Here is a 72,089-nt window from a genome sequence, read left to right on the forward strand (position 1 = left end):
ATACCACTTAAGTAGCTTATAGATATCGATAAGATAAGCAGGGTGGAAAACATGAGTGTGTTTCACCTGTGCATGGGTCTGACCCTTGTTAAATTCCAGAAACAAGGGAGGTCATAAAAGGAATCCCCAAAGAAGCAAACTATTGAAATTAAGTATTAATATTACATTACTGTCTGAATATAAATTTTGCTGGGTACATTCTATCTCCTTTTCTTTCACAGGGGGATTTAAGTCAACCTTCATGGTGTACTTCATTCAAAAATCTTCTGTTGTAAGATTACTGGAGGAAAATAAATGAAACCGTGTGCCTTACTAATGATTTAAATCAAGCCCTTGGATGTTTACATCCAATCATTTAACTCCTTGAAATGATTCCTGTCAGGTTATTTTAAGTGTTGCGTTAATTGCTTACATATTAGATAATTGTTAGACAATTGTAGACAATGAAAAAAATGTACAGTTTTGTGAATTTTTATCATTTGATTTCCACAGCTAACAGGTTAAAAAGAGTGTAGTGAGTTGATTCCCAGTTCTTTTTTTTTTTCTTTTTCCTCATAACATTTATAGTCAGGGATGCAGATGTGGTTGGAGGAAACTGTCTAGAATGTGCCACCGTGGAATTTAAGTACCTGGCAAACTGCCTGATGTATGCAGCATAGTCCTTTCTTCCCAGGGCCTACCCAAATAAATTTTTTCGAACTTGTAATTTAAGAGTGAAGAAGTTCACATGCTTTCATTTGCCTTAGCCTGCTTCTTCAGCAGGGCATTTTGTTACTGGAATTACTTGGTAACCACAGAAAGGCACTAATGAGAAGCTGCCATGGCAATCTTGAGAATTCTTCAAAAGTCTTGCTTGTAAGATTCATTAGGCTGCATTATCATATTGAGTTCATCTTGTTTGAAACATTGTCATTATTTCCTTTTTGGCTACATAGGATGAAAAGCTAAGAATTTTGCCATCCAAAGAAATGCAACAGTTTTTTTTTTTTTTTTTTTCCTATACTTGACTCATTAATTGGAAATATATTTTGCCATTTCTGACCTTTATGAGCAGTAGCAGCTCAGGATCTTTGGTTCTCTCCAACACGAGATGCTTCAGAGACTGTAAGGCAATCACAAATTCTAATGACAGCAGACCACTTTGTACTCCATGGTAATTCTCACCTCACAGGGGCAATGCATTGCAGATGCACCATTGTCAAGGAGCTGCCATAGAGACCACGTTTTTTGAAATCAGGATGAGTCTATACAGCAATTCTGTGTGTGTCATTTACAGTATTCTTATCCTGATGATTATTGTCATTTATATAGTGCAATTTAAGTGGTTTCTGAGATGCTTTGTATACTCAGGCCAACTCGTTTCCATTTGAAACTTTAGTTTCAACAGTTTCAATTTGGAACTTCCAGAGTTTAGCAAATAACCCTTGCTTGTCATACAGGTTGTTTTGAAATACAATAAACTCCATTTCTCAATTACTACAAGATCGGGTTTCTTCTCTTCTTTTTCCATCACAGCCTTACATTTGTTCTTCTTATGGCCTTGAGTCACGTATTAGTACACTTTTCACACCAGGATCCTTATAATTCTTATATTTTTCTTCTATCTTCTTTAGCGTCTATCACAGTTCGAGGCACATGGTAACCACCCAGCACAAGTGGAATTCCTCTTCCTTCCCTCCTTCCTGCCATTCTTGCATCCTTTCATTCTTTTGGACATATTTTCTACATACGATTTCATTGTTGACACAGATTTAAAGAGTTACCAGTTTGAAATGATCGCATAACCCACTAATTCTTAGCAGGGTGTGAAGGACCACAAGAATCACTTGAAAGAGCAAAGAAGGGAAGAATGAGTGGGGAGGTTAGTGCACGTGCAGTGACTCAGATACACCTTACTGACTGCTAAAAGAACTATTATTAATTTATTACCATGATTCTCAAAGTATGGCCCTGGGTTTGCAGGAATGGCATCACCTGAGAATTGTTTAGTATGTAAATTTTTGAGTCCCACTCCAGACCTACTCAATTAGAAATTCTGAGACTGGGGGCCAGCATTCCAGTTTCCAAGAAGCTCTCTTGTTGATGTTGAGGCATGCTTGTGTTTGAAAACTGCTGATGTCGAAACCTACCTTTACACATAGGGAACAGAGAACAGAGAAGTCAGGTGGTGATTCAAGGTCATATAGCTAGTTCATATAAGCATGCTTGTAGACATTCCAGGTCCACTTACCCACACCATGAGAGAACTAGTTCCAAGTTTAGGTGTGCCCTTGCATGGCAAATACTGTTCCTCCCTCAATTCAACATATCCATATAAAACTTAATTTTATGTATGGCAATCATTGAGGGTACAATAAACATATGCATAAGACTTAGGAATTTGAATTGGCTGAATGATTTCTGAATGTTCAGATCTCAATCTCCTATTATACTTCATCTGACAATTTGTTTCTTAAAATCTGAAATCTTCTTACATGTATAGTTAATGTAAAATTAAAGCAGAGCTACTCCTATTTTCTTTTATTAAGACATCTTGATTCTTTTTTGATAGCACACTCTATTTTCACAAATCCCATCCCTTTACCTTCATATGGCAGCACCATAAAAACTTATATTCCCTTTGTGCACATTTTTCTATCATTTGGACTTCTCTGTTTTTATTTATATAGGTCTGCCTACTGGTTATGTTTATGTTTACTTGAACTACTTGGTAGGAGAGTCCCTACATGAATACTCTAGAAATGAACATGAGAAAAATGAAGCCCTGATGATTCTTTCCTTAGAAATAACACTTTATTGATGCTGAAAAATGAGCTGTAATCTACCTGCTGTGGATGACTATATGAGCATCTTTCCTTCCACCTATTTTTCTTAGACTCATGAGGAGAAAAAAAATATTTGGTTTGTGAAAGAAGGTTTCCAACAGAAAAGGTATGCAGAAATGGCTGAAAGCTATTCGAAGATAACTTACAATCAAGAAATGACTATTATATTTTCTAGCATCTTATCTTGAAAATTCCTTGGGATCATTTCATAAGTGGCACCACCAAACACATATGGTCCAGGTCACAAAGCACTCTGTATAATGGCGAAGAGTATGGTTTGAGAAGCACGGTAGACAGAATAATTCCCTACTCCCCTACCCCAAGATATCCACATTCCAACCCCAGGGACCTAGGAATATGTTCAAATATGGCAAAAGGGGGATTCAAGATTACAGATAGAATTAAGGTTGGTAATTGCCTGACACCAAAATGGGGAGATTGCCATCAGAAGGGTTCTTGCAAGTTGAAGAGAAAAGCAAAATAGCAGAGTCAGAGGGAGATGTGACTATGGAGGAAAAAAATGCAACGTTGGCTTTGAAAATGGAGGAAGAAGTCAAGGTATATGGGCAGCCTCTCTAACCTGAAAAAGGCAAGGAAGCAGTTTCTCCTCTAGAAAGTTAACACAGCCCTATCAACACAGTGATTTTAGTCCTGTGAGACCCATGTAGGACTTCACAGAACTATAACCTAAATTTGTGTTGTTTTGAGCCACTAACTTTATAGCAATTTGTTAACAGCAACAATGAAAAATTAATGCAGGAAATAATATAGATCTGGACTTGAATCTCAGCTTTACCTCTGCCTAGGTGTGTCCTTGAGAAACTTTCTTAAACTCTGAGCTTTAGTTCATTCATCAACAAAATGGGTTTAGAATAAAATAGAATTTTAAAAACTCTCCCTCTGCTAATACTCCAGTGCACGTGTTGTGTTTCATTACTGACTTTATTCCAACTGATGATATAAGGGCACAGTATCTTCAGCTTTGAATCTCTATTAAGGCTTTGGATTCCTCTGAATCCAGCTGGCATTTGGGAGAAAAGAGGTGAAGATATTTCCACTTTTTAACCATTTTTCTCTAGAAGTTACATATTTCACTTGTGATCACATTTCCTCTAGAGAATAATTCATATAGCCACATCCAGATGTAAGCAGGTCTGCAAAATATAGTCCCCAGCTGGTGAACACTGCCAGGTGACAATTATAAACTGTGAAAAGAGAAGCAAACCTTTTTGGTTAGCAGTGAAGCCACCTTAGCCTCTTTACTGTAGAGAAACAAAGACCTAAAAGAGGGCCTAGAAGTCATCTACTGTGGACGTAAATCTGGGTAGTCTGGTTAGATTTTCTCATTTTCCAAAATGATAGGCATCATGTTATCCATCAATAAACACCTTTTTGTGCCAGAGTTTTAAGAGTTTAAAATGATAAATAATATTTATAAAATCATTTTGCTCATGCTTGCCATTTTATATGTGCAATATATGTTAACAGTTTAAATGTATATCCATTAATTTTGCATATTAATGGCAGTGACCAATACAGGAGTATTTTTTGCCTGGGTGAGCCAAATATACAGAGGTTGATTAAAAAAAAAAAGGTACATTTAGTGATGCTAAAATAGAGAATACTCATCTGACCTTTATTTGGGAAAGATATTTAGAGGCAGTAAACACATATATGTTTCTAAAAAGGGTGTTTTCAATCACTTCCAAATAAATGAGAGCTACCTATTTATTCAATGTTAATATCACAGCTTATAAGATTTACCTCAAGCATAACTATTGGTGGTAATTAGGAGACACAAGATTTCAGTTTTTCAGAAGAAATTCACTTCTTAGAAATGTAGTGCAATCTGTTGTTTGCTCATCATTAAACATATGTTGTTTTGATTAGTTCAGAATGAAAATAATGACCCAATTTAAAGTATCCTTAATTTATTTGCCAAGTTTTAAATATATTTTCCTCTTATCTCAGCATGACATATATTTATGCAAACCCCTTTTGGCTTATTTTTTGGAAGATAAATAAATGTCTGAAGCACCTACATGTGCTGTGTATTCCTATATATCTTTCAAGAAAGTTTTTTTTTTCTTTTTGCTTGAACAAGACATGACATTAAGTATTCAACTAAAGGAAGTCCCAAGAAGCTAACATCCATAGAAGGTTTTTCACCAAACTCCTTCATTTGCATAGCAGTCTTCAAAGACATAATCATATGATTTTTATAAATATGAAAAATAATAATAAATTTTAACTTCATTAAGTTGTGATCACTGTGCCTTTGAACTCTCTTACCCTTCATCATACTTCCCCTCCTAAATACAGATATATATAAGTCTGCTTTGTTTCTGTTGCCTTTTCCAACTTATAAAATCTTTAAAAAACAATTAATCTCCTTAAAAATAATTATATCATTTTAGGAAATACTGAAGTTTCCGTAAATTAAATCAAAGGAAATTCCCAGGGACTATGATTTTGCCGCCAGCTTTCAACAGGGGCATCTTGTTGTTAAATGCTTTTAGATAAACTGTAAGTTGTTAGTATCTACAGATCTTTATGTGCTGCAATTGTTGCCTTAATAATTCATATGTGTTCCTTTTGAGCTTGTAGATGTCTTTGCACATGGACACTCCACTAGAGATTTTTTCTGTATAGCAGATGCTTTTAAGTATTGTAAGGGGTTATAAGAGAGTGATATAAATTACTGAAGTTGACTGGGATTCTCATTCAATGGTATGTTTTCCACACTTTCTTTCCTGAGCTTGGGGCCTGGCTAGGGGTATTTGAAAGAAGAAATGAGAATGAGAAAAGAATATCTAGTGTTCAACTTCTCAAGTCCGTTCCACTTTTGTAAATATCTGGTAGGTGTCTGTGTACTTTGTTCTTGAGCATTACATGGTTTTAATCCTGTGCCACTGGCTGGGAGTTAAAGTGGGGCCTGGGGAGAAGACACTTGTCTTTCCATGAGAGAAACTCATCTTGGGAGATGAAAACTCATCTGAAGAAAATAATTATTGGGAGATTTTCTGGTAATCATTGATTCACTAGATTGTTGTCTTCTTTAAAGTTGCTTCCTGCTCCTTTGATGACTCAACACCCTCTTTTTAAGCTACTAACTAGGATCTGCTTGTTCTTGATTATCAGATCTCAGTCTGAGATATTTACCTAAGAATGAAGCTAGATGAATTTGGAATAAGACTAGTACAGTAAGCAGTTCAAATATTCACATTATTCTTGCTTTAAAAATCTCATTCATCACTTATATTTAGATAAAAATATTAAAATATCTTCATGTGTAACAGTTCTTTTATAGTATTCAATTGCTTTTGAATAGTATCATCAGCAATAAGAAAATGTTTTGTATATGAAGCAAAAATTTCTTTTTGAGAGAGAGAGAGAAAGAGACTGTGACTGGGGGGAGGGGCAAAGGGAGAGTGGGAGAGAGAATCTCAAGCAGGCTGCATGCTCAGCATGGAGCCCAACGCTGGCTCAATCTTACAACCCTGAGATCATGACCTGAGCCGAAATCAAGGGTCTCATGCTTCACTGACTGAGCTAAACACGTGCCACTGAAGCAAAAATATTCTTATTATTCAGGATAGGAACAAAGAGGAGGTAATTGGGTTTAATGCTTCTAATTGTCAGTCTTTTCAGTTTTAGCCAATCAAATGGGTATGAAATGTATCACTTTGGGGTTTTCATTAATATTTCCCTTATGACTAATATTCTTGAGCAATTTTTTTGTATTTATTGGCCATTTCTATTTTAAGTTGTGAATTATCTGAATTATCTCTTCTTCTCCATTTTTAAATTGTCGTTTTCTTTGTTGTTTGTTCGTTTACTTGTAAGGCTTCATTGTATATTATGAATAATAATCCTGTATTAGATATTTATATTGTGAAAATTTTCCAGTCTGTGATTTGCCTTTTGATGAGTAAGAGTTTTAAATTTGATGAAATCCAATATATTATTATCTTTTTAATTTTGTAGCCAGTGCTTTTTTATCATCTTTTAAGAAATATTTACCTATTCCAACCTCTGGAAAATATTTTTCTTTGCTTGCTTCTAGAGGCTTTATTTATTTTTTTTAATCTTAAAAATCAGATGTATAATCCATCTTAAATTACTTTTGATGTAAGGTGTGAGGTAAGGGCTGAGATTCAACTTTTTCCATACATTTGTTCAAACAATGTATTATATTTTTTGTTTCTGGACTCTCTCTACTGTTCAGTTTTTCAAAATATCTAGGCTTATGCCACTATCATACTTCCTTGATTAGGTAGCTTTATAATAAATCTTTTAATCAGTTAACTTTATTAAATAACAAAAATTCAACTGAGTAAATTTTAAAGATCTAACTGGCTTTTATGAATCAATTCATGAATTGGGCAGCATCCCATCTAACAAGTAGAGGGGAATGCCAAAGGAAAAGATTTTTGAAGGCCTGACAAAGAAGTCCTAGGCAGAAAAAAATAATCATTTCATGTGAGCCAACCTTTCTTTGGGGACAAAGGTCTTATTAGGTGGATTATCTCATTTTACAAAAGGGTCTTATTAGGTGGATTACCTCATCTTCCTTTGGGGCATGGAGAGGACCTGTGTGACAGATTGCCTTACTGGTACTGAGTGGAAAAGCCCTGACTGACCAGTTAAGACTCTATTTCTGGGGAAGATCAAAACTATAATTAGGCTAGGTATTAAACCCTCATTTGGTAACCTGGCCTAGCATGACTGACTCCACTTTGCACCTGTGGTTTTCTTTTTAACCACGTAAGTCTTCTAACTTTGTTCCTCTTTCTTCATCATTGTTGTGGCTGTTATTCTAGTTCCTTAGCATGTTGTGTCATAATTTATTAAGTTCTTACCTTTCAGTTTCAAACAATCCTAGTCTCTCCTTTTTGTGATGCTGGAGATTTGATTCTATAAATTACTTTTCTCCTTTGACTTAAGCTCTGACTTTTTCTCCTTAAGCTCTGCCAGTTGCATGCACTACAGGGACATGACACTGCAAGGTGAGGGACTATGAATTAGATTTTTGTTTGTTTGTTTGTTTGTTTTTGCTGGAAAACTTCCTGAAAGCTTGCAGTTCCTAGAAACACCACTTTAGCATCTCCACAGTGACAGCAGAGCCCAGGCTTACACCCTTTCCTTTACTCTCCCAGCTCCATTTGCACTATGAGGGCCTCACATTCAAGCTTTGCCCAAATCCCTCTATGTGGCCACCACTCAAAAATAGATATGTCTTCATCTGTAACCCAAACTGTCTTCATTCAGTATGAGCCAGAAAGACCCGAGATGCTTAGAACATGGTGTAGAAGGGGACCTCAGGCTCAGGTCCAGTTGTTAATTTGGTCCCATAGGCCCCTCACCTCAGGAAGGTAAAAGAGAGCAATCGTGAGTGTCCTAGAGCAGGGAGCCCAGGGCATGGAAACTCTTGCCTGCCTCTAAATGTGATTCTGCTTGTAATGTTCATTAATATATTCAAGACATGTAATAAGGATTACATATTTTGTGCCTGACTCTGTGTAATATGCTGATTATTCCACAACCAACAGGAAATAGCCTTATTTTTCCATAAGTATTCAGGAAGAGGCAACTATTTCTACTCACAGTGCTCTGTTGTTTGGATTTGTTGTAATGAGTATAGACAAGCTTTATAAAAATAGGCTGGAAAAAGACATTTACAATGCTTAAAACTGATGGTGGAATAATACAGAGAACATCTAAAAAACTCTTGTGATTTATCATGAAAAGTAGAAATATCACAAAAGAAGTTGGCAAGGGATATGAGCAATTTAGAGAGAAAAAAAATCAGGGGCCTTACAAACATAAGGAGAAAATCTCAAAATCTTCCACATTCAGATAAAGCAGATTGAAACGAAATTATCTATTGCTATTTATTACTAGAGCATCACAATTTAGAAGTCTAAATAATCCATTCTAAATTATAAAAATATCTCTGCAAGATAAACAGTGGGTAATGGCAGGAAACTGGTCATTAAGTCATCAAATATGATACTAGATACATAGTTCTCAGAGTTGCATGGAATATTAAAGAGGGCAAAATATAGGACATATCCTGTTGGTGTTTGTAGACTTAACAAAGGTAAATTTAGCAACAGTCTAAAATAGGGAAGGAGAAAATCTAATGGGTTAGGGAAAAAACATGTGGTTTCAGATTGAGCTGTATCTTGAAGAAAGTTAAACACGAATGATCAGGTAAAGAAGAACAACCAGAAGCCAAGAAAATAGGAGCCGAGGAGTCCAGAAGGAAATTAATAATTTAAATTAATATTTTGTATAAATATAACAAAAATATTAATACACTTGAGAATTCCATGGTAAGATTTTAAGGCCCTATGCTCTGGAAGACAGCAACGTTAGGCACAGAGTGAAGTAATTATATTTGCGTAGGAGAATTATGATGTGCATTAGATAATTAGAGTCATTTGTTTGCTCACATTTTTGGAATCTTTTGAGTCCCCCACCATTCCTTTCTCTCTTTCTGTGTTCATGCTGGAAGCTTCACTGGCAGTTGGAGTTAGTCTTACCAAGCCAGCATCCCAATACACCCAAAAGGAAGATCTCTATCAGGGGACACACACAAGAATCCACGACATAAAAAATAATAATTAATTAATTAATACATGCCTACAATATGCAAATTCTAAACAGCAGGATTTTACTTTGTCTTTCTGGGCTTATTCTTCTTCATATCCCTTTGTTTTATATGATCATTTTATATACCCATTATTTTACACATACACACACACACACACACACACATACATGCACACACTCTTTCTAAACAAATGTAAATGGATTAACCACTTACATAGTTTACCTTCTGGAATGTATCAGTTCTAAGTCTATTGATTACAAACTTTCTATGGGATGAGTCCTAGAAAGTCATTTTACAGATACTGTTGGGTATAGAATTCTGATAGTTCAGTACCAGGAATCTGGATCCTTTTGGTTACATTTTAGTTTGTTGCTCTAAGAATAAGATGAATAGCACTTTCTATGGTGAGTGCTGTGAATTGTGTTAGACTGTTGAATCACAGACCTGTACCTCTGAAATAAATAATACATTATATGTTAAAAAAAAAAAAAGATAGCAGGAAGGGAAAAATGAAGAGGGGGAAATCAGAGGGGGAGACGAACCATGAGAGACTATGGACTCTGAGAAACAAACTGAGGTTTCGAGAGGGGAGGGGGTTGAGGGTTGGGTTAGCCTGGTGATGGGTATTAAAGAGGGCACGTTCTGCTTGGAACACTGAGTGTTATACGCAAACAATGAATCATGGAACACTACATCAAAAACTAATGATGTAATGTATGGTGATTAACATAACATAATTAAAAAAAAAAACATTAAGTTACCTGATAAAATTAGTGATTTTCTTAAGCATGAAAAAAAAAAATAACCAGAGAGTATGATTAAACGGTTAAAACGCCAAAAAAAAAAAAAAATGAATAGCACCTTCTATGCTTCTAGAATTTCTCTGAAACACTATAGTTGGTGTGGATTTCTTTTACGTAGATTTATCTTAATGTGAAGATGCATATATGCAAAATATGAAGAAACTTGTCTCTTTGAAGTCTGATTTCTGACAAGTGCATTTTTGAGTTAATCACTGTAGCTTCCGAGTTTTACAAAATTAGGATCGGCTTTCTGTTTACTATTATCACATCCATTGACTCTTATGGTTCAGTAGTAAGTGTGACAAATGCCTACAAAGAATGAAGTGTAGAGTCAGTTATAGGAATTTATTTGAATGAATTATTAATATAACAAAGGCAAGACCATCATGAAAAGTACCCTTTTGATTGTGTGATTAGTAACAAAGAACCCAAATGGAAAGTCATTTTAGAAAAAAAAAAAAAAGGAATAATCACACTGCTTAGCATCATTTAGTTAACAAATACTGATTGTGCACTGTTTACCCATCAGTGTTTTGCTGGCCAAAGCTTATGCTGCAGATGAATATTCTTCCAATTACTGTCTTCACATGTTACTGGATTTTAAGAGAGAGGCAAAATTCCTCATTTAGTATTTGAAGTAGAATTTGTAGCATTTAACTTAGAGAAGTAATGTTATCTTAATTTGTTAATATTCTCAACTGACCAAGACAAAAAATCTCTCACCCAATGTGAGAGATTTATTTCATTTAAATTTATTTCATTTAAATTTATTTTTACTCATATACTCAGAAAATGCTTTGATTTCAATTTATTGCATAAGGTATTTTTTAAAGTTCAGATATATGTGTATTAAAATGTATTACTACTCCACTCACACAGGAATGTCCTTTGGTTAGAAAAGTCAGTTCACATTTATTGCATTCATTTTAGTCTCTCTGATTAGATCTTAACTGAAACACTTTGCGTTGCTCCAGGCTAGAACACTTAGAATGGAAACAATGTTTCTGCTTAGTTCTTTTCCCATTGTATAACTAGAAAAATACCTGGTGGAATTCTTGTTTCTCTGTACTCATGGGAAAATCATATCAGGACCTTTTGTTGCCCAGGGGTCAATTACTAGGATCAAGTACATGGCCATATATTAAAAGTGACACTAGCCTACTTATTATTATTTCCTGTTTTCTTTTAAATACTAAAATATATACATCCCGCATTTTTTGAACCAACTGCTAGACTTTGCTTCTTTTTTTACCAACAGAAAGGACCACTTGACCAAAACTTACAGAGTTATCACAGATGGTATAAACAACCCAGATCTTGGGTATTAGAAATTTAAGGAATTACAGTGCAGAATTTCAGATATCAGCACCATATGGTTCCCCCTGATGATCTGCCTCTAACTGTGTGGTACAGTGATGATAATGGTCTCCTCTCTTTTTTCACTTGCGCCCACTATACCTTTTTGGAAACTGCTGTGGACATTTGTTGCTTTGGTCAACTAAGCATCATTTTGCCTTCTGGTAGAAGGAAAATTGCTTACTTTTGGAAAAATGCCTTTAGCCGTTGCTTACACTCTTGGTCTACCCCACTGATCCCTTATTTTCAATTCATCAGCAAATCCTGTTAGCCTCATATTTAAATTATATCCATAACTGGCCCCTTTTTGTCATCTGAAAACTACCCCTGCCTCTTACTGAAGTTATTTCAAGAGTCTCCTTACTGGTGTCCTGGCTTCCCAAACTTAGCTCTCTATAATCTGTTCTCCACATAGCAGCCAGCATTTTACTAAAAAGGAAGCAAAACCATATTATTTGTCTTCAAAATTTTCTGTTCTTTCCTCATCTTACAATAAAAATCAAAGTCCCTGCTGGGACTTCTATGACCAGACCTCCTGCTGTTTCTTCGAGCTGGTCTCCTACTACATCCTATACTGCCCTCTCTCAGGCCCCTCTGGTCACACAGGGCATTTGCACTTTCTGTTCTTTCTGCCTAAAAACACTTTGCCCAGATGTATTCATGAATTGCTCACTTACTTTCTTCTGAATATTTGAACAGTGTTTTTATCCGAATATTTGAACAGTGCTCCATACAGAGTAAGTAATCATCACATTTTTACTGAGGGTCTGAATGACCGTCAGTCAAGGTTCTCTGCCCTCCTCTGATAAGGGATGGTCATATATCCTAAGAATATCAATCTCTGTTTCTCTTTCGCACTTCCTTTCTCTCATTCTCTTTCTTCCCAAGGAAATTGATTATGGCATGTAGTGGATAAGGTCAAAAAGAGGTAAAACGCATTCTTGATAAAAATGCTGTCTTTGATATTCAAAGATTAGAGTTGTAAACATGAGCCCCAGGGTTTCCTGGGTGGTGTCAGATTTTTAATTGCCACTTACTTATCTTCAGTATCACCTCCTCTCTGTTCCCAGTTATTCACCCACCTGTGTGAACAATGCCAGTACTATCAGAATCCCTTCATTCCCATTTCAATTCTCTGGGCTTCCTAGGCGCTCTGTAATCTTTAAGGACTGTAGCACATCCAGTAGCAGAGACAAACACACTGTATCAGCATGTTCTTCACATTCCGGCAAACATTTTAGCATGAGTTGCGTCATACAGACTATTTGCAGTTCTGATGGACTATAAGGAATAAAAATATGAAAAATATCACAGACTTGGTTAGAAAGTGTGATAAGTTCTTCTATACATAAATATGTCTGTACATAGAATATGTAAATATGTATATATAGAATTTTTAACCAAACATATATTTTTCTAATCTATATTTTTTCTCATATAAATTGCTATGCAAAGAAGTTATATGTTTATGCAGTAGTTTTCCCTTTTCCCCTCCTCAAAACCCCACATTAGAAAATGTGAACTTCTTTTCTTTTTCTTTGAGTTCACCATTATAGGTGGCCCAAACGGTCTGTAAATGATCTTCCAAATGTCTGTCAAGTGAATATTGGTTACCAGTGAAGACATGAGATCTTGTGACTTAGAAAAGGCAAGAGGCATATATTCATCAATGCAATATTTTAACAAATATCTGTTAGCCCTCTACTATATACCAGGTATTCTTTTTTTTAAGATTTATTTATTTATTTTAGAGAAAGAGAGCACACAAGCAGAGGGAGGGGCGGAGGCAGAGGGAGAGAATCTCAAGCAGACTCCCCATTGAGTGTGGAGCCTGATGCAGGACTCGATCTCACAACCCTGAGATCATGAGCTGAGTCAAAACCAAAAGCTGGCTGCTCAATGAACTAAGCCACCCAGGCACCCCTTTACCAGATACTCTTACAAGTACAGGTACCCGATGCTGACTAAGAAATGATCTATGCTAGCATATTGCTTAGCATTTGCCCATTTGGAATAAAATACTTTACCAATTCTGTGACAACAGTCCTCACAAGATCTTTCTTTCTTTTTTTTTTTTTTTTTTTTTTTTTTTTTTTTTTTTTTTTTTTTTTTTTTTTTCTTTCTTTCTTTTTTTTTTTCTTTCTTTCTTTCTTTCTTTCTTTCTTTCTTTCTTTCTTTCTTTCTTTCTTCTTTCTTTCTTTCTTTCTTTCTTCTTTCTTTCTTTCTTTTAGAGAGGGAGAAAGAGGTGGGGAAAGAGCAGAGGCACAGGGAGAAAGAATCTCAAGCCAACTCTATGCTGAGTGCAGAGCCCTATGTGGGGCTCAATATCATGACCCTGAGATCATGACCTGGCTCCAAACCAAGAGTCAAATGCTTAACCGACTGAGCCGCCCAGGCACCCCTGAAGGTATTTTATATTATTAATATTTTAATCTCTGAATTAAATATTCTATATGTAATTTATTGTTTCTCTATTTTCCCAATTTTTTTAGAAATAAGTAAACAGATTGGGTTCCCTTTCAAACTATAGCCCTGAACTTATTTGAAGAAAATAGAAGTTAAAGAAATATGCATTAGTTGGGGCACCTGGGTAGATCAGTTGGTAGAGTATGGCACTCTGGATCTCAAGGTTGTATGTTTAAGCTCTATATTGGGTGTAGAGATTACTTAAAAATAAAATCTTTAAAAGAAAAAATGAAATAGGCACTACATTCTAGATGCTCAATAGATGCTCAGTCTAGTGGAGGATAATTATACGGAATAAATATCTTTTTAAAAGACTTAGGTAATTTTAAATGCAATGATGAATTATCTGAATTTGTTTAAATTTATATATTTACAATAAAATATGTTACTTATAAATTATGCAATACTTAAAATTAAATTTCATACTACATATTAGTTATTACATAGAAATCTTATATAATTATATGATTCTACACAAAAATATTAAAGCTACAGTATTTAGTAACTAAAACATAACATCAACGTTATTGTTAGTTACTGTTGTTTTAATTTAGGATAGTCCTGGACTTTGCCAAAATTTAGAATTTAATATACTATGAATACGATTAAATAAATTTTGCTTTCTAAAGGCCATAATTATCAAAAATGAAAAACTATTTCCTCCTGAGTTGAGTGTTCATACTTTTAATTGCATTCACTCCTAGGTCAGAGCACACCCTTCCAATATAAGTCATTCCAAATTCCCCTGATGGCAGTAGGAAACATTTTAGGAGCTTGAATAAACTCAATGGGTGAGTTATAAGCAACCAGACAAGTGTCATCATGGCCAATCTACCATCCTAAAATAATCCATTTTCAAGAGATTTAAAATTGTGTATATTGATTCAAAAATTCTTTCATCTCAGAGAAAATAACATTTACTTTTCTTAAACTACTTTAAAACTGTTTCTTCAGAAATATATTTTCCAAGTGTCAGTGATTTCAAATGTCAATAAATTAAACTTACTTTCTACAGGTAGAGTTGTGATAAATTGAAAGATGGATAAACTCAGTAAATGAAACAGTAAGTGAAGAAGAAATGAATTTCATTGTTTCCCAATGAGGTTGAGTTAATGTCTAACTGAGATGATGTGTTTTCATGTTTCTCTTCTCCAAATTTGACAAGAGTGTATTGATTTGGACTTTTCCCTGGATATGCATGCATATGAATATTATTCCTTCAAATGCAGTTGGGCCCACTTTGCCATTGCAGAAATACTTCTAATTCTGAAATCTTCAGCGTTTTAAAGATAAGAGTTTGGGGGCACCTGGGTGGCTCAGTCGTTAAGCATCTGCCTTCAGCTCAGGTCATGATCCCGGGGTCCTGGGATCAAGCCCCACATCGGGCTCCCTGCTCGGCAGGAAGCCTGCTTCTCCCTCTGCCACTCCCCCTGTTTGTGTTCCCTCTCTCGCTGTGTCTCTCTCTGTCAAATAAATAAATAAAATCTTTAAAAAAAAAAAAAGGTATGAGTTTGAAGGGAATCTAACTACAACTTTTTGTTTTTGAGGCTAGCCCAATAGCCTATATCCAGAGTGATATTTCCTTATCTTTCATTCACTTTCATAGGTGTCATTAGCCCCTGTAGTTTTGATAAAAGATGGAAAGCCCTTATCACATGTGTATTTGTGTCTTTGGAAGTTCACCAAACATAAAGGAAGAATAACAACAACCAAATCTAAAACCCAAGATTACAGAATTGGCTCCACTATTTGCTTACTCTATTACCTTCAGTAATTTGTCTCATCTGGCTTTCAATCTATTTCTTGCATAGAAAGCCATGTAAATAGGGATCTGATGATTTTTTAATCTTTTAAAATTCATTAAAGAATTTTTTTTTTCTTATTTTATATTTGGATGGGTTGGGGCAGGTTTTGTTGCTTTGTCTGTTTTATTTCCAAGTTAGACAACTATATAGCTAATAGTTTGGAATATTTGGCATCCTTTTCAGTGTCATTCTTTTTCATTCTTCAAAATAAGCCTTTAATATTTTTTTTTCAGTTTCAAAGCTTCTTTGAAAGTTACAGTATTCCTTTTTTATTTTGAATGCTTTATTTGGATTGATTTTTAGGACTCACTAATGCCTTTGGTTTCTCAGTTTAGTGCCATTATAGCCTTCATTTATTTTTCCTTCCTAATTCTAGCCCATTTATCATATATTCAAAATACCACATATCTCTCCTTGAATGCTGAATAATGTCTGCTTATAAATTTTACAAATCAAACACAAAAGATATTTTTGGCTTACAGAAGATACAGTGTGAAAATCACTGATCACATGAAAGGTTACAAATTTTTAAAGCATGTCAAGTATCATGGACATTTCATGGGGGGAATTTTACTCTTTTTAGTTTGCACAAATACATACAGAAGTCTGTAGAAGCTGGGCTAAAACATTGAACGATCAGGACCCTCAGAGCACAGGCATCTATCCACATTTATAGATGCAGGGACTCTGAAGAAGCACATATCACAAAACTACTGTTGACAGTTTGGACAGTGGGGACTTGCTCCAGCTGGCGCTGAAAAGGCATACCAAAGGGAGAATGTACAGAGTGTACAAGGGCCCAAATGTCCATCATCTGTCAACCATCCTCTCTCATCTCTGACTTGGGTTCAGTTCACTTTATCTCTGGGACGCAGACACCATGCCTTCCGTGGCATCTGACAAAAACCACACCAGATTGGGAAAATAAAATAAATTTTTATAGCTGAACTTTCAAATCACTCTTAGGTTCTTTTGAAAAGTCTGTCATTTCTGTTAGAATGCCTGTTTAGTAAGTCCCAGATGTGCTGGCTGATATTCAAAAGGGAGTTACCATTCAGTGTTTGATAAACAATGTGGGTATGTAATATTTCATTCCCTCAAATTGAGTTGTTTTGCTTTACCAGTCTGTTTTAGTAATCAACCCTTGAGACTTTATGGACAACCTGTCTAAGGCATACCTCTTTTAGGTAAAGAGTATTTATCTTATCACTATATGATAGGTAATGGCCCATAAGTGCTTAGACATAAAGTTCTATTGTCGATTTTTACCTGGTTTTGTTTATGTCTTGTTTTAATTTCATCTATACTATTAGTTCCAGGAAGTTCCTGGTCCTTTGCATCCTGTTTTATATTGTAATAGGCATGAACATAACTTAAGAGTTTTCATTATAACAGCAGAATCTTAAAAAAAATCATGTTGACTCCTCTTTTCCCAATACTGTATATCACAATGGATTACATAGTACTATCTATAAAATAACATGAAACAGAGATTTAACTTCTCTTAGTAAATTTTTCTTTCACAAAGGTTGTTTCTTGGATATTGTGACATGTTCTAAGCTTTCTTGCTTGGTTGCTGTTGTGTATGGATTGCCATTATTGAAAGGAATTTGTGGTAATTTTCTTAGTGTATGATTTACAGCTAGTATCTCCTTATTTTGTTGAAATCTTTCAGTTAGCCAGCCATTAACATCGATTACTATATATTAACATGCAACATCTGAATTCTCTGTTTGGCATTTGATCTTTTTATAAACCACCCAAATTGCACTTTATTGTGATGCTTGGATTTAGGCTCATATCCAGCAGAAAATCTATTTCAGAGTCCCTAAACGCCCTGCTACTTTTATAAACCCAAGGGGTGTTATTACCTCATTGAACTGCATGAATCAACTTAATCGGCCAAAAACTCTGAGCAGCATGTGGCCCACAGATAAGTAAAAATGGGTTTCCTTGCCTTTAGCATTCTTGTGATCAATGAAGGTGACAAGCCATGAATAAAAGGAATCAAAGAAAGAATTGACAGAGGGCAAAACATGTTAAGACTGATCAAAGGGAGTTGGAAACAAAGGCTAGGAGTTACAGAGAACAGAGCCATCTGGAGAACAGTTAAGAGTGAGAGTAAAAGTGGAATGCCAAGGTTGATGATAGATACAACTAAACCTTAAGGGATGGGTACGTGCATATTGTCACTTTGAGGAGATGGAATATGAGGAGGTTGATCCTTAGAGGTGGAGGGTTGGAAGTCTGTGCAAAAAGGCACAGACACAGAAATCAAATGGAATTGTGAAAAAATATGGTTAGACCATGGGTCTTAGGTGACACACGGAAGTCTACAACAGAGTGCTAGCTGTAAGAATTGAAAGGAATGGCAGAGAGAAGATACACAGAAACTAAAGAGCAGATAAGTAAGTTAAGCCTGAAATTGGTTTTGTCAAGGAAATTATGAATTCAATTTTTGAAATGCCAAATTTGAGATGAAAATGGAATATCTTTTAGTTATTTTAGATAAAGGATCAAAATCCAGGAAGATTAAAAACAAGGGACAGAGATCTTGGAGTTGAGCTTTGAGGTTTCTATGAAATTTTGAGAGCAAAGCTCAGTTAATAATTATCAGTGAAGTTTCCTAGAATGCCAAATCCTTTCACAAATGTTTGCATTGAGGAAAGTGTCTTTTCCCTCACCAAAGGCTAAATTCCAAAAAACCTCTCTCCCATTCCAGCTGCCCGGGAGATACATGCCATAGTTCATAAATTAAACCATCACTGAAAAATTAGCTCCAAGTACCCATCCTACTGCCATTATACTAGCAGCAGGGTTTTTATGAATTTCCATATGAAATAACACATTCCCATTTGACAGGGACATATTTTCTTTTTAAAAGTACTTATCTCAGTATCATATACTATTTACGCCCTTTATGTGTTCTTCCCTTGATTATTAAGAATTAATTTCCACAAGTACTTCATTGTTTACTCATGATACATGTATCAGGACAAGTATTTCAATCTCTTATTTTATTTCTTGATAAACACCCTATTATTATATATTTATTCAGTCATTGGAATAAGAAGTAAAAGCGCTTTTGAAAGAGTAAAAAACAAGTAAATATATAATAGTATATATCTCATTTAGCTTTAGAACTTGTGAAATCTAAATTTATGCTCTGAGGAACTCTGGTTATTCGACATTCACTTGTCTTATAAGCTATAATGGCTATTCATATTATTAGGATTAAGTATCAGTGATACAGGATATATTCCAGAATTTTGTAAAAGCTTCATCTTGCTCAAGAAGACTAAATCAAATTAAAACTATTTTATGGCCTTTTGAAGACTAGGGAGGCCCTTATCTGACCATCACCTTTAAGGTTGACAGCCTTGTTTCTGGTCTTGAGGATGCTAGGGTGACTAGATGCTTGCTAGACTCTTAGAATAATGGATTCAATATGGATGCAAATCCTTTCCCATTCCTAACATCGAGAAGCGGACTCATTTATCTCTTCCTCTGAAACTGGGCTGGCCTTGGGACCTGACTGGACCAACATAATGTGGTGAGGTAAATTGTGTAACTGCTGAGGCTTCACCTGAAAATCTTGGCAGTGTCCACCTTTACCACTTGACATGTCCTCAGAAGCCAGCCCCGTGTCAGTTGTCTGACTACTTTGACACCACCATTCTGTGGAGAGGCCATCTACATGACCCTGCCCAAGTCACTGAGCATGCTAATTTTAAAATGGAGAGAATAATATCTTCTGTACTTTCTTGATATTCTGAAGATTCATTAGTCAAAATAAGAGTGTTTGTATTAGTATATATTTATTTTTTAGTATATATTTCTGAGCACATGTAGTTTTATGAATATGTATTTAAAAGAAAAACTTACTCTGCAAATACAGCCAGATTCTTTTAGTATTTAAAAAAAAGGTACCCCATTTATTTTTACCAAACATTTTCATATTGGATAATAATGAAATGTTCAATGAGGAAAAAACATTAAGTATATCACCAAAAAAAAAAATGGTGACTACATGTTTTGTATTGCATTGCATGTGTGTACATGTGTGTGAATATGCCTCATGTATTATGTAAAAATCTGTACAGACTTTAAAGATCTTTATAAAATGCTATATGATTCTCTCTTGAAACTTTACCTCTTTCTTATATCTCCTTTTTGCATGCCTCCATATTTCAAAATACCTGCGTCAGCACAACTATATTCTAGACCATTCTACTGGCATCCTTGTCACTTCAGTTTTATAAATGTATGCGTTATTCTTTCTCAGGAATCTCATTAGTCTGAATATAGATCTGTTTTTCAGGTTACTAGCTCAAAGAGTAATGTTTTTTAATTGAAAACAGTCAAGTGTTATAATTAAAGCACAAATAAAAATGATTAGCCACCACCTACAGTTCATTACCTCAGTGCTGTGTCCTAATAACAGCTTTTTACATCAGTAAATCCACATAGGAATCTTCAGCATCTTGGAAGCAGAGGTTAGGATGTTGTTTTTGAGCACAGCACAATCCCGACTCAGCACGTTAGTGCCCTGCATACCCTCATCTGTCCTCTAAGTGGAGAAGAGGTGTGGTCCTGGGAAGGTAGCCTATGAGAATACAGGAGGTCTGGACTTCAGTCCTCACAATTAGTGACTTTTCTGGCTCTGTTTACTCAGTCGTACAATGGAGGATATCATTACCATTGCAAAGATTTATAATTACAAAATATGAAACACTGCCTATGAACAGGTAGGAACAAGTAGGGCCAGATAGGATATTCTAAGGTGTGGCAGTAACATTTGTAGCATAGATCACATTCTGACAGTTAGAACATCACGTTGCTTGGAATGATGCTCCCTGGGTTGGGATCACCATTGATTATCTTATTTCTCCTTCTGCTGATATTCTGAGCAATTTCCACTATCAGAGAGTAATGATATGACCTGAATCAACCAATTATGCAGATAAAGAATAGAACTTTAGGGCACCTGGGTGACTCAGTTGGTTAAGCATCTGCCTTCGGCTCAGGTCATGATCCCAGGGTCCTGGGATCGAATACCGCGTCGGGCTCCCTGCTCTGCAGGAAGTCTGCTTCTCCCTCTGCCCTTCATCCCACTTGTTCTCTCAATCCCAACCTCTCTCTCTCTCAAAAATAAATAAAATCTTAAAAAAAGAATAGAACTTTAGGGGAAAAATAGGCCCTGGAGGATACTTGCCTCTTGGATAAGACCCTAGAAGTTTCCAACTTAAAATTTATGTTTTTTTATTCCCAATATACACTGGAGTTATTTTCTTGTGTCAGTCTGTGACCTTGAGAATCCATGGATTTAAAGGATTTTAGGAATATACTATGTGATCTAGAATGATAGAAATTTTCACAGCTACATTTACAAAGATAGTTTATCTTGGCCAAGACTGCTGGCATATGTGGCATGGATTCTGTATTTACCCTATTTGTAAATACCAGAAACCAACATGAGTTTAATAGAAGAAGAACTTTATTTTGAGGATTCAAAGAAGCAAAAGGGACAAAATATATTCGGGACTCAGAAAGCCACGAGAGTAGGAAATAGAAACGCATTAGGAATTCAAGATATTCTCACTTGTGTTTCTCTTTGTTTACTTTATTACTGTGTTTTTTTATAATCTGGTTTTGGGGCTTTTTGTTGTTGTTGTTTGACAGCAACTTTGTCAAAGTACTGGAGGAAAACTGTAGAACAGTACTCAAGCTTTTAAATCTCCCTTTTTTTTTAAGAGACCATTATATATTAAAATAGAATCCCTTTTTTTTTCTGATTTAGGTTTTATTTCATCATCATAAACTGAACTCTACAATCCAGCTAGACCTGGGGCTAAGGAACCATGGAGCCTGCAGAACTGCCCCAAGAGCACAGAGATTCTGGGGTATTTCGATCAGGTGGGGGTGAAGGGGTGCTCTCCCAAGCTACAGAAGGAATGGTCTTGTAATTAAGATAAAACACAAGTCGGATTTATTAGATCTGTCCACAGTCAGCAATGGTGATCTTCTTGCTGGTCTTGCCATTCCTGGACCCAGAGTGCTCCATGGCCTCCACGATGTTCATGCCTTCTTTGACCTTGCCGAACACCACATGCTTGCCATCCAACCACTCGGTCTTGGCAGTGCAGATGAAGAACTGGGAACCGTTCGTGTTGGGTCCAGCGTTGGCCATGGACAGGATGCCAGGACCCATGTGCTTCAGGATGAAATTCTCATCATCAAACTTCTCCCCATAGATGGACTTGCCTCCAGTGCTGTTATGGCGTGTGATGTCCCCTCCCCCCCGCCCTCTGGCACATAAATCCCGGAATAATCCTGTGAAAGCAGGAACCTTTATAACCAAATCCTTTCTCCCCAGTGCTCAGGGCACCGAAGTTCCCTTAAAAACCAGTCACCTAATACCAATTTCAAATTCTGAGAATTGGATTCTAATTGTCTTGGGTTAGGTCATCATTTCTTGTGTAGGCATTTGTGGCTTTGGGGATGGGACCCATTGTACTGACACTACCATTGAAGGTCTAACTCTGTGAATTGATGGGTAGAGACTTAGATTTGATAGAAAAAAGAATGGGATTATTGGCTTGGACTGAGGTCTGCAGGTCATTATTAGTGGAACCCTCGAAAATTATGTTGATTTGTTCTGTATCAGGATCTCCTTTAGACTGTCATTATTCTAATATTATTTCTGATACCTTTTCCTTTATCATTAAGGTTTCACTCAGAGAGAAGTGACTATTTGATTTCTAGCTGAAAAAGCATGTAATTAAATAATACCCTTGGGCTCATTCTATTTTCCTGCCTTATCATGAAATAAGAACGAAAGGTCTCCTGAAGGAGAATTAAAGAAAATGCTGATACATAGCAAATGATCACTTAGTTTTGCCTCCAAAGGCAATCCTCTTTCTACAAAATAAGTTAATATACTGATTTAGAGAACTTTGCAGGGGAAAAAAAAAACTACATAAGCATTATAAATGCTGTCATGTAAGTATTATTTTTCATTGTTTCAAAACAAAGAGAATAGTAGGTGATTTTCCATTGTTTCTGCTTCGTTATCATCAGCAGCAGTGACGTCAGGAGCAGCATCTATGACTTTACTAAAAATGACACAAACTAAACATGTGCTACATTCTTCGGATTATTTCCGAAATTAGGACTTTCTAAAAGAGACTTATTTTAAGCTTCTATTAAAGATATACAATTATTAAAACAGAAAACTTGTGAAAGAAAATAAAAGATTCAAATGTAAGGCAAAAATCTGAAGGTTATGACATTCATATTATACACCAAATACAAACTATTTTAATTTTTGAATTTTATTCTTTCTCATATTCCCTTACCTTTATATGTACTTGAAGGAGATGAACAAAATTGAAGAGAATATTAGTAGTGAATTAACACAAAAATATTGCTTATAAGGACTTGAGTTATAAAAAGGAGATTAAACAAAAAACAGACATAAAATTAAAAGGTACCTTAAGGAAAGACTCAGAAGGAACTCATCAATAAGCATAACAATTTTTATTTGTACAAAGTATCATACACATGGATATTGTGAAAGACATATCGGTTAGTTTTAATTTCTAAGCACATTGAGATATTCAAGGCAATGAAAAACCAAAGTTAAAAAAAAAACAAAACAAAAAACCCCCAAAAAACAAGAGTATATACTTGGAAATATTTGGAAAGTTAAAAGCATTAGAATTAGGTTAAAATTGAGGGTAACGCTGATTGTACTGATCACCCTATAAAATAAATAGACTATTTGTTAATTAATCTCAAGAAATGGTTTAATTTACATATATAAGATAACTACTTATAAATGACATGCTCAGTGAAGTCATGAAACAGATAACTTCCAATTTTAAACAAATTATTTTAAATATCATTTTTTTTAAGATTTATTTATTTATTTTAAAGAGAGAAAGAGAGCATGTTTGCATGCCTGTGTGAGTGGGGGGGGAGGTGGAAGGAAAGAATCTCATGCAGACTCCCCTCTAAGTGTGGAGTCCCCAGGGGTGGAGGGGGTGCTCCATCTCACCACCCAAGAGATCATGACCTGAACCAAAACTAAAAGTCAGATGCTTAACCAACTGAGCCACCCAGGTGCCCTAAAAAATCTGTTTTATAATCAATAGTATCTTTCAATTTAGTTTTTATTAAGATAGTATAACTACCATGATATCACAAAATAAATTATTAAAAAGATAACACATTAACTTAATATTCAGCCAATATTTACTGAATACCTAATGCTTACAAATCAAGTTATAAATCCTGGAAAGCAACCAAAGATTTAAGAAGCATACAACATGTATGAATAACTATGGAATATTAAAATAGTAAAAGTATGCGGTACACAAGGTGCTGTAATTGGTTAGGAGAGTGTATTTGGCTTTCTCCTGCTGGTCATAAGTTGGAAGTGGACCCAAGTATGAGGTAAGGTATCATTTATTGATTTAGGACTGACTGGGATCGATTGCTATACAGTGTGTGGTCTGGGTTCTTAGGTTGGCCAGGCAGGTTGTGGGTCAGTTGTATTTTTATATATGCTCTGGCATTGTCCGTTTGTATATTCAGTCTCTCATTACTAAGGCAATGACATCCTGTCATTATGAAGGTTTTCAGGAAGACTTCTTATAGCTTCTTTTATATCATCATTCTCATATTAACCCTATTTTCTCAAACCTGCAGCATATTTGAAAAAATGGTAGTTATAATAAATGTTCAAAATGACTAACTTTAATGTTATAGTTATTTGTTGTTTAAATGTCTGTATTTTCAGAGACATATATCTGTTTTATGGGGATTTTTAAATTTAAATAAAAAATTTATTTAAAAATATATGTAATATAATAGATTTGGAATTGAATATGTTCAGGTCACTAGGACTTTTAAGAGTCACAAAACATGTAGAGAAAATTGATAGAATCATTAAATGGCTTGCATTCTTTGACCAAAGAAGTGAGAAGAGTCAATGAGAGAGTAGACATTTAATTACTAGAGGACTAGAGCTAAGGTCCATGTTGGACATACCATGTACCCTGAGCTGCCTTCCTCCTCACACTTATGGTAATAAAAGGTAAACAGTAACTAGACTATAGAGTTGGGACCTCTGTGCATTTCTGCAATTCTGAAATTCTAGAGAAGATTTTGGGAAAGTAAGGATAAAGATTAATTGGTAAGGCCATAAGGAAACTGATGAGTTAAGAATGTAGGAATTACCTTGAGTTTTTCTATTCATGAGTGTTTCTGAATTTTGAGAATGTACTCTTCCACATATTCTGGTTAAGTTAATGTAGGTATGATTGCATATATATCTTCTTTCTTGTTTTATTTATTGGCCACTGTACCTAAAAAAAAGAAATCCTTTGAGAAATTGATGAGGCTCATTCTCCTTATTTACTATGTAAGTTGCTCAGGGCCCTGGAACATTTAATTAGGCAATTACTTAGATTGCCCTCTCTATCCTTACTATCATGCAGGTTTCAGTACAAACAGGCCACAGTAATAGAACAGAGTCAATATTTACCGTCAAGTGTCTGTTACATCTACATAGTAGTGAGTACTCCTGTGATAATTTAGCATTGAATATTCTACAGGAATTATGTACTTGTGAGTGGAAACACAACTATCATTCTATATGACACCTGATCCCTGCCCTCTGCTAGGTGATTATTGTGGAAAACTAGACATGTGCACACTTAACTCTCATCAAAGATTAAAAGTATGTAATGTCTAGGGTGCCATAAAGTCATAGAAGTTTTTGCAGCAGACAGCACATGTTTCACTGGAAGTAGAAGAATTCATGGATCAATGCTAGCTCTGTGGAGGGGTTAAGATTGAAATGGAAATTAAGTATAGAATTAATTTACATTTGGGAAAATGTTGGAGAATTCTGGGGGCTGGGGAGGGTTTTTTTTTAGAAGGAATCCACATGATCGAAACATAAAAGCTAGAAACTTTTTTGGCAGGAATTTAGATTTTCCTGGGGTATAATGATAATACACCTGAAGACAGACACAAGATTAAAACATGAATGTTCAGAACTCCTGAAGTGACCTGAGCTTTATAATACTTCTTTGTGTATGAGATTTCAATAATGGCCATCTCTACGTGTCTACGCTTTAACTTGGCTGACCAGCAAGTAAGTGCACAGAAAACCATACCACGGCTAAGACAGCTTAGCTTGCCTGTTCCAAGGAACACATATTTTACTGATTAAATCTAGACTTTTGCTAAAACAAAACTATTGGAAGCGAGTATTTTCTACTTTAGATTTAAAATGAGATGAATAAATTTTATTTTCTATAGTGTAATTTTATAACTTTGATTAATACTGCTTTAAAATGCTGTATTGTTTCTTAATGTAACTGGCAAAAATACAAAAAGGTTCAAATCCTTCATGACCAGACTCTAGGTACTGTCTCATCCCTAAAAAGACAAACAGTGGAAGATACTTCCTGTTGTCATGAAATAGTCGTTTTTGGAAATCTTGTAGTCAAGGTAAAGTTGTCTAGAATTAACTTGTTAGGTTTTCATTGTGGACGAGGCACTTTAATAACCATCATTATGGAAGCAAAATAAAATTACAAATAATGATTGCTTTGGAAATTGCAATTAAGCAGAAACAGCTAATGGGCAGCTTCTATTCAACCTGCAGTTGGTATTTCTCATTTTCTGACAAAATGTTACTGCAAAGAGAATGAAAAGCAAACATTGCGTTTTTACAATTTTATATTTTAAATAGAATAGATGTACCTAAGGTAAGAAGATTACCGAATTTGGTCTGAAGTGCGTTACAAGGGACAAGAATTTTTGAAACTTGGGCATATAAGGCTGTCTAGATTATTAGATTATTCTTGCTTAACATTTCATGTTAAAACTACATTAGTTGACAAAAATGACATTAATGTTTTGACTGAAAATACCAGTGTCTTGTCTTTCATGAGCTCTGAATGGCTTAGCCTCCCTTTGTCGGTCTTTTATATTGTGAAGTCATCCTGCCAACTCTCCGTAGTTAACACATTATGGCTGATATTTCTGTCTGGAAAATACTGACTCTTGGCTTATCTTGCAGGAGAACATCATTTGCCAGTAGTCATGCCTCAGGGTGGATAGAGTACAGCTGAGGGTGTCCGCGGTCCAGGGGATGAAATCTCAGTGATCCACAGAAACCTTGGATAGCTTTATGGACAAGGTCAATCCACCACAGGCTTTCCTCCCCTCTAGCTCTCTCTCTAATCAGGCCTTCCAACCCCCATGATTCTTTCTCCTAACATCTACTCTGGAACTTCTGAGGTAAAAATGAGCTTATTTCATAAATGTTCTTTTGTCTTTTAATCTAAGAATATAGGGAAACTTGCTTTGCTCATACCCAATCAATTCTTCTCCTTTTGCTTTTGTATTTAGTCTGTCAAATTATACTTTGAAACTTGATTATACCTATATTAAAATCCATATAATATTTTTAGAGACAATGAAGGCCCATATATTTTTCCAAATCTGTATGCTTTCATTTTATTGTAGTATAGTATACATAACACAAAATTTACCATTTTGGCCATTTGTAAGCATAGTCCACAATATTTTTAAAGAGTATCTGTGATGAGAGTTCAAGGGAAGTTGAATTATCTTATAATTCCCTATATCACATAGGCCACAGGTATCAAATGAAGAATCTTCAGCAAGTAAGTGGTTCAGTTTTTCAGTAGTTTCCCCCCCCCACTCTGTATACCTTTTTCTTACCATTATCAAAATCTTAAGGCATGTATAGTAGGTGTGAATATTCCACAGTCACCAAATACTCCTTCCTTCTCATATTAGCTTATAGTTGTGAGGTCTTTTAAAGATGGGAATATAGGCTTTCTTTGATTCTGCTTTAGCGGCTGCCTGCTAAACTCCATCTGTGACAGTTGTGTCTTTTCACAAGGGAATGGAGAATGATTTGTTTCAAATTTTGACAACACTCTACCTTCTGGTATCCATGGGAAATTTTGGTAACGCCATAAGATTACTTAGGCAGAATAAAATGATTAACTCTCCTTAGGTTTGGACTTGTTGCATGTTTAATTCTGACATTTACTAGCTGCGTGACATCTGATTTTTTTCTCTGTCTCCATTTACTCATCCACCAAATGAGCAGAATTGTGGTTAATCTCACTTACAAAGAAAATCATTCATCTCTATCAGTCCCCTACTCCTCCTACCAATCATGCCACATTTCTCTGGCTCATTCAGGTTTCTAGAATCTTCTAGATGACTAGTTCTCTTTTTATTTCTCTTATCAAACATCCAACACCTTATCCCTCATCCACATTCTCAACTGCTGACCTTCTTCCTATTTTGCTAAGAAAAAAAAGAAGAAAATTTCAGCAAGCTCCCATCATCACATATACCCCCACTCACCTGTATTTTTGCTCTTGTACTTTGCCTTTTCTCCTCTAAATATTTATGAGCTCTCTGCTCTTAACAGAGGCCACCTGCTTCATTGGTACATCAGATCCATCCCCTCTTCTCTACTCAAGGCTTTCACACCAGATTTCTCCCTTCTTTTTGGTGTAATCATGCATTTATTTCCTCCCCCTCACAAATACACAGGCTGTATTTTTTCCACTTTAATAAAATCTTCTCCTGACCCATTGTCTCTTTCCAGCTACTATCCTGTTCCTTCCCTTCCCTCCCCTCCCCTCCCCTCCCTGCCCCTCCCCTCCCCTCTCTCCACCCCTCCCTGCCCTTCCCCACCAAAATTGTTGTGTCAAAGTCACCAGTAACCTTTGCTCTTCTAAATCCCTTGGTCAGTTTCTTCTTAAAATATGAGCGCTGTGAATTGTGTAAGACTGTTGAATCACAGACCTGTACCTCTGAAACAAATCATACATTATATGTTAAAAAAAAAGGAAGAAGATAGTAGGAAAGGAAAAATGAAGGGGGAGAAATCGGAGGGAGGGGGAGACGAACCATGAGAGACTATGGACCCTGAGAAACAAACTGAGGGTTCTCGAGGGGAGGGGGTGGGGGGATGGGTTAGCCTGGTGATGGGTATTAAAGAGGGCACGTTCTGCATGGAGCACTGGGTGTTATGCACAAACAATGAATCATGGAACACTACATCAAAACTAATGATGTATGGTGATTAACATACATAATAACATTTTAAAAAAATATATTCACTAGAATTCTTAATTCAGCCTTTTCTAGTTTTTTCTCCTACTCCCCTGGCTACCTTTGGTGACTGTTTTGCTGATTCTGCTTTATCTTCCTATGCCAACCCATGGACTTCCTCCCTTTTCCATATATAAACAATCTCTTTGGTTCTCACCCAGTCTCATGGTTCACTGAGTATCATCTGTTTACAAACAACTCCCAGATTTACGTCTTCAGCCTTGGTCTCCCCCTGAAATCCAGGCTTATGTCTGCAGCTGCTTACTTGATATTACACTTGGCTGTTTAATTGGCACCTCATACATAATACTTCAAAACATAAACTTCTTAGAGTCTCAGGGCAGTCTTTCCCATCTCAGCAAATTTTAACTTCTTCTTTCCAGGTGCTCAGGCTAAACTTTTCAACTCCCCTCCTTCCCGCACATCTGATATTCAAACCCGCAGCAAAATCCTATTGACTCTGCCTTTCATCCAGTGGGAGACCACTTCTCAACATCCTCTGCATCCCCACAGTCGTAAAGCCACTGGTCCAAACCATCATCAACCCTGAAATGAGTTATCACAATAGCTTCCTGTCTGATCTCCCTGTTTCCCTTCTCCAGTCATTCTCTTCATGGAGCCACAGTGTTTCTCAGTGAGCATATGTCCCTCTTCTTTTGAAGTCACTTCAAAGCCTTTTTCTCTCAGTGAAAGCCAAAGTTGTTAAAAATATCACAAATATTTTGGGATCTGATAGCTCTTTCCCATTCTTTCTTCATCATCTGACACACTTACTCTTCATCATCTGGCACTTCCTCACCTTCGGCTACACTGTTGTTCAAGATACTCCCAAACAAACCAGGAATCCTTCCCCCAAAAGATTTCCCATTTGTTGTTCCTTAGATTTGGGATGGTCTTTTCCAGATATTGCATTACTCAATCTCTCATCTACTTTAGATTTTTATTAAAATATCATCTTCTAGCACTGGGTGTTATATGCAAACAATGAATCATGAAACACTACATCAAAAACTAATGATGTAATGTATGGTGACTGACATAACATAATAAAATAAAATGAAAAAAAAAAGAAAAAAATACTAGCTATAGCAAGGATTCAAAATTTAAAAATCTCAAAAAAAAATCATGTTCTAACTAAGGGAGACCTGGTTTGACTATCCAATCTATCTCTCTATTTCCTTTCTCTGCTTTCTAAAAATAACATCTACAAATGACATTTTGCATTTTAATAAGTTGTTATGTTTATTTTCTGACTCTTCCTTCTCCCCAGCGCCACGAGAACATAACGTCCACAAGGGTGGAAACTTTATGCTTCTTTAAAAAAATGTTACTGAAATTGTGGAAATTTAAAAGTATCTGGGACATAGTTGTTATAGACAGATATTATTTGAATTATTACCTATCTTAAGCGGTTGTTGAAAAATTAGAGGAGGTAATGTACATAATCCCTGAGGACATTTGGTACATAATAGAACTTCAGCACATGCTTTCTGTTATCAAGGAGATGCCTTGAAACCTCAGAGATGTAATCATTCTTTAGGATATGAAGGTGGTCCATGAAAGAAGAAGGTATATTAATCTCTGTCTTCGAACATAAGGGACATTTGATTGGGAGGGTCAATAGTAGACTGCAGATCTTTCTGTTTTCCTAAGCAGAAAGTAATTTTAATTAAACTTAGGAGACTATGTCACTGAATTGCATATTTAGATGTTTTTCTAGAATAATTACTTTTCTGTATTTCCATTAAATTAAACATTGTAGTATAGAAGTATATGCCATTTCATTCTGGTTTTACAATAGTAAATACAAATTTTGTAACATAAGTTTAATGTTACTAAATTATTTCCAGTCTTTATTATACAAAATCACTGATTACAGTGACAGATATTTGCAGTCAAAAATGCTCTACAATTAATGAAATGTTTAAAGTTTTCAGTTTAAAAGAAAAAGCGGATAGTGTCTAATTTTCAAACAATGCTTTTTATAAAGATTATTTGAGGCAGTTATGTACCAGGTTTTGTATATATTTAATTTTATAATGAGAAGTCAGGTAAAACTTTATTGCTCTATTTTTTAACAAAAGATTTTATTTATTTGAGAGAGAGAGAGAGAGCATGAGCGTGGGGGGAGGCAGAAGGAGAAGTAGACTCCCCACTGATCAGGGAGCCCAACACAGGGCTTGATCCCAGAACCCTGGGATCATGACCTGAGCCGAAGGCAGATGCTTAACTGACTGAGCCACCCAGGTGCCCCTTTATTTCTCTATTTTAAGAATAAATACTCCAGATCGTTGTATCACTTAATGGTGACAAAAACTGAAATGTGATGGATAGCAACTTACCACTTGCTAGGAGGGAGAGCAACTTATCTCTAAGTAAGGGATATCTTATTAAGATGAAATAAGGAAAGGGGCGCCTGGGTGGCTCAGTTGGTTAAGTGACTGCCTTTGGCTCAGGTCATGATTCTGGAGTCCCAGGATCAAGTCCCGCATCCGGCTCTCTGCTCAGCAAGGAGGCTGCTTCTCCCTCTAACCCTCCCCCCTCTCATATACTCTCTCTCTCATTCTCACTCTCTCAAAATAAATAAAATCTTTGGAAAAAAAAAAGAAAGAAGGAAAATAAAAATTCTTTGGATGTTTCCAAATTGTTCTTGCAAATTAACATGTTTAATATAGAGGAATTATAGTTTGCTTCTAAAAGTTTTTCACTTAGCAATTTTATGAAGTGTTGTTGCAATCAAAAATGAAATCACACTTAAATTTATAAAAAAATTTGGGGCACCTGGGTGGCTCAGTCATTAAGTGTCTGCCTTCGGCTCAGGTAATGGTCTCAGGGTCCTGGGATCGAGCCCCACATTGAGCTCCCTGCTCAGCGGGAAACCTGCTTCTCCCTCTCCCACTCCCCCTAATAGAAGTTTTATTATGTACCTCTCACTGTGTGTCTCTCTCTGTCAAATAAATAAAATCTTTAAAAAAAAACATAAGAAATTAAATATATATATTTTTTATTTTTATTTGTCAGAGAGAGAGAGAAATAGCTAGAATGAGCACAAGCAGGGGAAATGGCAGGCAGAACAGGTAAAGCGAGAAGCAGGCTCCCTGCCAAGCAAGAAGCTGGTACAGGACTCAATCCTGGGACCCTGGGATCATGAGCCAAGCCAAAGGCGGACGATTAACCAACTGAGCTACCGAGGCGTCCCAAAATTAAATATATTTTTAAAATGTATTTTCTTTAAAATTATTTTGATGGGGATTGTCTGGGTGGCTCAGTCGGTTAAGCCTCTGACTCTCAGGTCGTGATCTCAGGGTCATGAGATCGAGCCCCATGTTGGGCTCCATGCTAGTTGTGGAGCCTGCTTAAGATTCTCTATCTCTCCCTCTCCCTTTGCCCTTCCCCCACCCTGCTCATTCTCTCTCCCTCTCTAAAAATAAATTAATTAATTAATTAAAATAAAATAAAATGATTTTGATGGGATTGTGAGTCAGCTCCTGTAAGTATATTCAGGTTAGAAACATATGCCTCAATCCTCACAGCATCTAATTTGAGATCTGGTACATTCCAAATGCTCCAAATTTATTTGATGTAGTTTATTGAAGTTTTTTGAAAAGTCTCTTCTATAATATGGTCAAAATATATTTCTCATACATTGTAATATATGTATGTTTTCCTTATTCTTCCTATTCTCTTTATAAAAAAATGAAGACTGAAAAATTATTTTAGGATAAATATTTGCAGATAGGGAAATTTAATAATTTATTTATTGAACTGCTATCTTTGGGTAGCCTAAATGCTAACTAAATAACAAGCTATGTGCCTCCTCAGAAATGTTTATAAGTTAAAAAGATATGAGGCTTCTGAAAGTGCAGAAAAGGAACAAATAAATGTTTTTATTATGCAACAGATTTATAAAGAAAAGTCTTAGAGGCTTCAAACTGAAACATGCAGTCTCTAAAGGTAATGAGTAAGAGCTGTGGGGAGAAATGTCTTCATACTGTGTCTACAGTATAGTTATAGCATTTTCTGCATTGTATTGCCACAGTATCCTAGCTAGAAATCAGCCAAAATAGCTTTTCCAGGAGTTTCTTTTTCATGTCTTTTTGTTAAAGCATAATTACATTTCCCAAATAGGGGATTACTTAGTCAGGGTCATCCTGGCACTTTTATGTATGTAGGAAAGGAAGGGCATGGTGACTTGCTGACACATCATATCTGTAATATTCAAGTAAGAGCAGGTATAGTAGTAACTCTGGAGAACAAAGTGAGGGTTACCAGTGTGGAGGTGGTTGTGGGGGTTAGGTAAAATAGGTGATGGGGATTAAGGAGAGCACTTGAGAAGAGCACCAGGTGTTGTGTGGAAGTTTTGAATCACTAAATTCTAATCACCTGAAGTGCTGAATCACCTGAAACTAATATTACACTGTATGCTGACTAACTGGAATTTAAATAAAGACTTAAAAAAAAAAAACCTACACTGTAAAAAAAAAAAAAAGAATAGGTGCAGTGGTTCTATTTATAAACTTTAACAGAATTAGACACTTTACAAAGAAATTCAAATTACAAAAATAATACAAAATTGTAAACATATGTAAATATAATTTTAACCATCTTAACAAGAAATCTAGCCAGTACTAAAAAAATCTGTGCACCAAGAATGCACCAGTCACATGCACTTATACATTGAATTTTACCAAACCTCAAAGAAATGACATGCCCTATCTTATACCATTTCTTTCCTGACATAATAGAGGGGAAAACCTCCCACATCATTTTTAATGTGAATTGCAGTCTCCAAAAATGTCTTCACAAAATGATTTCTTATTAAAATATAAGCATACTTAATTTATCTATCTGTAAATAAAATAATACATTGTGACCAAGTAAGTTTTATATCAAAAAAGCATGGATGTTTAAATATTAAGGAAATTATTCATACACATATGAATATTAACAGAATGTTACTTTCTGTTCATGTTAAAAACATTTACTATGTGCAAGCAGTTTTTTTTTGTAACTAAAATGTCTATCTAAAACCTCTAGTAATTTTTATTTAATGTTGAAACATTAGAATTATTTTCATGAGGATTAAAAAATTGGGATTGAGACAAGAATGCTAATTACCAGAGCTTCTATTCAATACTTTATTGCTAATTCTAGTCAACATAATACAACAAGAAAACAATGTAATAAAGGATAGAAAGTAAAAAAAATTATTTGCAAAAGATCAAATTATGTATCAATAAAACCGATGTCTACATAGAAACTACAATTAATGAAATTCTAAAAGTGTGCACATGCTGAAAAATCACTATAAAAATTGTCAGTTTTGTTTTCTACGAGCACACAATAAAGGAATAAATACAGAGATAAATGAAACAAACAAAAGTTTAAAAATCTGAATGGCTTAAAAGTACTATCCTGTAAAGGAAATAAAGTAAAATATTAATAAGAACACCCCATAATAGTTTAGGTTTGTATATCTCAGTTATTCTATTTTCATATATACACTTAAAAAACCTAGGGATGCTTTCACCAGTATAGGAAGACATAGATGAGGCTATTAATTTATTATAGACAAATAAATGTGTAGTGAAATTATAAAATGTGGATGAGGAAGAAATTCATCAGTTGAACAATAGTGGTTACTTCTGGGGTGGAAGAGAGAATGGAATTAGGTAGTAAAACAAAGGATCACAGAAGAGTTAAGCAACATGATCACTGAGATTTATGGATATGTACCAAATTTCTATAGTGATAACAGAAGATACATCACCTTTTCAAATGCATATCAACATTTAAAAAATGATATTGAGAGAGAAAATAATAATTTTCATGAAATAGAAATACATCATTCTCTCATCACAGAGCAGTAAAACTGGAAATCATCAATAAAACAAAAGATAATAAAAAACTCAAAAGTCCTTCCACCAGAAAATTGAAGGAAAACTTTTATTCGAAAATCACTTGGGTGAGAAGAGAAATACAAACCTAAAAACTGCAAGCATATAGTTGTAATATTCATTCTTTTAAACCTGTAAGAGACAGCGTTGTTTTGAGTCATAGGCAATAATAAAAAGCTCTTTAAGCTATTTTAAAGGGCTTGAGGGGCGCCTGGGTGGCTCAGTCAGTTAAGCGTCTGACTTCAACTCTGATCATGATCCTGGGGTCCTGGGATGGAGCCCCACATTGGGCTCCCAGCTCAGCAGGGAGTCTGCTTCTCCCTCTCCCTCCCACCAGAGAGCTGGTGCTCTCTCTCTCTCTCTCAAATGAATAAATGAAATCTTAAAAAAAAAATAAGAAAAATAAAAGGCTAGAGAAGTCTTTTTTTTTTTTTAAGATTATTTATTTATTTAATCATGAGAGACAGAGAGAGAGAGAGAGAGAGAGAGGCAGAGGGAGAAGCAGGCTCCCAAGGAGCAGGGAGCCTGATGTGGGACTCGATCCCAGGACCCTGGGATCATGACCTGAGCCGAAGGCAGATGCTTAACCATCTGAGCCACCCAGGCGCCCTAGAGAAGTCTTAATACCAGGTTGAATAGTAATACTACTGTAAGTCCATGTCACTTTCACATATAAATTTAAATATCCAAAATGAAATATTAAAATCATAAAATATTTGTGCTTTGGAAATATTAGGGCCATGGAGTATTTAATAAAGGAATGGAAATTTATTTCAATAATAAAAAATACATTAATTTAATTAACTGCATAAATGGGTAATAGAAGAAAAATCTCATGACCAAGTTAAGAAATACCCCCCAGATACCTTTTATAAAATTCAACACCTATTCCTCAAGGAAGCAAGTACTAAATACATAAAACAATATAGTAGTCATTTCTGTTACTGTTTAAAATGTACAGGGCGCCTGGGTGGCTCAGTTGGTTAAGCGACTGCCTTCGGCTCAGGTCATGATCCTGAAGTCCCGGGATCGAGTCCCACATCGGGCTCCCTGCTGAGCAGGGAGTCTGCTTCTCCCTCTGACCCTCTTCCCTCTCGTGCTCTCTGTCTCTCATTCTCTCTCTCTCAAATAAATAAATAAAATCTTTAAAAAAAAATAAATAAATAAAATGTACAGGACACTGAAGCCAGTTTGATAAAATTAGGTTCTAATCTATATAAAGAGGAGACAAAATTTCCATTTTTAGAGACTGTGATTAAAACCCCAAATCTCACTGTGCTTATTCTTTCAGGATTATCTTCTTGCAACTCTCCCTTAGCAGACAAACTATGAAGTATACCTATATGTAATACATGCATGTAAATAGATGTGTGTGTCTTTACATGTGCACTCTTGTAAATATATGCTATATATCCATCTACCAATATTTTAGTAACTTTATTTTCTGGCACACACATACACAAAAGCTGTTCCAGACTTTTATTCTTCAAACTCTAGCTGTAGAATCAGCAATTCTTTGTCTGTTTTGATATGTGAATTAGTAACATAAATATGGAAACTAGTATAGAAACTAGTAATATGGGTCCAGAAGTGAAAACTGTGCACAGAGGAATACAGACAATGTCATCTTCACCCTTCTATCTTTTCAACCCTCTTGCCACCCACTCTTTGTAAGTAATCAATACCATTAGTATTTGATTTACTTTCTCTATCTTTATTTTGGCAAAGAAAAGAATAAATACATTTATATTTTTGCCACATTTTTATTAAATGAAAAAATGACTCATTATAGATATTCTTTTGTATTTTGCTTCTTTCAGTTAAAAATATATCCTGGATATCACTTCTTGTCCATTCATAGAGATCATCATCATTTTTTGTAGCTACATAATGCTTCATCATGCAGAAGTACTGTCTGTTTAATCACTCTCCTATCAATGGAGATAGTGTTTTATTTTTTTTCTTTTCTGTTTTTAATTACAGCTAATATTGCATGAATAAGTATGCAAATGTGTGTTTTCAAGTTGTTGTTTGATGTATCTCCAGCCTAAATTCATAGAAGTGAGTTTGCTGGGTCAGAAATTAATGCTAATGTACTTTTGTTAGATGTTGACAAATTCTTCCCTAGTTTGAAGTATAGACGATACCTGTTTATCCCAATTCATGCTCAGAATATGTTGTCCTTTATATTTTTAATTTTTAATAGGTATTTTAATTTTTTTAGCAATCTGAGAAATTGAAGGTGAAAAATTGAATCATAGTGTAGTTTAATTTACATTTCTCTAATTACACATTATAGTACTAGCTTTTTGTTATTCATTTTGTTTTGTAAAAGGCATACCAGCTTCTTTCTTGGACCCCTGCTTTGTTCAGTCAATGAGACTCCAACTAGCATGCTATAAAAACACTCAAGCTGTCTTTTGGAGAGTCCTCAAGAACAACTGAAGTCTCCCATCAATAGCTAATTCTAACTTCCAAACCTGTGGGAGTTAGTCACTGCGGAATCAAATCATCCGGCCCCATTTCAGCCTTGAGATAACTTGCAGCCCTGGCTGGTATCTGAATACTACCTCATGAAAGACTCAAGTCAGAAATGCCCAGCCATGTTCTCCTAGTGGTGGTTCCAGGTTCCAGTTTCTGTTTGTCTGAAACTGTCTTTCATTTGTCAGTATCTCTGAAGGCTATTTCCCACAGGAAATAAAATACTATGTTTGCAGTTATTTTAGCATTTAGAAGATGGAAATTCATTATTTCTCGTGTGAATACAATGCTTTGTTACTTGTTCTTTTAAATGTGAATTGCAGGTTTTTGTTGTTGTTGTTGTTACTTTTAAGCCTTTTGTTTTCATTTTCTTCTTAAACACTTTCATTATGATGCTAAATGTGGTTTTCTCAGATTCATCCTGTTGGGTTTTGTAGAACTTCTAAAATCTTTCTAAATAATTTCTTTTGCCATTTTTTTCAGTTTTATCAGCTTTTTATCCACTGTCTCTCCTAATAGACTTTGCCCTATTATTCTGCTCCTTTCTTTCTGGATTATATATTTTTATTTATGACCACTATAGTGCTTATTCTGTTTTATGTATTTTCATACTAAATTTGTCTCTTTTCTTCAATTAGCATCTTTTCTACTAATCTATCATTCTGTTCAAATATTATCTCTTCAGTTGTGTCTAATTTGTTCTTTTTTTAAAAAAAATTTTATTTATTTATTTTAAAGAGAAAGACAGCAGGTGGAGGGGCAGATAGAAAGGGAGAGGCAGAAGATCTCTAGCAGACTCCTGTTGAGGCCCTAGCCTGACATGGGGCTTGATCCCATGGCCCTGAGATCATCACCTAAACCAAAACTAAGAGTCAGAGAGGCTTAACCAACTGAGCTGCCCAGGAGCCCCTCTAATGTGCTCTTAAGTTCATTTGCTGAATTTATAATTTCATCTACTAGATATTTCAGTTTTAGAAGGTCCACTTCATTTCTTTTGTAAGTTTCAATTTATTGCTGAAATTTTGCATCATTTATATTTTTGACCTTGTTATTAATGGTTAAAGACAGTATTTGAAAATACTGGTATCTGGATTGTCTAGGAGATTTTTCTATTTTTTTGGTGTTTCTTTTGGTCTTATTTTCTGGTATGATTGTAATTTTGCTTAATGTAGATATTTTATGTGAGATTCTGAATAATGTCATCTTCCTGCCAAAGTTGTATGTTTTGGTTCTGGAAATATTTAGAGAAGGGGTAGGTGATCTGAATCACTATTGAATTGAGGTGATTCTAAGGAGTTTTTCATTTTTATTTTGATTGGTTGATTTCCATAGTGCTCTTCCTTTAATGTGTCTCCCTTCAGAGTCTGTCCTAAAGCCCTACTGTTTTTCTAGGGATCCTATGCCTTATATGCAAAAGGATCTCCATAATAATCTGCCAAAAGCCCTCTTTGACTTCTGAGACTCTTACCTTCTACTTTATACTTAATTATCAGCCTTTTTTAATTGCTGCGCTCAAATAAAAACACATTGTAGGGAAAATGTACAAAACGTAAGACTCCATTTGACTTTTTGTTTTCTCTAAGATGTTATAACCTCAATTCATAAATGTCCTAAACACCATCATTTTTCTCTTCAGCTCTGACCACATAAAACCCTTATAATTTTTACTCTCTCAGTTACAGCTGAGCTCTTCATATCTTTACCTTTGCCACTTATGATATGGTAAATATCTCTGGGGAAAACTAGTAAAAAAATTGAGATTCACCTCACTTTGTTCCTCCCTTATCACTGGGATATCAACTCCTAATTCCATTTAAATAAGAATTGGTCCTACAAAATACTCTTATATAGCCAGAAGTGAAAGTTTTCTTTGCTGCCTTATTTGTAAGATTCACAGCATTAAACTGTACTTATAATTTTCTCCTTGATATTGTCAATTTGTATATTAGTTTGTTTTATGGGTTTTTTCTAACTTTTAAAAATTATATTTAAATATTGGTGAGGGAGGTCTTAACATCTGACCTCATTTACATTTTTTTAAGATCTTATTTATCTATTTGACAGAGAGCAAGCGAGAGAGGGAACACAAACAGGGGGAGTGGGAGAGGGAGAGGCAGGCTTTCTGCTGAGCAGGGATGCGGGGCTTGATCCCAGGACCCCGGGATCATGACCTGAGATGAAGGCAGACGTTTAAGGACTGAGCCACCCAGGTGCCCCTTCTTTCTACATTATTTACCAATAGTTCTTTATCAAGATGTCACCTTTTTTTTTTTTTTTAAGGATTTCACCTTTCAAATCATTCTGGATCAGTGTCATTGTCCATTTCCTTTCATTGTAAACCTAGTTAGTGATTTTCTTTTTTTCTGTTGAGGCACATTGAAAAGTTTTATTTTTCTTACTTGTACTTGGATATTTGTGTTGTTGTTTTTGTATTGTTAAAAATTTTTTAGGGATATAATTGTCCTAAATGCAATGAGCTAATCACTATTTTATAAAATAGAAAATATATATATGTATATGTTAGTGTACCTTTTAATGCACTACCTAGTGATTATGCTGGGTGTTGATATGCCATTATTTATAAAGATTCAATCAGATGGAAGTAGCACTACATGAGTGTCAGGAGTTTTATGGTTCTTACTGACTTTATAGTCTTGTCCACATTGATATTTCTGAAACTCAATTTATACGCATCTCTGAAATTATTTTAAAGAGAGACATATGATTTTTTAATAGTGACTGCATAGTTGAAAATTTGAGTTCTGCATTAGAACAAACCAGAATTTGTGAGATGCCATTATCTTTATACATACTTCTTTCTAAATATATAGACTGAAAATAAAATGTAAGAAAGTAAAAAAATAGCAGTAGAAACTGCAAATTTCCCAACCTTAAAACAACAAAATAACTGCAGTTTATCTGCATGATTATTTTCCCAGCCTTCTTAAATAATGAATTTGGTGGGGGTTGTATAAACATCGCTATCTATTCTTTTATAATTGCATAGTGCTTAAGCTTTTGCTTGTCTGCAGATTTGTTCACGGGACTACTTAGTCTTATTCAACTAGAAGAGAAGTAACTTCCTTTCTGTTAGACTCTAATGGACACCATTTGGCAAGTGTTTTTTTTCAACAACCTTTACCTTATTCCTGAAAGAATCCGCATTCTCTAGGCAGACGAAAGACGGTAAATCAACTGTAGTGTTAATCAATAAAAGTAATCAGCCTCTGAAGCAAAACCTATCTATTGTAATATGTAACAACTAGCTCTTGGGTGGACTTTAAAACACAGCTTAAAGAGTGAACAGAGTTCTGCTACACTATTTTTTCCACTTTATTCCAAGTGACATTAGAATTTTAGATGAGACTAGGGTTTAAACAGATTGTTTGAGAGTATGTGCACTATGAGTATGAAAAGAATATGGAAAAGAACGAAAGAAGCAATGGAAATTGTGAAAAAATATTCTCTGCAGTGTGATGTAATGAAAGAACATAAGCTCTAGGGTATGATTCCAAATATGACTTTGCATGTGAAATAAAAATCTATTTTTGTGGCTTATGTGCCATCCAAGGGTTTTATCTAATTTCCAGATCATTTTCTTTTGTGTAATTTCTCATCCTGTAAGCAACTGTCGATTTGGCGATAGAATTCTTTTTCCATTTGAAAATTTATTTGCTTGAATTATTTGCACTTTATGCTTCATTGACGTCAGTCTTCAAATTGGTTGATTACATAATGTACTTAGAAAAATTAGAATAAGAGTTTAACATTGAAGCAATTAATTAAAGAAAATTAAAGAAATGGTTAAATTAAAGAAATTGTTAAAAAATTTACTAAATAAAATTTAAAATAGGTATGTTTTGAGGATGGCTGGAGGAGAAGAAATGAAAATCAGAAATAGGAACGACTATATTGAACCCATGTAATAAAGAATGAAGGAAAGTTTATTTAGGACATACATTATTATTTTTTTAAAGATTTTATTTATTTTTATTTGAGAGAAAGAGAGTGAGACAGAGAGAGAGAGAGCCTGGGGCAGGGAAGGGGCAGAGAGACAAGCAGACTCCCCACTGAGCAAGGAGCCTGATCCAGGGCTTGATCCCAGGACTTGGGGATCATGACCTGAGCCAAAGGCAGATGCTTAACCAACTGAGCCACCCATGCACCCAGGACATACATTATTTTTATCAGTTATTTAAAACATTTTATCATTAAAAGAAATATAATTACTTTAACCACTGATGAAGTGAACTTCTCTAATGCTAAATACAAAAATTTTAATGAGAAATTATTTATAAACTTTAAAGTCTATGATAAATGATAAGTACATAAAATTATCAAAATTTCTAGTGACATTCACTTTATAAAAATATCATTAATATACAGAGATTTCTAAACGTTAAATCCTTAATATTACTAAGACAGAATGGAATAATAAAAATGTGACAAAAACAACGAATACTATTGTTTATAACAGGTATATATTTTTGAAATGTAGTCTCTCTATTGCAAGTCTGTAAGTAGTCTTCTTATATTTGAAAAACAAAACATAAAACTTTAGGGTATATTTAGCACTGTTTTTACATCTGAGCTTTACTTGAAATATCTGTAACCCATAGGGAGCAAGACACGTTTCAGACTAAAAGACTCATATGAGCAACAGTCTGTTTGGGGAATAGGGAGATGTAAAGTACAAAAACTTTTGCTGTGATGATCCCTTTATATTACTGGCTGCTGAAACAGTAGGTGGAGAGAAGCACTGGGAGTAGCAAAATGCTCGGGTAGATCCATGGGGTTGGTTCAGACACATGAAAACCAAGATGTTACTTCTTACCTGTTGGGACCTTGTTACCAGAGTCATTAAGGACTTATGCTAGAATTAAGCACTAAACAATATTAGCTCCAAACAGCATGGAAACTGGAGTATCAGGGAAAAATTGTATATTGTGATTTGTCAGATTAAGACCTGATGATGGCTAAAGTTCAGGGGTAATACTGTGGAATTGCTTTTCAGTTATATAATATTCCTCAAGTAAGGATTTTTAGTTACTTATTTTTGTAATCAAAGGATATATGTAAGATCTGATGATCTATATGTATAGATAACCATACTCAATGTCTAATGGTTGATAGGTATGCTCTATTCCATCTTCCCAAGAGATTCATTTTTTTAAAGAATTTATTTGTTTGAGAGAGAGCCAGAAAGAGAGTGTATGTTTGGGTTGGAGCAGAGGGAGAGAAGCTTCAAGCACACTCCTCACAGAACAGGGAGTCTGAGGTGGGGCTCAATCTCACAACCCTGCGATCATGACCTGAGATGAAACCAAGAGTCAGTTGCTTAACTGACTGAGCCACCCAGGTGCCCCAACAAGAGATTCATTTATTGGTGTTTGTCAGTTATATATGATATCCTCCAGGCTTCTAGACAAATGGTCTGTAAACATGTCCTTCCAGAGAGACCAAAGGTCATCAAGAAATTATTTACAAGTCAGATTTTTTTTTCAAGATTTTATTTATTTGACAGAGAGATACACAGCGAGAGAGGGAACACAAGCAGGGGGAGTGGGAGAGGGAGAAGCAGGCCTCCCACTGAGCAGGGAGCCTGATGCAGGGCTCGATCATGACCTGAGCCGAAGGCAGACACTTAACGACTGAGCCACCCAGGCGCCCCTACAAGTCAGGTTTTTAAGTGTTTGTTTAATCATCTTATGGTTCTCAAAAACAAGCTCTTTTAAAGCATGCTATTTCACTCCTTAATATGATATAAGACCTCATTTGAAATAAGGCTAATGGAGTTTAATTCTCCATCTCTAATAAAGTGATTGTAAACTTTCACTTACCAACATCACTTCAGCTTCTTCTGGCAATCCCCGAGGTTAAGAAACGAGCCCAGATAATAAGTCAAATCACAAATTATTTTCCTTACTACAATTCTCTCTTTTCACACATTTAACCATGTAGAAGCACTGCGAATCATTCATTTATGTTGGTGAAGAATGGTTTCTAATACCCCGAAACAGGCGGAATCTTTGACCAGTTTTCACTGTCACTTTCTATCTGTGCCACCTGGAACCTGTGAGTCAGTAGCTGCTTTCAACATCGAATGGACAATCAGCATCCAAGGTCACAGGGCAATAAGTTTAATTATAGGACTTAAGCTTCTGTCATGAGACCAGTAATTTTGTCTTGGTTGTTAAACTCTACAGAAATAACCTGTCTTTTCTGTTCTGGCAAGCGAGTTTGTTATTTACTGTCTCAACTTACATAACTGACCGACGAACCCTAGGGGTTTCTTCCAAGTCTATAATACAGGTGTTAACAACCAATGCTTTAAACCTCTGCCTTGAGTACAAAGTGACCGTAAATGACAATAAATCTTAGTGTGTGTGATAGGACCGATTATAGTGTCAAAGCACAGTCTTCTAAGGCTGTATCCTGTCATGTATTTAAAAATCAAAGCTCTCAAAACTCCAAAGTATAAGATGAAACTTAAGAAAGGTCTAGATTATATAAATCTCCCTGAAACTTGTGAAAATAATTTAGTTGTTTAATTATGTCCTTTTTTTTTTTTTTTTTTGCATTAGCAATGCAAGCAGCTTTAAGGGAAACTGAAATTTGCTAAGTGGAGTTTAATTCTGCATCTCTACTAAAGGGATTGTAAACACTTAACAATATCACTTCAGCTTCTTCTGGCAATCCCCAAGGTTAAGAAATTCTGTTAGAAATGCCTTCCCAAGCAAATTTCTAAGCTGAATAGCATGCTATCCATATTCTTTTTGCACAATAGTATTTAATTTCTATACTTTTCATTCTTTCATACATAGCTGGAGTAGCTCCAACATGAATTACATGTAAAAACGAAGACGCACTAGAAAGGAAAACTGGTTGTAGTATTCTTTTTATGTGATTTATAATAATCTATTTTTTATTCAAGCAGTTTAAGTACAATTAAAATTAAATACATTAAATACATAAAATTAAATACATAAGTACATTAAAAATAAAATTGAACAATTACTAGAAATTGAAGTTAAAATTCCTTCTAAATAATTTTGTTTTAATATGTTAACTGTTAATTAAATGGATTAGAATTAGCATATTCAGCAAATGATGAAGATTATTTTTAAGACAGTGGATTGACCACTGTGGCAGGCAGCCTTCTCTTCTGTTTCTAAGCAATAAAAGCACTCAGTAGCCCAAATTTCATGAGGCATCTCTGAAAAAAGGCAAGTGGATTGGATAATATTGAAGAAGTTAACCAAATTTTTAACATTTATAGGGAGGTATACTGGGGGAAAAAAATGACTGTTTTCACAGACATTCAAAAACTAGAAGTGATATCTTCCAGAAAGATAACTGTTTCCTAAGAATGCTGTAACAAATTACCCTCGTCTGGGAGCATCTAAACTACAGAAATTTATCCTTCTGTAGTTCTGGATGTCAGAAGTCCACAAACATGGTATTGGCAGCTCTGTAGTCCCCGCGAAGGCTCTAGGAGAGAATCTGTTTTTTTCCACTCCCCAGCTTCTTGTGGCTGTCAGCTTTCCTTGGCCTTCTTTGGCATTCACGTCTCTATCAGATTCTGCCTCTTCACATTCCCTTCTCCTCCGGGTGTCTCTCTTCTCTTCTGTCACCGCCTGTCTCCTAATGGATTGAGTGCCCACTTGGATAATTTGGAATGCTATCCCCATTTCAAACATAATTGCATCTTTAAACCTCTTCTTTCCAAATATGATAATATGCACAGAGTCCAGGGATTAGGATTTGGATATATCTTTTGGAGGCAAGATTTATTATACTAGAATTATTTCTGGTAATACTGTGTTAGGATTATTTATACAAAATAATAATCTTCCCCCACTGTTCACATCTCCTCAGCATAAGGATTTAACAGTAGAAAGTTGTTCTTTCAGTCATGAGCAGAAATTTCAGATTTGTGCTTAGGAGGGATGAGGACATATGCATAGGTTTTGTTATATCTGCTAGGCATGAGGAGATCAAGATTCTAAATGATCAAACACTAAACATAATTTTCAAAAATAAACTCACAGTCATTGGAGAGGTAAGTTTGACTATACCATTTTCAGCTGTATATCCCATATTTCACCCTGCCACATACACACATACACTACCCTCAGTAATAATTAATAAAGGAAAACTGTTGTGAATCAGTATCTACAAACAGATTAAAGCATATGAAAAATGTACTCATCTGAGACTTACCAAAATTTTAGAATAGTGGACAGCATGAGAAAGTAATATAATAAAAGTAACCAAGAAACCAGTTCATACCCAAGAACAAAGATTTAATAGAGAAAATGACATTAGAAGAAACATTATCAATGAGCTCAACAAAATGTAAGATGCAATCTCCACCACTAATAATTATAAAACCTTGGTTTAAAAATTGAAAACAGCGGGGCGCCTGGGTGGCTCAGTCGTTAAGCGTCTGCCTTCGGCTCAGGTCATGATCCCAGGGTCCTGGGATGGAGCCCCACATCTGGCTACCTGCTCAGCAGGGAGTCTGCTTCTCCCTCTCCCACTCCCCCTGCTTGTGTTCCCTCTCTCGCTGTCTCTCTCTCTGTCAAATAAATAAATAAAATCTTTTAAAAAAAAAATTGAAAACAGCTCTTGAAAGTTGCCAGGAAACACCAAAGAGAGCCAGAAATTAAGAGGCTAAGATCTCTGAGAACAGGACACTGAAAAAACCTCCAGATTCATCAATGAAATTGTTTTAGAAAATCTGATTATTTGCTGACTCCTGAAAAATATTTAGAATTTGAGAGAAAGTAGTAACCTAGGTCCTGCTGAGTTCTTAGTGAGTTAGAACGTAATTATACACAGTTCAGCACTACCATGCTGCCAGGACACGAGACATAATCATGAAGAAAAAAACAATTATAAAAACCATGCATGAACCTAATATTTTATAAACAATAATACACATAAGGCATTGGGCCAGCCCCTAAAGGGCAAGTGCAGGGAGTGAGAAGCAGACAAAGCAGAAAGCAGCTGTTTTGTGGCTGAAAATTTAATCAGAAAAGTCTGCAATTTTGAGGGTACTGTTTACACACTCTATTGGTTCTTTTCTCTGGAGAATTCTAATATAATATTCAACTCTTCTTAGCCTGGTGTTGGGGGGACAATGTACTTTGTCTTTCTGATTTAGCCTGTGTCTTAGGTAAGCATCAAGTCCCTGAGTCTCAGCTCCTATTCCTCTTGGTGCCTTACCCTTCCATAGATGTGTTTCTGGGCCCACCACTCATACTTCCATTCCTCTTCCAGGATCAAGGTTTTGTTTTTGTGTTTGTGTTTCTGTCCCTTTCCTTTAGATGTAATATGTTTATTTCAATGTCCAACAGTAATAGTGTTTATTGCTTTTAACCTCCACATATTCAAACTTTTATTCCAGAAGGGATAGAGTAGAGAAAGGAACAAGTGGAATTGCATGCCCTTCCCCCCATACCTGCCATTCTTTCTCTAAGTCTGCAGTGTTAAGGACATCTTCTTATAACTTTATCCAGTAATTTCCATGAGCACCGGATGGGGCTCCAGGAGAAAATCCTGAAGAGGAAGTAGACTCCCTAGTTTCTGTGGCCCATAGGGGTTTCCCATTCCTTCAGCAGAGCACTCCTGATATCCACTAATTCACAGCTTCTGCTAAATAAACTCTTCCTTGTAGCTAATTGCCCAATAAGCCACTGCCTCTGTCCCATCTTTTTTTTTTTTAAGAGTTTATTTATTTATTTGACAGAGAGAGAGAGACACACACAGCGAGAGCAGGAACACAAGCAGGGGCAGTGGGAGAGGGAGAAGCAGTCTCCCCGCCTGGCAGGGAGCCCGATGCGGGGCTCGATCCCAGGACCCTGGGATCATGACCTGAGCCGAAGGCAGACGCTTAACAACTGAGCCACCCAGGCGCCCGTCTCTGTCCCATCTTTCCCTGCAGGCACCTTCTTAGATTTTGTTTACCTGAAACCTCAGTGCCTAGATAGGTTCCAGGGAAATTGTGAATTTGTAGTTTGGCCTTTTTTCCCCTGTAAAATCGAAATTCTTTCCAGGTGTCTCATCTCTGAGTAGATACCAGATGTCAAAAATAGATTTTTTTAAAGGATTATATTATACATGTTTCTGATCCTCAAACCACTACTTTATGCCAAAACAACTTGGAATATTAAGCTTTGTAGTTTATTTATTTATACAGTGGTTTGAGTAAAACTTTATTTTTTTCTCCCCTTCTCTTTTTCCTTCCTTCCTTCCACTTTTGATGGGATGCAGGTCTTAGTTTTGCAACCAATATAGTTCCAATGTTTTCTTGAGGTCTGATAGAATTTAGATTTTTTTTCAGTTTTTCAGATATAATTGATATAACATTATATTAGTTTCAACTGCACATGATTTGAGATGTATATATATATATGCAATATATTGCAATATGAACATAGTAAGTCTATTTAACATTCGTCACCACAGAAAGGCATGTTTTTCTTGTGATGGGAACTTTTAAGACCTACTCTCAAAGCAACTTTCAAATATATAATACAGTATTATTAACTATAATCACCATGCTGTACATGACATCCAATCACTTATTTATCACATTAAGGGCATTTTGTACCTTTTGATCTCTTCACCCATCCTCACCCCCTGCCTCTGGCAACTATCAATTTGATCTCCATTAAAATTTTTTTTTTCTTTTAAAATTTTCACATATAGGGGTGCCTGGTGGCTCAGGCGTTAAGCGTCTGCCTTTGGCTCAGGTCATGATCCCAGGGTCCTGGGGTGGAGCCCCACATCGGGCTCCCTGCTCAGCAGGAAGCCTGCTTCTCCCTCTCCCACTCCCCCTGCTTGTGTTCCCTCTCTTGCTGTGTATCTCTGTCAAATAAATAAATCTTAAAAATTAAAAAATTAAAATTTCACATATAACTGAGATCATAAGTATTTTTTTCCTGCTTGACATATCTTGCTTAGCATAATGCCCTCAGGCACAATCTATGTTGTTGCAAATGGCAGGATTTCCTTCTTTTTTATGGCTGAATAATATACATACATATATATATATATACCCCATATTTTCTTGAGTTAATGTTTTCATTTCCCTCCAGTAAATACCAGAAGTGGAATTGCTAGATCATATGGTAATTCTATTTTTAATTATTTAATTTTTTGAAGAACCTCCATACCATTTTCCATATTGGCTGTGACAATTTACTTTCCCACCAGGGGTTCCCTGTGCTCTACATTCTCACCAATACTTGTGGGTTTTGTTTTATTTTGTTTTTCATAATAACCATTTTAACAGGTATGAGGTAGTATCTCATTGTGGTTTTGATATGCATTTTCCTGATGATTAGTGATGTTGTGCATGTTTTCATGTACCTGGTAGGCATTTGTATATCTTCTTTGGAAAAATGTCTATTCATATATCCTCTGTCCATTTTTTAATTGGATTTTTTTTTTTTTTGGTATAGATTTGTATGAATTTTTTATATATTGTAGATATTAACCTCTTAATAGATACATGATTTCCAAATATTTTCTCCAATTCTATAGGTTGCCTTTTCATTTTGTTATTAACTTCCTTTGCTGTGCAGAAGCTATTAATTTGATATAGTCCCATTTGTTTGTTTTTGCTTCTATTGTCTTTGCTTTTAATATCAAATCCAAAAAATAATTTCCAAGACCTATATCAAGGAGCATAACACCTATATTTTCTTCTAGGAGTTTTATGGTTTAAAGTCTTACATTCAAGTCTTTAATTCAAGTTGATTTTTATGTATGATAGAAAGTAGGGATCTAGTTTCATTCTTTTGCTTGTGGTGGTTGTTTTCCCAAGATCATTTATTGAGAAGATTGTTCTTCTCCCAGTGTATATTCTTCATAAATTAATTGACAATATATGTATGGCTTTATTTCTGGGCTCTCTATTCTGTTCCATTGATAGATGTATCTATTTTTATGCCAGTACCAAACTGTTTTGATTACTGTAGCTTTGCAATATAGTTTGAAATCAGGAAGCATGATGCCTTCAGCTTTGTTCTTTCTCAAGATTGCCTTGACTATTCAGACTTATATTTTTTTAATTTTATTTTATTATGTTAGTCACCATACATGAGTAGTTTTTGATGTAGTGATCCACAATTCATTGTTTTCGTATAACACCCAGTGCTTGAAGATCTTGGCAATCATTTGTAATAAAAAAATCCATATTTCACATGTGTGTAAAGAAAAATGCAGTTAGATTAGAGATACAAAAGTAAAAAACACACTATACAAGTATGACAATGAAATATGGGTGAAATTCTCTTGAATCTCAGTGCAGGGAAAGGCTTTCTAAGATTTTAAAAATCCAGAGGCAATAAGTAGAAGGATTGATGAATTTGAGTATGTAAAAATATTTTTAAAGCTTTTGTATTGTGAAAATCAACATAAAAATCAGTGAAAACTCTAAAACTGGGAAGAAACTTTTATAGTAATCAGAACAAAAGACTAATATTCCTAATGGTAAAAAAAACCTTAAAACTGATGTGTTAAGTAGCAAAACTCTGATTGAAAAATGAGAAAAATATATGGACAGGTGATTCAACAGAAAAGATAGAGAAATGGTTTTTGAAAATATGAAAACATTTTCAAACGCACTCATGGTTAAAAAAAAAATAGAACCAAAACAATGAGATACTATTTCTCTCCAACAAATTAGAAAATAAAAGTATGAAAAAAGAGCATAGGGAAGGATTATCTCTCTCTATATATATGGAAACTTGGAAGAATTCCTGCTGGAGTGGTCTGTAAAAGAGTAACAGTGAGACATTAGCTAAAATCATTAGAAAATGAAGGGTGATGTCCCAGGACTAGGCAGATGATGACAGTAATGAGATATGGTGGTTAATATAGCTTGTTGACCTGAGATTCAGAGCCGGAGATTTTAGAAAAAGAAATGATTGTATTACTTACATTTTGTTGCACAACCAATTAACTAAAATTTGGGACCATAAAAACACTGCAAATATTTATTGTTTCAGAGTTTCTGTTGGTCAGGCACTTAAGAATAGCATTCCTTCAGGCTTCTGCCTTAGAAATTTCTATGATAGTGCAACTTTTATGTCAGCCTTGACTGGAGTCATCAGAGTTTCCCTACTGAGCCTGGAAGATTTACTTCTAAAGTTGCTCACTCATGATTGGCAAGTTGGTGGTGGGTGGAAGAAAATCTCACTCAAAATGTGGACTTCTTTATAGGGCTGGTGGAGTGTCCTCAGGACATGACAGCCAGATTCAGAGCAAGTGATTCAAGAGAAAAAAGGCAGAAGCTTCAATGCCTTTTATGACCTACTCTGAAAGTCACACTCTATCACTTTCCACAGTGTGGGCTAGGACTACACAGAAATGTGAATACCAAGAGGTGAGAATTATTAGGGATTACATTTGAACATGGCTACCAAAAAGGTGGGCATATGTTCTAAATGTGACTTTAGAAATAAAAGAATACCTAGTTCATTTCCAAAACAGCGATAGAAGGACTCAGAAAAATAAAGCCACCAGTGAGAAAAATAAAGCCACTGTTGGGAGACACTATGAAGGAATTCATGCACTAATTAGTACATCCAGGTGATAGCTGGATTGCAATTTGGACAAAATGAATGAAGGGACCATTCAGGTAATATGTTGACAGTATAGATAATTTTATGTGTAACTCATGCATAACATTGAATTTTAAAGAATAGAGTAATAAAGAAGTTGACAGAAGACTACAAAAGAAGAAACAATGGAGTTTTACAGGACTTTACTGGATTAAGGTGAAGAAATAGAAAGATAACCTAGCAATTTAGGAAGTTTTTTGCTAACTGAGATAAAAAAAAAAGACATAATGAGATTAGTCCCAATGGATTCATTGCAGATAGTGGTAGCAAGGCTTTGAGTAATATAGGATATGACCCAGTGAGTTTCTGGAACATTCTCTACTTCACTGGGTAGGTAGAGCTCTGTCTACTGGAAAATAATGTCTTGGCTATAGTGCTTAGGCCTGTACTAAAAGACAGGACTAAAAGTTTCTGGAAGATGTGGGTTTAATCCCAGTTGTTCTGGTGGGAGGATTTCTGTTGCTCCCCTTGGAGAAAAGCTACTCTTTTTAAAATTAGTGATTTTTAATTGAATTATATTGTTTTTAAAGAAGATGATTTGTATGGTGGTAAGTACTAATTTTTTTAGTAGTTTTACTCATTTTTATTACTATTTCTTATGAAATTTTTTTTTTATGTCCTAAAACATGATCAAACTTTGGAAAGTGTTATATGTTTGGTGGTGGTTGTGGAGTTATTACTAACATGTTGAGATCTGTCTACCTCTATATGTCAGCATATAAATGCATATATGTTGATATAAGTAGTTAGACATATGTACATGTCTTAAATTTCATGTTATATATTAAATGTGTAATACTTATATGTAGAATATTAATATGTATTCCATATATAAACTGTTTAATCAGTGTTCTTAGTATTTATTTTTGTACTGGCTGATTCATTTTGAGAAAAATTAATGTTAAATATACTTTTATTTTTTGAATTCTAATAATTAATGCATTATAACTTTTAGTCTATTGTAATAGGTACATAGCAATACATGCTTTTTATATCTTGATGAATGATTATAGTTTAGATACTATCCTTTATATAGTATTCTGTTTAGATTCCCATAATATTATTATATTGCCTTTCTTTTATAGATTTGTCTGGAATTTTGCTTGGACCATCTCTTGTAATTTTCTACCCTTCTGAATCATTATGATTTAGATAAGACTTTTTGAAACACTGTATTGCTGTGATTTTTAAAATACAGGAGTCTGTTTAAATAAATGATTTTTAAAACTTTACATTATGATTTCTAGTATATGTGAAATTATTCTTCTCATGTATTCTGTCTTTTCTATTGACTCTCTTTTTTTCCTTTTCTGCCTTATTTTAGATCAGTGGTTCTCAAATGAGGCTATTTGTGGTTCTCACAGCAGTCACAACAGGCTGAGGATTGCTACTAGCATCAGCTGGGTAAGTCTAGGGATGCTGCTAAATATCCTACAAAGCACAGTGCAACCCCACGTGACAAAGAACTACCTGGTCCAAAATGTCCATATGCTAAGATCGAGAACACTTGTTCCAAATTATATGTTCTATATTCTATTCATTTTTTTTTACCTCTGTCAGTGTGAGATAGACTTAAGATTTTAGTTATTATTTAAAACAATCTTTAGAGGATGTTGAATTAATAGACATATTTATTCTCCTGTAGTGCTAGAAAAAAGGCATTTATAAAGACTTAAACTAATGTGGTTAGTTTGCTCATCTTTCATATTGCTTTTAAATTTTTATTTTTATGATATTTTTAATCACCCCACACTGAGTTATTTTCAATATATACACACAGAATAGTCATGTGTATATATATATATATATATACACACATAGATATGTATGTATGTGTATTTACCTATAGGTTTTACCGTTTTCTTTACTTCTTATGCCCTCTTCTCTCTGTCTGGATCTCCTTTCCTGCTTGCTGAGTTACACCCATGAGTAGCACTTTCAGTGGAGGTAGATGGGTGGCACATTATCTGGCTTTCATTGTATCTAAAACTGTTTTTATTTCACTTACATTATTTAATGATTGTGTAGCTGGAATAAAATTATAGTCATAGTAATTTTCCTTCAGCACTTTGCAGATTTTATTTCAGTAACACATTGTTGCTCTCTGTGATTAGTATGTTACTCCTTCATAGGTAATCTTATCATCAAATCTGATTTAGAACCAGCATTTTTTTACTTGCTAACTCAGTCATTTTTGATTGTGTGTGCCTTAGTGTTAATTAGCTCTTGACCCTTGCTTGAGACCAATTATGGTTTTGTTGTTAGTTAGATATCATATTTTATGTTGGTTCTAAAAATTATTGCTATTGTCTTAAGTGGTATATTCTTTAAATTGTCTGTAAGTTTATGAAATCATCATTAGAAGCCTAACAGACCATATTTTATCCTCTACAATTCAGATCCTATTTTGTATGTTCTATCTTGTAATTTCTTTGGAGAATTATAACATATTTTTTGATTTTCACTTCATCTGCCTAGTTTGAACTTTTAATTCTCGATTAATTATATTTTTATTTTAAAGATTAAGATTTTTGGAATCATACAGATTGGAATGTCTGCTTAGCTTCATCAGATATACTTATTTTAATTTTTACAATGTCTTCATTTTCCCATACATATTCTCTATATTCTTATCACTTTTTACCTGACAGTAACAAGATGGCTACTAAATATCTGGTGTCAATTTCTCTTATTCTTAGCTAGAACACTAAGTTCTAAAATCTGAAGGAAGTCTCAGTTGTGGCCCCAGTTACAACAGTGGAAAAAGGGAGCTGTGCTTCATTCCAGTAAACTTCTCAGAGAGGACCCAGAAAACCATGCAAGAGTTTAGAAAAGTGCCTGTATAAGTTGTAACGGGTAGACTGCCTCAGCCATTAAGGTGCTCTGCTCAGATCTCTTTGGCAGGCTTTCACGGGGAGCATAGCTGACTTTCATCCTCCAGCTGTCACCCCACTGATTCTATCACATTCAGACCAAAGCATGTTTCTCTTGGGCTCCAAGGCCCTGCTCCTTCAAGGCTGCCCCAGCCAAAGATTAAGCCTGATATGGAGTACTAGATCCATTTGATTTCTGCCCACTTCAGGACTGACCAATGGGCAGCTCACTGGCCAGGTCAAATTTTTCTCAGAACTGGGGTGTTGACTGATACACTTCCTACCCAGTCCTTTTTTTTTTTTTTAACAGTTGTTAAACTTGCATCATGATCTGAAGGCTCTCAATTCCTACTCCTGCTCCCATGGTTGGCCACCTGCTTTCATCTGGGAGTGAGCAAAGTCACTTTCATTTAGTTTTGGATATGTTGTACAAGAGATTTTGTATTCCCTATTTAGTTGGTCTAATGGGGATTTGGAAAGACCACCACTGCCACCATATTCCCCAAACTCCAACCATTAAACGTTTCCAGGTAAAGATCTAATATTTTTTATCAGATATATTATCCATATAATATCCATGTTCCAAACAAATATATATATAACTTCTTAGTTCTTCAGTAATATTAGAATACATATTGGAAATGTGGATTCTAGAAAGTTACTTCTAAGCACAACTATAAGCAAAGAACAGAGAAATTGAGTTCAGGAAAGTTGATAGTATAATTGCAACAATATCAATAACTTTACCATATTTAATCGGCTGAATTTATATATAAATCAATTTTTAGACAGTTTCCACAGAGCTGATATAAATAAGAGTAGAGGAGTCATAATATATTTATCTTTTATTCTAGGAATAAAAGCTCACTGTAGTGTTAATCTATGAGTTATTAGTTGTTAACATTATCACCTCCACGAGTAAGTGACTTTTCTTGTATCCAGCAAACTGACAAGTCTTAAAGTGAGGATATGTACTAAGATTTTAGTACAAAGACTATCAGTATCCATGAGCAACTGAAATGTGACATCCTTTATCTCAGCAAGTTATACTTAAGATATTCATTTGGTATGTATATTTTGTAGACAGAAAGAGAATAGGTATATTCAATTGGAAATTCTATGCCATGGAACACAATTCTGACATAAAAGGAAATGGCATTGTAAAAATTGAAGTCATTTTGACTGAGAGAAGTAAAACAGAGGAAAATTCTAAATAACAGAAAGCAGTTAAAGCTGCCCTTGGAGAACTGTAACTTTCTGACACTTAGATCATAATTTGTGTACACACTGAATTTGGCAGAGCTATGGGGATATCTCTTTTTCAGTATCAAATATTATTTCATTTTTGATGCTAAGTCTTTCCTGCAATATTAACTTTTTATACTATTTTTTCCTCAATGACCTTGACCAACATGTGGGAAATAATTCGCCCCATCTTCTTAAGTCTTGAAGGGTTTGGTAATTTATCTTAAAGAGATGTCATTGTAGCAAATGTCCTCACTGTTGCTTGAAAGCTGTATCTTCCTTAAAAAAACAAAAACAAAAGTGAATGTTACATTAGGCAGATGTGAAATCATCCAAAACTATGAGCTATTTTAGTATGCAGAATATTTTAGATTGCAACAAAATAAGCTAGTTTCTGTTTTCCTCCAGTGGGATTTGTGAGATGAAATTTTTGTGAGATCCAATTCATCGTGGTTTATGAGGCAAAGGCAGGGTAGCCTGAGACCTAATCTTGATTTCTCCACATTTAACACATTTATTTTTAGAATTACATGTAGATGTTATCCCCCAACTTTCAAGCTGTTAAACACATTTGTCATGTGGCCTGTCACTAATTACATTCGTATTTGATTACCAAATTGCTCATACCATAGTCTTTAGATAATGTATTTTTTGTTTGTTTGTTTGCAGTAGCTTTTGGTAATCCTTGCTTTCTCCAGTATACTGGGTGCACTGTTGACTGCTTAATTTTGAAATGAAAGTAAGTACTTAGTACTTCATCTCTTTGGCTTTACAACCAATGGTCTTACCACTCTAGTAAGTTTCTAGAAGAGGCTCTTCAATCGTTCCTAGGGAGCAAGAAATTCATTTTTTATGAGTTACTAATAGAAATGGATCACTTCTCTACCCCTCAACACCTCGGACAGGAAAGGGGATCAGGAGAATTTCTGGGTAATATCATTAAATATTCCACCATTTCCTCTTTCCCACCGCACTGGCTAAACATGCCAGCAAAGCCATATTGAGTGATGTCACTAAAGGCAGTGACAGTGAAGCTAAATAAAGCTTAAACTTCAGGGCCCTACGCATATGTTTACAATGACAGACATTTTTGACAATTTACAATAGTAAGATTTTTCTGTTCTCATTCTTTAAAATGGCTTCTGGCAAATGCCCAGGGCTTATAAACATAGGAAGAATGAATCTAATCATTAAATTTTAGAGGTTGGTGAGATTTATGGTTTAGCTACTTCAATTCCTTTTTACTGAGATGCAGGAATTTAAGCCCAGAGAAGTTCACTTACATGCCTGAAGTCACAAAGGTTTTTAGCTGCAAAACCAGTGCTGAAATTCCATTGTCTAAATCCTGAACTAGTCTCCTTTTGAATGTATTAATCTACTCCTTAAGAATATAATGGGTATTATGTTCTGTTGATAGAGTAAAGGGTAAATGCTATGGAGTTGAGCTGATAAACGAAATTCTCAACTTTTAACATTCATAGGCCCTGTTTGTGGGCTCCCAGGGAAGCTATTACTTTAACATTTACCAAGGTCAAAATGACTCCAAAAACCTCAAAGCATGACTCTATTTCTGCCTTGAGCATACATTGTACATCTGCTTCCAATAAATAAATTAAATTAAATAAACTAACCAACCAAAAAGGAGCATTCTAAACATAAAGATAAGGGGGGAAAAATCGCTGCTTCTCATAAGATTAAAGTCATGAAGTTTGCACATACTAAAAACATAAGATAAAGTCTGTAACTTTCTGGAATGTCCTTCATCATGATAATTTGTCTCTTTACGTAAAAAACATAGATAACCCTGCACCAAATGTACCCTCCCTGGAGCACTCTCTTCTTTGTGAAGACTGTGTATCCCAGGCAGCTGTCCTAACTTGGGCCCAAGTGAAATATTTTTCCCTTCTCTTTAAAATTTTTTAAAAAGTTTTGTTCATTTTGTATCAAAAAGGTGGATGAAGATATAATTCTAGTCCTGACACACTTGCTGGTTGAGAAATCCTCACTTCATTTTTTTTTTTCATCTGTTAAATGGCAGTGACATCTGCTTGAAAGGATTGTCATGAGGCAGTATAGAGGAACTTTCTAAGAAAGTGATACGCTGCCTAAGTGGCAGTTATGCTGTGATGTTCTGTAAAATCTCTGCATACATATTATAACTCTGAAACTATTTTAAAATAACAAAGGAAAGACAAACAAATGTAGGGATAACAGACAGCCAGCTCCCAACAGCCTATGGAGGTCCCCACAAAGAATAGTCCCTTGTTTAATCTGTTTAAGTCATTTACATATGACCATTAGTGGAATATATTTACAACAACATTTCACTAATGTCCTACACCTAACTAAAGAAAGCTTCTACTAAACCAGGAGTATTCCTATTTTGAAGATATTGGAAATGTTTCCTTCTCTCTCTATATATATATTTTATTCCATTGGTATATTTAATGGGATTATGTTAGCTTTTGATCCATTAGTTATGACATTAATGTTCATATTCTCTCTATATAATAAAAAATTTGTATTATCAACTATATAATAACATATACAATTTATATATTATAATAAAATATAAAAGCCCTTAAATAAACCCAGACTTCAACATTCTAAACTAAAGCAGAATACTTATGTTTAATTTAATTTTTATTTTATTATATTTTTAAGATTTTATTTATTTACAGAAAGAGAGGGAAAGGGAGTATGAGAGGGAGAAGCAGACTCCCTGCTGAGCAGAGAGCCCAATGTGGGGCCCGATCCCAGGACCCAAAGATCATGACCTGAACTGATGCTTAACCAATTGAGCCACCCAGGCACCCTTACTTATTGTTTAATTTTAATTTGTAATAAGTATATTTGAATTGTTAAATAAAAATTCCATACTGCTTTTGATGCTTAATATTTTAATAGTTACCTAAAAAAAAAAGGAAAATAAGAAGGAAAAAAAAAGCTATCAGAGATTCAGAAGAAATAAAAATAGAAAAGAATTAACAAAATGAGAAATAATCTTTTGGATCTCTTCACTAACTAAAGTTGTGTTTACCCTTTAAATTACATGAGACCATGAAATATATTAGGAATTTTAAGAGAAAATAATGATGAAAAGTACTGAGTCATGACTAGGGTTTTTAAGTGGGCACATGTATCAAACGTGAGCAATATTCTCTAAAAGTTCTATCAGAAGATACATCTTCAAAGTTTCCTTGCAAGATAAAATGTTATTTAAAAGGTAATAGAGAAATAGGATGATAAAAGGAAAATCTAATGGACTAAATTAAGAAATTGCTGTTGTTATCACTTGTTGCTCCTAGTGCAGTACTTTTGAAAATCCATCTGCTTTTTGTAAGGAAGAGGCTGAGCAAATAATCTCTTAATTTTATTTTTTTTTTGTGATTAGATTTAGAATTGCATAGTGGGCTTAGAAATCACCCACAACTCTGAATATGACTTTTCATTTCATACCAAATTCCTTCCCAATCAAATTACCTTTGAAATTGATGATTCTATCTTGAAATTAGGCCCCTAAATTCATTAACTGAGTTGGTCAAATTGAAATCTTGTTGAAAAATGTTATAAACATTGTTGAATGAAAAACCTTTCACTATAAATAAACTGTGGAACAATTAAAAAAAATCTGCACATACTTGGAAAAATTTTCCAAGTAAAAGAACAGAGAGAAACTGAATGACAGAACTTTTTTAGTAATATCCTACCAAAACAAATATGAAATAGGAAGGAAAGACAGTAGCAGAAATTCGATACCTACCATTATATCTTAACAGGTCTACAAAGAAAGCACATTTAAAAATCATTACTGCTCTTAAACTCTATAATAGCTATGCTTCTCCCCGTATTAGAGGGGAAGGAAGGTGAGCGGTCAAAATCTGACATTCATTCTTATTACCACCCAAAATGGTACTGTGGAAGACTCATCTTGGGTAGGTAGGCAGGGAGTATAGAGAGAGAGGCTGAAAACTTCTCTAGCACAGATGTGTAACTTTACCATTCAAAGTGTCACTGCTGCTATCCATCACTATTCTTTAAAGCTAAGAGGAAAGTTAGAAAAAGCAGCTAGTTTAAATTGCCCTTGAGACTTTCTCTTCAACTCATGCATTAGATAGGTGTGTTTTTTTAATTTCTAAATAACTGGGAGATTTTCTGGCTACCTCTGTTAATTTAATGTTGTTACAGTCCAAAAACATATTTTGCATAATTTCTGTTCTTTTAAATTGATTAAGGATTTATACTCCAGCGTGCAGTCTACCGAGATGTATGTTCCATGTGCACTTGAGAAGAATGTGTATTCTACTATTGTTAGATGGAGTTTTCCAGAACCCTCAAATGGATCCAAGTGATGGATAGTGTTTTTTGGGTTATCTATTTCTTTATTGGATTTCTGGCTACTTGTTCTTTCAATTTTTGAGAGGCATATTGATGTCTCCAATTACAGTTACAAATTCATCTATTTGTCCTTTCATTTCTATCCATTATTTCCCCATGTATTGGGGAAATGTATGCTCTGTTGACACATGCATACAAATTTAGGATTCTTAAGTCTTTTGGTAAAATTTTTCCTTTTTATCATTATGTAATGCTCCCATCCCTTAAAAAATTTCTTGTACTCAAGTATAATTTGTCTGAAATAGTTACTTCAGATTTCTATTAGTTAATAATCGATTGCATCTTTCTCCATCCTCTTACCATAACATATTCATATGTTATATTTGTAGTGGATTTCTTATTGACAACATATAGTTGGATCATTTCTTATTTTTTTTATGTAAAATTCTCCTTTAACTTGTGGGTTTAGATCATTGACATTCCCAATGATTATTGATGTGGTTGGGTAGTCTGGTAGCATCTTGTTAGTTGTTTTCTATCTTCTCCATTTGGTCCTTGTACCTTTTTCTGCCTTTTCTGGTTTTAATTTAGCAGTTTTTAATGAGTCCATTTAACATAATTTATTGGTTATATTATTTAAACATATATTTTACTGGTTGCTCTGGGTTTTAAACATACATTTAAAAATAACCTGCCACTACTATAGCATAATGTTATACCACCTCATGTGCTGTGTAAACAATTTTTGTGTGAAAACCATTCCCTCTCCCATCCCTTGGGCCATCGTTGACCTGAATTTTATTCTATAAACACCTAACATATAAATTGGCCTGTTTTCATCAGTTATGTTTTAGAAAAAATGCAAAAAAGAAAAAAATACTGTATTTACCTGTATTTTTTCCATTTTCAACATTCTTCACATCTTACTAACAGTCTAATTTTCTGATTGATCTCATGCCTTTTTCCTAAAGACCTTTCTCTAACATTTCTTGCACATTAGGCTTAATAGAAATGGATTCCCTTAGTTTTTGATTCCTTGAAAGTATTTATTTCTCCTTAAACTCTCAAGAATGTTTTCACTGTATAAAGAATGCTACGTTGACGGTTTTTTTTTTCTTTCAGCACGTGAAGATATCACTCTCTTGTCTTATTTGCATGGTTTCAGATGAAAAGATTGCTGTAATTCTTAATACTTGTCCTTCTGTAAATAGTATTTTGTTGTTGTTGTTCTGGCAGCTGTTAACATTTTCTCTTTGTCCTTGGTTGCCATTAGTTTTCAATGGTTTAAATATAATATGCATAATTTTGTTGTTTCTTGGATTTGTGGTTTAAGGTATAATTTTGGAAATTCTTCAGTATTTTTTTCTTCTATACTCTTTCTGGTTTATTCTACTTTTAAGATTCTGATTACGCATAGGTTGAATTCTGATACTGTCACAGTGAAAATAACTACTAGAGGGAGGGAGATTGATTATCTCTGACCAAATGTTAACCAAAAAAAAAAAAATCTATGCATGATTAGGAGTGAATTACAATACAAGCTTTTTGATATTACAGGTAACAGGTAAGTTATCCTTGTCATTTTGTATCATTGGGAATGCATTTGCTAAGAATTTCTCACCAGAAATATAATGGAAGTCCAGAGATAGAGTTCCACACCAATTCAGAACATCAGAGCTGCTATTTGGAACTCACATTCCAGCCTCCTTGAAGTTTAGCTTGATTTCTAGGCTTATTTCCCATTATTTCAAATCGTGGGCATCTTCTGTTTAACTGAAGGGATGATTTTATTTTCATCATTTTCTTTATAATTCAGAGGATAGGGCCTTTTCTGTAAATTATCCCCTCAGCAAACTTTTTCTTTGTAACAATCAATCAAGACTGACTAAAGTATCTATCTGCTTACTCAGATGGAGAGGGGGAAAGCTAATGTCTGACATTAATAGCTTTTATAGTAAAAATCAGGCAGGAAAATATGTAGATTAAAAGTTTGCACCCAAAAACAAATAATCCAATCAAGAAATGGGCAGAAGACATGAACAGACATTTCTGCAAAGAAGACATCCAAATGGCCAACAGACACATGAAAAAGTGTTCAACATTGCTCGGCATCAGGGAAACACAAATCTAAACCAAAATGAGATACCACCTCACACCAGTCAGAATGGCTAAAGTTAACAAGTCAGGAAACGACAGATGTTGGAGAGGATGCGGAGAAAGGGGAACCCTCCTACACTGTTGGTGGGAATGCAAGCTGGTGCAGCCACCCTGGAAAACAGTATGGAGGTTCCTCAAAAAGTTGAAAATAGAGCTACCCTATGACCCAGTAATTGCACTCCTGGGTACTTACCCCAAAGATACAAATGTAGTGATCTGAAGGGGTACATGCACCCCAATGTTAATAGCAGCAATGTCCACAGTAGCCAAACCATGGAAAGAGCCTAGATGAATGGATAAAGAAGATGTGGTATATATACACAATGAAATATTATATACAGCCATCAAAAATATGAAATCTTGCCATTTACAATGACATGGATGGAACTAGAGGGTATTATGCTAAGCGAAATAAGTCAATCAGAGAAAGCTATGTATCCTATGATCTCACTGATATGAGGATTTTGAGAAACAAGGCAGAGGATCATAGGGGAAGGGAGGGAAAAATGAAACAAGATGAAACCAGAGAGGGAGACAAACCATAAGAGACTCTTAATCTCAGGAAACAAACTGAGGGTTGCTAGAGTGGAGGGGGGTGGGAGGGATGGGGTTGCTGGGTGACAGACATTGGGGAGGGTATGTGCTATGGTGAGTACTGTGAATTATATAAGACTGATGAATCACAGACCTGTACCCCTGAAACAAATAATAAGTTATAGATTAATAAAAAATTTAAAAAAATGGAGTAACAACAACAAAAAGTTTTCAATTATGTAAGTATTGGTACTACCAAACACACTTTTCCCCAAAATCTCTTGCAATGGAAGAAATGGATAAAATATATAGTACTTAACCTCTCAAGTCACAATTTCGAGTTAAAATTGCACATCCATGTAATCCAAGACATTTGTCCTTATCACCTCAGTGACATCATCCTGGTTCATGCCATGGAGATATCTCAATAATTATGCTATCAATTTCAAACCATAATACCCCTACTCTATTCTTGTCTTATGGTATTTTACCAGGTATGTGGTACAGGGACTAGGATTATATTTTATGGCTGTCCTTCCCTTGAAAAAATGCAAGCTGAATTAGGGTAGGGATGTTTGGAATTATTTTTCATTGTATATTCTAATAATAGGAATATTCACTGGAACCTAAAAGGTAATCATAAATGTTAAATAAATTGATGAATGTTTTACAGAAAAACTATTTTGATAAGATTTCTAATCTTCGATATACATATAAGGAAAAGATATGTGAGGACAACTATGAAAAAATGCTACCTAAGGAGAAAAAGGAAAATGAATGAAATGTCAGAAAAATATCTTTTGGAAATAAAAACTAAGAAAGCGATATTTGCTTTCATTTGTTGTACAATGGAAAAATGTAAAAAAGTTAGTTTTTAAAAATGGAATGAAATAAAAAGGGATCTTGGCAAGCTAACTACACTAAGAATGAGAAAAACATCGGGGTGCCTGGGTGGCTCAGATGGTTAAGCAACTGCATTTGGCTCAGGTCATGATCCCAGAGTCCTGGGATCGAGTCCCACATGGGGCTCCCTGCTCAGCAGGGAGTCTGCTTCTCCCTCTGACCCTCTTCCCTCTCAAGCTCTCTATCTCTCATTCTCTCTCTCTCAAATAAATAAATAAAATCTTAAAGAAAAAGAATGAGAAAAACATCACTGCTGAACAAATAACTAATTTAGTAACTAAGAAACAGACACAGATAGAAAATAATTTGGTAACACAGAACGAAATATAATTAATGCAAAGGAAAAAGACGGGATAAAAATTATCAAAAGAATAATAGCAATTAATATGAGTTGCTAACCATTTAAAGAATAAAAAAAATTTTGCAATAGCAAATCTAACCACTTACAGAACAAAAAAAATCTGCAAAATTTCAGAAAACTGAAATTTTAATTCAAAAGGACAAAAGTGTTTCAGTAAAATTGTCATAAAATAACTAACACTGACAAAAACATTTGGCATGTTTGGGTTTTAAATATATATATATTTAGGCATTCTGTCAAAAAAAATAAAATCCCCTAACAACCATAAAAGGAAGACTTCCTTTAGATTTTGTCACAGAACCATGCAAATTCAAAGTAGAGAAATATCTCTAAATTTCCAATGAAAATAAATGTAGTGATAACTGCAAAATCGTGGGGTAAAAATACTCCAAAAAGGCAATAAAAGCAGCCAAAAACTCAGAATCAAATTTCTCAGAACTCTGAAAATTAACCAAAGACTTCAGCAATGAGGTAATGTTTCATCAAGAAAAATGGCTGAATCTCAGCATCAACAACATGCTTTGTGGTGTTTAATCCACCACTCTACAGTTCAGCTGTAGACTCGAAAAGATAATAGGCCATATTCCTGGTTTCAGAGGAAGCAAAACAGCACAATAGCTGTTTCCAAACTTGATTTGCAAAGAATAGTAATTACTTGACCTGCGTAGTGGTTCTCTGGAAGATTCTACTCAAATAGCTTATTTTAATTTCACCTCACTTGAACTTGCTGAGTGCCTTTAAAAGCTTCTCCTCAAGAGGTATTTGTCAAGTATTTTAACATCCTGATTGCCTAAAGTGATTTTTGGGGCAGACAGGAGATTAACCAAAATCTTAAAGGGAAAGGTGAAGAATGAGATGTCTATAGGAGCTTTAAAAATCTCTGATATATTCCTGGGAAGCATCATTCATTCATAGGGTTGTGCTCATGTACAGGAAAAATACATGAGAAGCTCTTAAGGTCTCACCTCTGATATTCCCTGAGGCTCTGCACAGCAGGAAATGAAATCTAAATCTGGATTTAAAATTCCTGGTTGGGTGTGGTCACACAGAGCACTTCAGCAAAGAGTGGAAGACTTATTTGTTCTAGGAATTTAAAAAAGTCCCTATTTAGTTATTATCTGATCACTAAGCAAACTAAGTAGAGACTTTAATAGCCATACCTTATAAAGAAACAGACTTTAAAATTTGTTCAGAAATGTCATTAACCAAATAATAAAAGCCAACAGCACTAGTAACAAACCCTGGGTAGGAGTATCTGATTTCCAGAGTTGTACCTTATGCTATTTGAAATGTACATTTTTCATCAAAACATCATGATATATACAAAGAAATGAGTAAGTATTACTCACACAAAAGAAAAAAAAAATCAATAGAAACCATCCCCAAGGAAGCCTAAATGTTAGGCTTACTATAAATTAGCTATTTTAAATGTGTTCAAAGAGCTAAAGGAGACCATGTCTAAATAACTAAAGGAACATATGGGAATATTCTCTCAACAAATACAGAATATCAATAAGGAGAGAGAAATTATAACAACAGATCAAATAGATATCCTGTAGTTGAAAACTAAAATAACTGAAATAAAAGATTCAGTAGAAAAGATCCACAGCAGATCTGTGCAAGTAGAAGAATCAGCAAACATGGCAAAAGATAAATTCAGATTGTGCAGTCTGAGGAACAGTCAAAGAAAAATGAAAACAGTAAATGGAGCCTCAGAGACCTGTGGGACACCATCAAATGTAGCAACAACAAGTGTACCCATTAAAAGGACTAAAGGCAGAAAGAGATTTTTTTAAAATATTTTATTTATTTATTTGACAAAGAGAGAATGAGCACAAGCAGGGGGAGCAGGCAGAGGGAGAGGGAGAAGCAGGCTCCCCACTGAGCAGGGAGCCAGATGCGGGGCTCGATCCCAGGACCCTGGAATCATGAGCCAAGCCAAAGGCAGATGCTTAACTGACTGAACCACCCCAGAAAGAGATATTTCAACAGTATTTGGACACTTCAATACCCAACTTTCAATAATGTATAATACAAATAGGTAGAAGATATCAAGGAAATAGGAGATTTGGACAAGTCAACTAGAACTAATAGACACTCTACCCAACAAGAGAATACACATTCTTCTCAAGTGCTCAAAGAACATTTTCTAGGATAGACCATATGTTTGTTCATAAAACAAGCCTCAAAAAAATTTAAAGTTTGGAAATCATATAAAGTGTGTTCTCCAAACACATTAAAGGAAATTAGAAGCCAATAACAGAAGGAAATTTAGGAAATTCAAAAATATGTGGTTATTAACAAATTAACCAAGGAGTCAAATAATAAACCACAGTGGAATTACAAAATACTTTGTAACATCAATACTTAATGCATGCAATAAAGTTAGTGCTCAGATGGACATTTATAGCTATAAATGCCTCCAATAAAAAAGATCCCAAATCAGTAACCTAATCTCCAACTTTAATAAAGTAGTAAAAGAACTGCAAAGTCCAAAGCAAGCAAAAGAAGGAAGTATAAATATTAGAGAAAAAAAAAGATCAAATAAAGAAAAAAATAAAACAAAAAACTGATTCTTTGAAAAGATCCATACAGTTGATGATTCTAGCTACAACAACCAAGAAAAAAGAGAAAAAATTCAGTTGTTTAAATCAGGGACTAAAAATGGATCATAACTACAGACTTTATAGAAATATAAGTGGATGTTAAGGAAAAACTTTAAACAAATATATGCCAAACAGTTAAACAACAGTGAGTACATTTCTAGGAAGACACACATTACCAAATCTTAAGATGAAAAATAAAATCTGAATAGATGTATAACAAGTAAACATATTGAATTAATAATAATTAAAAAAAAAAAAACTTCACACGAAGAATCACTCAGGACCAGATGACCTCACTGGTGAAGTCAACCAAACATTTAGAAGAGTGACATTAATACTTCTTAAACACTTATTTTTTTAAAAAAGCAGACATACAGGAACATTTCTTAGATATTACTGATTTGGGATATTCTTTATTGGCGACATTTACAGGTATAAAGGCCCATCTGAGCACTAATTTTATTGCATGTGTTAAGTATTGATATTATATATATGCATATATATATATGCATATATATAATATCAGATATATATATATATTTAAATTTTTATTGTTATGTTAATCACCATACATTACATCATTAGTTTTTGATGTAGTGTTCCATGATTCATTGTTTGAGTATAATACCCAGTGCTCCATGCAGAACGTGCCCTCTTTAATACCCATCACCAGGCTAACCCATTCCCCCAACCCCCTCCCCTCTAGAACCCTCAGTTTGTTTTTCAGAGTCCATCATCTCTCATGGTTCATCTCCCCCTGCGATTTACTCCCCTTCATTCTTCCCCTCCTGCTATCTTCTTCTTCTTTTTTTTCTTAACATATATTGCATTATTTGTTTCAGAGGTACAGATCTGTGATTCAACAGTCTTGCACAATTCACGGTGCTCACCATAGCACATACCCTTCCCAATGTCTATCACCCAGCCACCCCATCCCTCCCACCCCCCCACCACTCTAGCAACCCTCAGTTTGTTTCCTGAGATTAAGAATTCCTCCTATCAGTGAGGTTATATGATACATGTCTTTCTCTGATTGACATTTCACTCAGCATAACACCCTCCAGTTCCATCCATGTCGTTGCAAATGGCAAGATCTCATTCCTTTTGATGGCTGCATAATATTCCATTGTGTATATATACCACTTCTTCTTTATCCAGTCATCTGTTGATGGACATCTTGGCTCTTTCCACAGTTTGGCTATTGTGGACATTGCTGCTATAAACATTGGGGAGCACGTACCCCTTCGGATCCCTACATTTGTATCTTTGTGGTAAATACTCAGTAGTGCAATTGCTGGATCGTATGGTAGCTCTATTTTCAACTGTTTGAGGAACCTCCATACTGTTTCCAGAGTGGTTGCACCAGCTTGCATTCCCACCAACAGTGTAGGAGGGTTCCCCTTTCTCCGCATCCCCGCAACATCTGTTGTTTCCTGACTTGTTAATTTTAGTCATTCTGACTGATGTGAGGTGGTATCTCATTGAGGTTTTGCTTTGGATTTCCCTGATGCCGAGTGATGTTGAGCACTTTTTCATGTGTGTATTGGCCATTTGGATGTCTTCTTTGGGATGGATGGATGGATTTATATATATATATAATGACTCAGAATAGCTGCCCAAATCTTGAAACAGTAGATAGAGGACTCATACTTCCCAACTTCAAAACCCAACACAGCTACAGTAGTAGAGAAAGTGTGTTACTAACATAAGGATAGACCAATCAATGGAGTGGAATTTAGAATCCAGACATAAAACCTCACTTTTATGATCAATTGATTTTCACCAAGAGTGCTAAGAAAATTTAATGGGGAAAAGAATCATCTTTTAAACATTACATCTTTTTATCTAGTTGCTGGGACAACTAGATATTCACATGCGAAGGAATGAACTTGAACCCCTATCTTATACCACATATAAAAATTAACTCAAAAGTGATCAAATATCTAAATTAATTTTAATAAGATAAAATTATAAAACTCTTAAAATATATGTGCAAATCTTTGCAACATTGGATTGGGGAACAGTTTTTTAGATAGGATACCAAAAATGAAATAACCAAAGAAAAAATAAGGTAAACTGGAACTCATCAAAGTTTTCTGTATCAAAGGATACTATCCTTTGATAGTAAGATAATCCACAGAATGGAAGAAAATATTTGCAAGTCATATATAAGACAAAAGTCTAGTATCCAAAATATATGGAGAACTCTTACAGCTCAACATAACAAGATAAACCCATTAAAACTGGGGAAGTATTTGAATAGATATTTCTCCAAAGAATATATACAAATGGCCAATAAACACATGAAAATGTACTCAACATCATTTTCATTAGGAAATACCAATCAAAATAATACATAATGTGCTACTACTTCACACATAAAAGAATGGTGTAATAATGTAAAAACAAATATAAAACAAGATATGGAGTAACTGGAACTCTCATACATTGCTGGTGAAACTATGATTTCAGCCAAAAGATAAAACAGTTTGGCAGTTCCACAAAAGGGGAGAATTAATATATAATCCCATGTTCCACTTCTTCGTATATAGAAATTATATAACAAAGAATTAAAAATATGTATTCAAACAGAAATTTATAAATGAATGTTAGAACATTATCACAAAAGCCAAAAGATGGAAGCAACCTAAGGGTCAATCAGAGTATGAAAAAAAATGAATATATATACATATTATATATTTATAAATATATATTTTATATATGAATATAGATTATATTACAATTTTTATAATTGTGTAATATATTATATTAATATAACATAGTATATTAATATATAAATTTATATATTTATATAAAATTCACCCATTTTATAGATATATATGACTATTGCTTACCCATCAAAGAAAATAAACAATTGATACATACTACAACATCAATGAACCTTAGAATCATTATGCTGTGAAAGAAACCAAAAGGCACATATTTTATAATTCCATTGTATGAGATATTCAGATTAAGCAAATCCATATAGTCAGAAAATATATTTTCCCCCTGGTGGCCAAGGGGAAGGGGGGTAAAAACTGACTGATAACTGGTATGGGGTTTCTTTTTGAAGTATTAAAAATATCCTAGAATTACTTAGGATGGTTGTATAGCCTTGGCAGTATACTAAAAACCATTCATTTGTTCACTTTAAAGTGGTGGATTTTATGTAATTATAATTTTATATATTTATATAAATATATATTATATATGTAAATATGTATATATATTTATATTACAATAAATATAAATATACCCATACACACATACAAAGTTGTGCAAAAATCTAATACTATACCTGTCACAATTCTTAGGACAGTAGGATGAAACTGGCACTAATTGTGAGTGCTATATGAGCTCAGGAAATATCACAATCATAGGACATTTACAGGAAGGTCAATAAGAGATACCTGAAAATGTTGCATTTTTAATATGGGATATATTTAAATACAGAAATAAAGCTAAAGAGTTATAAGAATTATGAGTAAAAGAATATACTAGACTGACTCATACAGGATAGCTGATATGAGAAATGTTTCATCTACAAAAATACCAATTTCACAAAGTGTAACAATAAATGTCATAGACAAAGTAAAACTTATATTGAATAAAGTATAGAGAGAAGAGGTGACAGAAAATGATAGTTTGTCAATTTCCGTATTTTTCCCTAAGGATGTAACAAATTATTTAGTCAAAACTGATAAATGCAGGGCAATTTTAATATCTTATTTAAAATGATAAATGTTAAAAAATAAAGCTATAGTAACCGTAAAAGAACAAAATATAATTAATGATTGAGAGGTTGAAAGTGGAAAAGAGGTAAGGAATTTTAAGAGTTTTCTTACATTCTTTAAAATCTTACATTCTGTTTTTTTTTTTTTAAAGATTTTATTTATTTATTTGAGAGAGAGAGAATGAGAGATAGCACAAGAGGGAAGACAGTCAGAGGGAGAAGCAGACTCCCCGCCGAGCAGGGAGCCCGATCCAGGACTCGATCCTGGGACTCCAGGATCATGACCTGAGCCGAAGGCAGTCGCTTAACTGACTGAGCCACCCAGGTGCCCCAAAATCTTACATTCTTTAAAAAAAAAGTAACTAAATATTTGACACCAGAAAAAGAATAAGAACCTAAATAGAATGGAATCAACAAAAGAGAACTGAACCAAATTCATGTTAGACTTTAATATATAATTACATTTGAATTCTTCAGTTGGTGGCAAAAATTTGGAATTTTCAACAAATGTTTTTATTATAACTAGCTATTTGTTCAGGGATAAAAGATGGTTCTTATCTTCCTTGTGTGTGTCAAAGCTATATAACTACAGATGATTTGTAAAAGAAATCATAAATGCAATGCATTTTATATGTTGCATATTATATATTCAGTATTTAGTATTATGTTTTTGGAAAGAAATATAATACCAATTAAAATGTAAAATGTATATTATTTTCTATACAACAATGTAACTCCTAGAAACTTATCCTGGATATTCACACAAAAAAATAGGGCAACACTGAAATGTACTCAGAGAATTTTTCATAATATCCAAAATTTGAAATTGACCTAAATGACCATCAGTAGCAAATTATTTTTTTTGAAAAGTCTGTGGGGTATAAATAAAGATTTATTTACTAATTTTGGAATATGAGCTGGAGTGACAGAGATCTTCAGATTTCTACAGGAGCAAAAGTGCTGGCAGATTCCCTTTCTCTTCCTCTCCCCCAGTTTAGATAGCAGGAACCAGCCCTGATACTCCATCTATCTTGCTAGTACTACATACCCACCACCACGTTGCCCCTCAGACTCACTGCATCCACCCTACCAGCCTCAGCAGGATCCCTCCAAAGTGGCTCCTATCCTGCCAAACCCTGCAAGCAGCCTTTGCAGAAACCTGCACCACCTTAAAGTGACTCCTGCCCTGTGGAGGGGGAAAATAAGTCCACACACCAGTGCCCCTGCAGTTCCTGCAGCCAGGTTTCTTAGCTGGCTGCACAGGGAGAAAGACCTGCCATTCTGTGTGGCAAAGAGGTGGACTGTAGACACCTAGTCTGACTCCTGGCCTTTACCACATAGAGCCTGCAGTGGTCTCAGGCCTCCCCACAACAGTGGACCAAACCTAGCTGAGTGCACACACAGCAGGCAAACTGGGTCAGAGCAGCAAATTGCACTAAGGATAACCATGACCCAGTCACAACAGTAGGGTGCACAGAGACCACACAGGAGATACCCTAGATATCTGGTTCTGGTGACCAAGGGGGTTTGTAATAACAGGGGATCACAGGACCTCTTCTACACTGGGCCACTTCTTTCAAGACCAGGAGATGTAGCTGACATCCATAATCCAAAGAAACAAACACAGAGAGTTTGTAAAAACGAGGAGACAGAGGAATGTGTCTCAAATGAAAGTACAAGACAGTATCACAGCAAAAGATCTAAATGAAACACAAATAAGCAATATGCCTGATAAAGAATTCAAAGTAATCATCATAAAGATATTCACTGCACTTGAAAAAAGAGTAAATGAACTCAGTGAGAACTTCAGCAAAGAGATGGAAAATATAAAAAAGAATCAGTCAGAACTAAAGAATTCAATAACTGAAATGAAAAAAATACACTAGAGGGAACCAACAGATTAGAGGGTATAGAAAAATGAATCAGCAATCTGGAAGACTTTTAGAAACCTTTTAGAATGCATTCAAATTTAAGTAGTCATCAACTCTATTATAGGCTGCTATACACATAAGATGTTATATATGAACCTAACGATAACCACAAATCAAAAACCTATAATAGATACACAAAAAAATAAAGAGAAAGGAATGTAAGTATAGCACTAAAGGAAGCCATCAAGCCAAAAGGGAAAAGAGCAAGAGGAGAAGAAAGGAACAGAGAGGAACGGCAAAGCAACCAGAACATAATTAACAAAATGACAGTAAGTACATACCTATCAATAATTACTTTAACTCTTCATGGAATAAATGTTCCAATCAATAGATA

General features: G+C 34.8%; 1 pseudogene; it reads right to left on the reverse strand.

Moving 5' to 3' along the window:
* Nucleotides 1-21,866: 21,866 nt before the first annotated feature.
* On the reverse strand, nt 21,867-45,125 carry LOC113928531 (annotated as a pseudogene).
* Nucleotides 45,126-72,089: the final 26,964 nt, after the last annotated feature.

The sequence above is a fragment of the Zalophus californianus genome, chromosome 5 (genome assembly GCF_009762305.2).
Source record: "Zalophus californianus isolate mZalCal1 chromosome 5, mZalCal1.pri.v2, whole genome shotgun sequence".
Taxonomy (NCBI): Eukaryota; Metazoa; Chordata; class Mammalia; order Carnivora; family Otariidae; genus Zalophus; species Zalophus californianus.